Source organism: Zosterops lateralis, assembly GCF_965231275.1.
Source record: "Zosterops lateralis genome assembly, chromosome: 2".
In the NCBI taxonomy this organism is placed as follows: Eukaryota; Metazoa; Chordata; class Aves; order Passeriformes; family Zosteropidae; genus Zosterops; species Zosterops lateralis.
The window spans coordinates 63856838-63928926 of NC_139763.1; the positions used below are offsets into that span (position 1 = coordinate 63856838).

A 72089-nucleotide genomic window follows, 5' to 3' on the forward strand; every position below is an offset into this window, starting at 1 on the left:
ACTAATTAGGAGGCTGCTGAACAATGCAAGTCTCTTACAGTTCCAAGCTGTTCCCAAGCAGCACCCCAATGGGGTCACTTGTGCCGGGGGAGGGATACTGCCCATGAAAGGCTGTCTGGCCCAAGGCCAGCTTTGATGCACACTCCCTCCCAACCCACACTGGGCAGGAGTTGGGCCCCCCTTGTGCAGCATCCTGAGCTTAAATTAATGCTAAATCAGCAATCAGCCTTGCACCAAGAGCATGAAAGGATGTTTCTGGAGGTAGAGGACAACTGTGGAAGTTCCTTAACACTCTTGGTCCATCTTCAAGCCTTTGAACTGAAGTCACTATTTCAATAATTACATGGAACAGCTGCAACCCACTTACCACAGCCCCTTGTACACACCTGGGAAACATCTCCATACAAAGCATAAAACTCTGTATCCAAAGTTTCAGAGATGACTGCATTAGCTTACTTTATTCATACTTGTAACATACTTCAAACTTTGATGCGGAGTTCTGCTAACTAATATCTAGTCAAAGACAAAAACCCCTAAGTCAATCCATGAAGACTAAGCAGTTCCATAACCTTCAAAATAAGTTCTTGAATGTTTTATAGTATTTGATAGCAGCTTTTTATTGGTTACAAAACCTAAGCCCATATACAAAATTAGGAACACATTTAGATGCCTCTTTGAAAGAACGTTTTAGTCTATTTTAACTGATAGTTTAAAAAAATAATAAAAACAATGCAATTTTAAACACTGTTCTGAAAACGTAAAAGTGCAGCAATATACTTTGTTTCCTTTATTAACTATGAAATGGTGCAATCCCAATCAAAAGCTGATAAGGTCACAGCAGGAAGAACTGAGCAAGCACTTTGTCCTGCCTTACCCAGTTCTCCGATGTTCACTTCTATTGTAATGCATCGAGTGCAAGAAAAGGATCGAATCTTTACAGTAGAGGAAAACTGTTGTTTCAGTATCAATTTGTATGTAATCTCCAGAATAACAGTGAGTGTAGGCTGAACTGGGTATGCATCAGTCTATATGGCATACAGGAGACCAGACTGAATTAGAAGGGGGGAAATATTTGTTCACAATAACATCTGTTGGAACTCTTAATTTCACAAAAACTTTGTGACCTTACCTAACTTTGACTTTTTATTGTTTAGTTTTTTAGCGAACACCACACAGTTTCAAGATTTTAGACTATAGTGTGTGAATAGGATGCAGTTACCATATGAAGCTTCAACTCAACTTCTGGGAAAAGAAAAAAGGCACAATGAACTTCAACTCAATTTTATGTGCACAAGAGTTGAAAAATCTGAGCCACCTTAAAGAGAAATTGATTCTAAAATTTATAAAACCTATAAATAATCAGAGGCCAAACCACTATATTAAAACAGATTATCTAGCAAGTAAAAATCTTGCAGTTTAAACATACGCTTGTATCCAGCTGAGATACAAGACAACTCACTCTTTAAAGTGGCTCCACCTTGGCAGATATATATTTAATGAATGCACACCTGCTATGTGTTGTTCATCAGTGGAAAAACAGCTGATCCACAAAGCTCTGATGGCATCTGTCCTTATCTTCATCACAGTAAATACAACCCACATCCAATAACTAAATTAGTTTAGATTTTTCTATCCCTTCACATCAATGCATTGGGAAATTACACCCAGTAAACAACAGCAACAAAACCAGTTTGTGTGATAGCTTACAGAATTTCAAAATGACCGATCTTCGCCCCAGCAATACCAAAATCCCTTTGAAAGTGACTGGGTCAGGCGATTTTCCAAAAGCAATGACTTCACATACCTTATATAAAGTTATTTAATGTGCGCTGCACATCAGGTTTACGCTGAGTAACGGCAGCTTCGATACAGCCTCACACATCAACCAGTTTGTATGGTTTTAATCACATGAATAAGATTTGAGACTAACTTGTGAATTATTCTTCCAATACTCCAAGAATGAAGCTTTTATGACGCTTCTAAGTAGTTGCTGGTTTGTTGCCAACCACATCATCATAAGCACTGGTTACTAAGTAAAAAATAGTTTAAGACTAAATTACAGTAAACATGAAAGCTCCACAGTTTAAACCCAATATAAATCAACCATATCCAATTATCAATTTAAAACAGAAGATATTGACTACTGAAAGTTGAAAGCAAGATTCTTTTTAACTAATACATTTTTGGACAGAATTTTTTTTCTACAGTCTGGGACTCTTGCTTTCAGCTTAAACAGAAGTTCAAGTCCATAACAGGTTGTAGCTCAGGTAAAATACCATGCACAGCATTTGATTACTTCAAAACAGCAGGAACACACAGGCTGAAGTGAGTGGTCAAATAGGGCTCGCTGTTCTCAAAAATTAGGTATAATGGCAAAAGCTTTACCAGTCCAAATCTACAGTTCATTCTCCAACCCTGGTTTCTGAGGCAGTTAATGAACATACATCAATTACTGATAGCTGAAGTAGTTTTTTGTTTGTTTTAAACTTAAGTGTTTAATCAATTGCCAAGTGTTGTGTTTTTATAAGTTACTTTTATTTCAGTTTCACCAATGAAATTCATTTGGCTTGCATTTTTGAATCTATTCTTCCACATAAAGTTTATGAAAATATGTTTGTGGAGGACGATGATGGAGGCTCAGAGCAAACTGGGCCCCTGTAAAGTCTTCCAAAATGTATGCATCATACCAAAGTGTCTTGATCCACAGCGCACCATTTTCCAAAGAAGCTACTTTTCCGTGGAAAGCCAATGTGCCACCACTATGGAATATTCTTAACAAAACTGCAGATTGCGGTCGTCAGCTTGTGGCACCAGGAAAAAGGCAAAAAAGGTAGTTGGGACTGTTAAAAAGAATTCTGAAACAGTTTAAGAGATCATGCATATGCATTTACAGTCCATGTGATAGTGATGTTTGGCAACTGCAAAGTGACCAATACATGGCTTGCTTTAGAAGCATCAAAACGAAGAGGCGTGTGTGTCTTGGAGCCTTTTGTTTCTTCACTTGGTAGCCATCTGGTGGTGCTTCGTACTGGTGTGGGACAAGAGAAGCTGCACTTTTTTTGAACTTAAAAATTAAATTCTTTTGTTTGAAGGTTGGCTGTTGGGTCGAAGTTGTAAGTACCTCCTTGAGTGGCTTCAGGAATGAGACTGGGGTCTTCATCGATCTACAAAACACAACAGCAGAAACACATTAGAAGCTGACTTCCTGCATAACTGGGTACACAGAGAGAAATCCACAAATGTTCATCGTTTTTGGTTTGGGTTTCTTTGTTTTGTTTTAAATATTATTCCAGTAAAATTAGATCAGTTTTTCCAATTCAATTCCCCAAATATGTTTAAAAGGACAACACATCAACTCTGTTCTAAGACCATTAGGGAAACAGAAAACTGTAATGGTTAGGGACAGTGCTGCTGTTTGGTCAAAACAGTTGCTATTTTAGCTGTGCAGTTTAATTTTCAGTGCCAATTTTTAGTACTTCTGGAGTTGGCTAATCACTAGCTGTGGATTCCAAAATTAGTTTTGTACTTTCTCCCATTTTCTTTCAACATGAAAATATATTTTTATCAGCAGCTCATCAAAATACTTATATATACTTATCTCCTATCACAATTTGAGGCATTTAGAACTACTCATTTCAGAGCAGTTTTATATAGGTCTCATAAACACAATCTGAATTTGGTTTTAAACAAGAACTACTTCATTGCTCTATGGATAGAGTGAAAGAAATCAGCAGCCAACTTCACCCAACTTCCTCAGGAGCTATTAGAATTTAGGTATTTACAGCCTCAAGGAATAGCAAATAACATAACATGTTCAGCAGCAACAAAATGCACTACTTCAAACCCTACCCATCCTGCTACAAATGACCAGCTGCATTAGTGACTCTGCTTGTCTGAGCCTCATTTGAGATTGTGGCATTCTGAAACAGGAAAGAACCCTTGTGTGTGAGCTCTGAACAGCCTTCTGAGGGCTGGACCTGCAGCAGTGCACACATCAGAACTGACTCACTTAAAATCTCTCTTTACTATGGATGACACTGTTTAAACCTTTTGTGACAGCAACAATCTGCATTGTCATGCCCACATGAAGACCAGTCTGGTTTCAGAATGTTCTGCAAAACTTTTTTGTTTTGATAAACTAGAACTTCTGCCTTCTACAGGGATACTACAAAGTAACCCCACCTAAGCTCACCTGCCTTTAATACAGAAACTGAAGTCAGGAAACTGTTAGGTATGGTGCTAAAGTACAGGCTGTGCACTTTACAGGGGTCAGCAAAGGAACAGCTGAGATTAGCAATGAAGAGACATTGAGCAGCCAGCAATATCTCATGAGAATACAGGAGATTCTGAAGTGACAGAAGGCACAGAAGGCAAGAATGCTCCTGGCCAGTCCAGCTTAACACGCCCAGTCAGGCTACCAAAACCAATCTCTTGTCTCCCTGGAGCAATTATGGAATTTCTACAATTTTGAGTTTCAGAAGCTCCAAAACACAGTAATAATATAATAATCTGAAGGAAGGTCCTGCTCTTGAGTAAAGAAGGCATATTCAGCCCATCAGGCATAGATTAAATTGTGTTAATGTAAAAAGTAAATGCACAAAAGGGAGTACTAACCTCAACAGGGATATTTTTCCACCCACATCAACCAGACTGGGCTCTTCAGTTAGATACAAGTTTTAGAGTCTCTATGGAGACTCTAAGACACTGCTCACAGAATCACTACAGGCACAGGGAACTTTTCATATATCTTAACCTCTGATAACTAACTTCCCAATCACATGATGGGCCCATGAATTGAAAATATTGAGTCCTGAAGTTACAGCTGGCATCTGGAGAGTTCAATTTAAGAGAAGAACTGAAAAAAATAGTTCTGCTGGGCTGTAGGACTACAGACAACCTGGACAGCCTAGAGAAGGTAATTTGTCTTCAAATTGCATGTTGAAGCACTCTTCAGGAACTCATAAGCAGCCAGTAGCAGGAGGAGCCAGAACCAGAGGGTCAAAATACCTAATCTGGGTGCAACAAAATACCAGATGGTCTAGATCAAACAGCTGCAGAAAGTGTTTTGATGACTCTTTTCACTGCAGAATCCAGACTGAGCAAATACAAGTTAAAATACAGAAATCTGAAAGTAAGGATCCACTGCCCCTTTCAAAGATTGATGTATGAAAAAATAAAAAGGAGAGACAGAGAACTGTTTAGATTCTAATCACAAGTAATTACACATCAATCTGACAAAACTACATGAGCATCAATCAATTTGTTAGGCAAAACTAGAGTAGTCCTCTTGATTTTGCTGAAGAAAAGTCCTGGTATTGAGAAACTCTTCAAAGACTTTAAATTGAGGGAAACTGTGTACTGAACAAGGAAAACTGACTTTGGAGATAATGTATGTTTGTGACCACTGGAGCTGAGGAACACTGACAATGTACTAACTAAGCCAAGAGCACAGTACATATACTTTTCCATCTTCAGCATACTTACATCATCACCAGAGAAATATTGATCTATAATTTCAAATGCTAGTTTATAAATGTCTTCATTCTCATGCTGTTGCAAGGCTTCGATTTTCTCTAACCCTGAATAAAAGAAAATGGAGAAGAGTTTTTTAAGATTAAACCAGAGTTACTGACTACTTAAAAAAAAATAAGAAAAATGATTAAACATTACTACTGAAACACGCTATAAGATATGTAGCTCTATCTGAAAATAGGATCTACATAGCAGATATCTTTGTCTCTAAGAGGAAAGAGAATTAGTTAGTGAACTTTACATGTCAGGGAATATTCCGTTTTATGAACAATGGATAAGGGAGTCTTCTCTTTGTTTAGATAAAAGTCTTACTTTTTAAAACTTCTATTACATAACTTTTGGGTTAGTCATTGTGCTTTCTATGTATCCCCAAAAAGAAGTGGCTACATTTGTGTGTTGCCTGTTAAAACAGCAAGGTGACAAAGCAGCTAAAACACTAGTCCCATTTTCAAACTGGATATAGAATAACACAAGGGAAAAGCTTCCAGTGCATTATGTTCTTCAGTATCTCTTTATTAAAATACATTAATTAGCATATGCTGCAACTTGGATATTGAAAAGACTCCTCATCCTGCTTTCATCTGTAATGAAATTATGATCCTAAAACTGCTTTCAAGGCAATGAACTAGAGCAAGAATTGTGTGTTTTACTGCAGGACAAAGTATGTGCAATTATCAAATTAAAAGAATTACATTTCTGATTGAAACCTAAAAAAATACCTAAGCTACAGAAGCTCCTTCAACAACTGCATCTACACAGTCATCTCCAAACTGAAATAAACAGAAAAAAAAAGTAATGTCTCTCATTAAAAAGTCTCCCCTGTTTACTCAAATAGCCCATGTTAAATAACATCAACAGCAGTAAACACCAACAGCAGCAAGGGGAAGACAGAATAACATCCAGCCAATTAAATTTTTTAAAAGCCTAGTAAGCTCTTACCTCCACACTCTTCTATAATTTCAGCTATTGTGCTAGCCTCATCACCAGCCATTATCAGGATGTTTTTTAGGCCATCCAGCACCACCTGTACCACTTGAGAATCCTTTACTGAGAGTAAATTGCAGAACGGTGGGATTACATTTTGTTGTACAAGGTACTCAACCTAAATAATTAAAAAACAAACAAACAAAAAAAGCTTTCAACACTATGCTTCTTACACAAACAGCTGCATGTGCAACATTTCAGTGACAGCTTGAAATCCCACTGCACATACCTGATCTTTTCTCCCACTTATTGTCAAATTGCTAATTGCCCAAGCAGCTTCCTTTTGTGTCCCGAAGTCCCCCTGAAAAATAAAATAATTAGCTCATTAAAATCAGCATGGAAACATCGGTCAAACTTATTAAAAATCACAAACTCCTCATGTCAGATTTATAAAAAGAGGATGACAACTTGCATAGCTGATAGCTTGACTGACCTTAGCCAGCTGGTGTATGATCATGGGGATTAGCCCAGCATCTATTACAGCCTGAACTTGTTGCTGGTTTCCTGCTGTGATATTGGAAAGGAACCAAACTGCTTCCTACAATGGGATAAAACAAAAAAGCAAAGCATTTTTAAAAACTAGTCAGCAGATGAAAAAAAGAACTCAACCAAACCTGACCACCTCAAAACCTAAAATCATACCATGAGCAATCACTAAACAGGCCTCTCAGTAGCACTTGTAGCACACAAACTTTTATTGCACTGTGAAAGACAAGAGGGAATCAACGTAAAATTCATACGATTGATTCACAGGGTCAGATTCTCTCTCACACAAGGAGCATCTCCACAGATGAGGAGTAATACTGGTGTAAACCTTATATCCACTTTGTACTGCTGGATTCACAGACAGGCTTTAAACTTTCAGTTTTACAAGGAAAATAGGAAAACTGGTAAAGCATCATAAAAAACTACTTGTCCAGTAATCCTATTACTGACAGCTCAGTAGTACCTTTCTGCTATGATAAAAGGACTGACAATCCAGAACATCTTAAAAAGGCTCCAATCTTAAGTAAAAGGTGTGGCAAGCAGGCAATAATGAAGCACTGCAGGAAAAGAAGAGGGATTCCCACTTTTTTAAGGCTCTGTATCTTGCTTTTATTTCTATTTGCCTCTCACAATACAGACTTGAAACAAAACTCAAAGCATTTCTGGACTTTTTTTTTTTTTTTAATAATTCCTTGGCATTCAAAAGAGCTCTTCATCATTCTTTTGTGAGAGTTAAGAGGGCAGGCAAAAATAAATCACACCAGTTTATCAGTCTGACTGTCAAAGATAACTTCTTCAGAGATCTTCACAGCTGACAGGGCCTGAAGAAATAGAGATTCCTCACAAATAGATTTCTCCTCAGTGATACACTATATGTGGGAGTCCCATAACCTAAACAAAAAAGCCTTCTCCTCAGCCCGACCATCTTTGCAATGGAAGATGGCACAATGACTAAAAAAAACCAGATAACATGAAATACAGTTCTGGAAAAGGAGGCACTGATCACTTTCATCAAACTCTCCCTATTCCACCCAATCCTTGCAGCAGTGAAGTTATTTCTGCCAAAAGGAAGGAGATGAAATTTAGAGACAATTTTCAGGAAAGGACAGTGATACAGCCTCCTTCCTTGAAGGTGAAGATGAACAAGTGAAAAAACTTCACTATGAAAACGTGGAGTGGGAAAACTGGATCAGTCTTATGCAACTCACTGGACTCAAACAAAATAATGAAAAAACTGTAACTGAAGTTAGCCAGTTACTCACTTTGCAAATGAAAAGTACCTCACTCCAAAGCAAAACCCTTCAGTCCTCCCAGAAAGCATGAGGCATCAGCACCAATGCACAGATACTCACTATGGCTGTTTGGTTTCAGTCCTAATTAAGCACCAGCCTCAAAGGCTGCATCTTTATAAAAACTGCTCACATGCTGGAAATAACAGCTGTAGGAAATTCTCCTGTAATATACCACAGGCTACTGTTTTATTTCTTAAAAAAAATTACTGAGTTAGCAAGAAGCAAATCATACCTTGTTTATCTTCTCTTTTGGATGCGTCAGGAGATGTGGGAAATAAGACAAAACATCACAATTGAGAACAACTTGTGTCTGCTCATCAGTACCAGTTACTATGTTGCCTACTGCTCTCAGTGCTGCTGTCTGAATATCCAAAGTGGGAAGGAAAAAAAATTGCATGTTAAAGACATTGCTGTTACTTACACTATAACAAAGATCATTTTAAGATCGCTTTATAAAAACACTTTGCAAAATACAATTTAGCACTTCATCCTCTGAGCTACAGCAGAAAAATGGACACTGTTTCATCAAAAGACACAGTACCTCACAGAACAAATAATGCACTGCAGTTCAACTCAAAAAGTGCAAGGATTACAAATTAAAAGAATATTAAAACCTTAGAAGATTAATCCATCATGTACCTGATCTGTGTTACAATTCCAACAACAGCTCCTAGGCTCTATGTCTGCTGAGGCTGCTCACTTCTCTGTTCAGCTCTCCACTGGGGCATTCAAAACCTCACAACTACTGAGCCTCAGGTGATTTCAGAAATGGACTTTAAATCTTTATGTATTGGTCAGTAAATGCTTTACAAGTGACAGAATACTGGAGAGACTTCTTTTATCAAGTGAACGACTCTGACAAATTTCAAGACAGTCTAATCTCATCCAAAGTACAAACTAAACAAACATGTCAGATGCACAGAAGAGCTCCGTATTAGAGTGGATGGTTCATAAAAAAACCAGCACACATTAACTAACTTTTAGCTTCACATTGTCTTTAGAATTAATCAAGTAAGCTTAGCTAACCTTTCACAGCTAATTACAAATTTACTTTACTAAATGGACTCAGCACGTGCAAATATTTCCATACTCTAAAGGCTCCAAAATACTGATTTCCATGAGCTATTCAGATAGAACACGTAGAACCATGTACACAGCACCAGAAAAGAGTGTATATTACTTCAGTTCCAGAAAATGTAAAATCTGTTGTCATTAAATATTTTAGGACTACAAAAGGAAGGCACCCCTGGTAATCACGTAGCGGAAGTTAATGTTTAACCTGTCACTTTACCTAAAATTGTGTTAGTACTGTTTTGCTTGAGTTTTCTTTCCTTTCAATACTTTTTCCCAACTGTAGGTGACATTTTTTCCTCAGTTTTACCTGCACAAAATGTAGCTATAAATGTTCATCACATTAACTGCACTAATAAATAGTCAGGCAAGGTTTTTTAGAAAACAACATACAAAGAACTATTCAAACACAACTGAATTGGACTTACTTGAACTTTAACCTCCTGATGACTCAGAAGGGGAACTAGAAAAGGTACAACTCCTGAATCAATCACCATTTGTATCTGTTCATTTCCACCATCTGTTAAGTAGGACAAAGCCCAAACAGTGTCCACAAGAATCTACAAATTGGAGAGAACATGGTTTACACATTGAACAGAAAAATCCGTATAATGAAGGCTTAATTTAGTGAACAACATTCCACTTATCTGGGGGTGGAGAGGGGAAAGCAATTTAGTTATAGGAAAAGCTAAAACATGACTGTGATAAGACCTGTAGTGTTACATTATTATGTAGAACTATTAAAACCAGGGCCATTTGTTCCATCAGAGTAATTTCTGTATGTCCTCAAATTCCTTTTAAATTAAATACCACATTTGGTGCATAAAGTGACATCACATATCACTTACAAAGGTAAACTGTTGGGCTTGATTTGCAGTTCCAAGATAAGACAACCAGCTCAGGCAAGTAGTTGTGCTAGTAGCTTTCTGAAAATACCAATACAGCCTCCTTAGCATAGCTGTAATTTGTTAGCTGTGCTAACAAATTATGATTATGGAATACATCAATTCCCTTAAGTCTCTAATCCATCTGACACCTTAGCATTTCTGATCCATAGTGTAGTTCTGAAGTGAAACTCCAAATAGGTCTGGATGTATGCCACTTCCTGCCTTCATATTAAGACTAAAAAAACACAGGAAATGAAAGGAGTTCCTCTACCAACTGAAGGACTAGCAACTATTGTAATGTGGCAACTGTTGAAGTGTTCAAGCAAAGCAAAATCCACAGAGAAATGCCTATCATGCAAGGCCATCTGAGAATCTTAAAAGAGTAAAAAAAGTCACTGGTGAATTGATAAGGATGGTCAGAAAACCCTCAAAAATAGACAGGTACAAAAGTTAGTCATTGAAAGGTAGTACCTGAAGCAGGAACAAAGCCAGCAGAGAGGGATATCACATCACATAGAGATGATGTTAGGAACTGCAGGAAAAGAAATCTGGACCCCACTAAGGACATAATCTGTTGAGGTACCTAGATCTAGCCTACTTTTAAAAGAGATACCCATTTAAAATTTTCAGCTATGAGAATAGCTGAATAGTGCAGTACTAAAACACAGGAAGGATTTACATCCTGACCCACAGGCTGCTGCCACCCAGCTCGGGATGCCAGCCAGCACAGCCCAAAGGCTCTCCTGCCACAGCCTGCTGCTGCCCTCACCTCCTGTGCCGCAGGGACAGCAGAACATGCTGCAGTGGAGCCACTATGGCAGCAGAAGCAGTGAGAGATGGTGCCTCACCAGTTTGCTGCCCCACAGCCCTGTTGGTGACGAGAGCAGCAGCCGCCAGAAGCGCTCACAGGACTGTGGGCTGACCTACCTGCATCACTGACTCATCTCCAAAGATAGGTTTGCTGCTCCAGTACGGAGAGGCTGGGACCAGACTGGTACCTCCAAACTAGCACCTGACTCTCAGGATCAAAATGACGGACACCCTAATTGAGATCAGTCAAAACCTGGCATCACAGTCTCATACCTGCATCAATAAGCTCTCATACAATCATTGCTTGCAAAAGCTTTAAAATTGGGCAGGGAAAAAGAGCCTACAGGTTAGAAGTATATTTGGTTTTGCAATGAATTCCCTTCAGCTTTGTCCAAATTACTCATTGAAAAGTCACCATGTGCTGTCTCCCACTCACATCACACTGGGAAAACCCTGGCAAAATCCCAGCTTAAACTGTACAAATATTTTGTGGAGACAAGCCCACTTCACCATTAAAAAAGCAGCAAAAACACTGCTACTACAGCATTGAACTAACAAATCACAGTCCCACTGATCTTACGCTTTGTTTTATCCCTAAATCCAACACAAGCATTCAATTCCTTCTTCCCTAAACTAAAAGATCACTATAGGGAAGTCCTGATAGAAGTAGAAAAAAAGCAGCTCAATATTCCTCAGTTACACAGATCTTTGTTTTGAAGTCCCAATATGTAAGGCTTCATGAGGTAAATCCACTTCCTAGGACATTACTTGGAAAAATACAGGTAAACTTATGAATCAGGAATGTGGGATGTACTGAAGGTTTAGTATTAAAAACATGAAGGTTGTCAAAGGTGCCACAAAACAATAGTTTATTGCTGTTTGTTTAAATGTATTTTCATATGCAATTTCTTTAATTAAATGTTGCAAAGTCAGGCACCCAACAGGTTACAGAAGTCAGGTTTACCCTTATGACCACAATATTTGACTGGACTGATATATAGAATTATATGTAATTTTTTTCACGTATTACGTATCATCTGTGCAAATTTATAAATTGGGGCAGAATTAACATGCAGCTGATGGTAAAGCTGGCACTTTCATTTTCTAGTGCTCAATTCAAAAGAAGATTTTTTAAAGCTATCTCAAATGTACAGGACAAAAATGCCATCTTTTAAAAGAGGTATTTCAGAAACTGTATTTGCGCTTTCTTTTTCATGCTCTGAATGACTACAATCACATTAGTCTTCATATTTAATTATGCATTTATGGCTTAATTATAAATAAATTAACACACAAAGCCAAGTTTACTACTTTAACACAATCCTGCAGCATTATCTTTCTAGAGAAAATGAAGAATCTAAATATCTAAAACTCAAGAAATTACTTACGTTTATATCTGTATGGTAAATGAGAACACACAATGCTGGCAAAATCTGAAAAGAAGTTCATCAGTCATTACAGCAGAAAAAATTGTTGGTAAAATTATGAATCCAAATATTGCAATCACAAAGCTTAGCTTGAGTCTGCTTTAGTATATTGTAATCACACATTTTCCAGCAGCTCATCATCCCCTCAAAGTATGTATAAAAATATCTGTATTATCTGTATTTCAAATTTGTGAAAATGTGAGACTGTACTATATTCCAGATACAGATTCCAGAATGTAGACTGTATTTTGAGGGAAAACAAGCAAATAACAGAGATAAGACACCCTGCTGCTATTGTAAAAGCTTTGTTATCACATACAATAAAATTGTAATCCTAATAGCAACATATAAACCTCCTGGATTAAAGTTTAAATTTTTTATAAACCCATATGGGGAAAATATAAAATTTGGCCATGGTAAAACTACTTTAACATATTTTATTTGGAAAAGCATTACTTGTAGAAGTTAACCTGTTTTTCTGCTTCATTTTTAAAATTCCATTAAAGTTGAGTTGTTAAAAGTAATATACTTCACATGGCTTCAAAAACTGTTATCTACACTTTTGAATTTATCTTAAAATCAAGAACTTTACTTACAATTACACTTCTAGTCAAATAGCTCCATTAACTGTGCCGACTCTATCAGCTGAGCATTTGCTCTGTTTACCAGTTTAAAAGGATTTTCAGGATTTCTGCTCAGCTTGGGACTTGGCATTGATTGCATGTGCACATTGAGTCAAAACAAAAACCACACTACATGCCACAGTTTACTTACACTTCCTCTTGCTGAAAATAATAACATTTGAATTCTTCTATGTAAAGAAGCACATTGTAGCCTTTTTTTTTTAGTGAAAACATGTAATGCTTTCTAGTGTGTTAATTTTTTGTTGTATAGCTCATCACTTTAGCCTCACTCAGTTTCAGACGTTACAAGTATTTTTATTACAGCTGTAGCAAGAACCACCAAATTGGTCAAATTACTCCATCTAACAAATGGTAGAGTGGCACAACATGTGCGCAGGGACAAAAGACATGCAAAAATTCATAGTATGACAGTGTAAAATATTTGGCCTCCAGCCCAGAGTATAAAACATTATCTGTCTCATAATTCTTTATTTACCTCCTGAACTGTCTCCATAGGCGGTGGGGGATCCTTATTCCTGCAGAGATTTACAATGACCCATGTGACGTTCCGAAGGAAGGTGATGGGAATGGAGGGATTGATGAAGGACAGAAGAGGTTTGACAACTCCCAGTGATATGACATAATCTCTACACTGAGGACCATCACCTACAGAAATGAAAATTGTTGCAAAAGAAATTACATTAAAAATGGAGAATCTTGAAATGTATGCAATGACATGTTGGGATACTGAAATTCTATGTTTCCTCACCAATAGTCTACTACTGAAAGGTCATATTAAACTAAATATACATACATAAAGTTATGTATGTATATTTTAGGAAACACAAAATTTATCCTGTTAATATTTTGCACAGCAAGTGATACTATTATTTAGAAAAAAACCAGGAGGTACATACGCAATTCTGGCCATATTATATACTTCAAAAAAAATCTTATCAAGACACAGAATTCAGAGGAAACATAGTCTCTTATGATAATGCCAATGTTCAAAAAGTCAAGCTCTAAAATGAAATGCTCCCTGAATTCAAATCATTAAAACAACAAATTACCTATAATATTTCCGAGAGCCCAGACAGCTTGCTCACAAACATTCTGATGTGGTGAATGAAGTAGTCTCAGGAAGAGAGGTACTGCATCTGCAGAATGCAAAGATTGGATTTGTTTAATACTGGATCTTAGTATATGAGCAACATTTTCACTGATTTACACAAAATACATTCTCCACCATGCCTTATACATGTTTATATTATGAAGGGTGCACAAAACCTGAGCTGAATGTTTCTACATATATCTAGAGAAGAGAAAAACAGACTTGAGAACAGAATTATTAATCAACCATGCTTCTCACGTTTAAACATTTCCCCATATTTCTCAAAGTGATGGGCAGACCCTCCAGTATGCACATGTCCTGGTAATTCAGATTTTCCAGTTATGGAGCATCACAACACATACCAAGCAGAATGACATGGCTACTTGTGCAAACGTGCTTCATACTTGACTTGAAGAAAATAGCTTCCTCCCAAGAGGTGGCTATAGTTAGTTTCCATATGCAGTGAAGATTTACATCCATCTGCCAGTCTCAAGACACGTTTTAATTTGCTCTTATATAATGCCAGCAACATACCAATTTAAGGAAATGATACTGATTTGAGATATCATTCTCTGTGGAATTAAATGTATTTGATAGAGCTAGGAAATCATCCCACTACTATTCCCATGCACTGTTTTCCTTCAGACAACCCGCACTGTTTGAAAGACAGTAATTCTTGCAGCAATTTTTCAAATCTATATATGATCATACTTATTCTATAGTCTGAATAAACTAGATCAATTTATATACTGTTAAAGAGTATTTTTTCTTGCAAAAATAGCTTCACAAATTTGTAAAAAGTGCAACACAGTTTGTGAGCAACTGTGAATCAATATTGTGTTGATAATGTAAAGTAATAATAAGCCAAAACTCTGATGCGTTTTCCTGAAAAATACAGAGTGATAAAGACAACCTAAAATTCCTTCCCCACCCCAGATGAGTGATTCAGCCATTGCCTATAACTGACAAGCAGGGACAGCAACACACTTGCTTAAGAACTCTCACTATTGTAATAATCATCCCACTTCCATTAGCTCAAGTGGAATATTTTAGCTTCCTTCTCAGCAATTACTGAGATTACAATTCAGCCATATATGCATTCAATACTTTTCAGAGAAGAGGGTCAACTATGTAGTTTATATCACACTGCAACCCAGGTATGCTTTCAAAACCAGGAATGAAGTTATTTCATAACAGCACTCAGGCAGGAGGACAACCTGAGAGAGCATGAGTTGAGGTTATCTGACCTACCACTCTCAAAAAATTAATTACTCCTGCTCTAAACTGGCTCCTGCCAAGAGCTATTCTGTGCATATAATACTTCTCCTCTTTTGCTGGGCCTTCTGAGCACCATCTGTCCCTCCTGATTGCAGGAGGCTGCCTTCTTTTGTATTAAGGCTGCATCAGCCTCTTCTGTAGCTGCAAGAGTCTATTGCTTTGTTTCCTCAAACCCTTCCTCATCTAAAGAGAGAAGAGCTGGGAGACTCTTTTCCCTTGGTCATCTCCCAGTCAAAGCAGCAAGACTTCATGAGTAAAAGGCTTTTTGATTTAGCAACTTTTCTTCTTTTCAAGCATTAACTAAACAGATTTTGGGAGAAACATGTCCCAGCTTGAACTTCTAGCAATTGTTCAGATAACAATGCTTTTAATTGTGTTGTACATACATTTATTCTAGTTTTAATTTTTACTTTGAGATTTTTTCCCTGCAAAGCTAGTACTATAAACATCCTTTCTGTTAGTTTCACTCAAACAGGACAACATCATAGGACACAAAAAAGAAAGAAAACAATGACTAAGCAATGAATGCATTGAGAAGGAAGAAAAAACTTGGGAGTAGATTTTCAAACATACTTAGACACCAGAAGAGCAACCTGAAAACAGAGATGTCCAATTAACATCAGGAATTTTTGAAACAAATTCAAGATACTGATTTTCTTTTTTTAAAGCCTTTGGATTTTTATCCAGAGGTCATTTTGGTAAGATCATTTTATCCAAATCTTATTTTGGTCAATATTACTACTACTACTACTACTACTAATTATAATAATACTGTTGCTCCAATATCTTAATTATACAGAATCTAATGATTTTTCAGTTATTTTATTTGCCATGAAAACATACAAACCAGCATTTTCATTTGAAAGGTAGGTTCATATACTTAAAAAAAATCAAATAACTAAGTCACCATTTTCCCATATAAAACATGAGAAAATGAGTAAGTCAAGACAGTTTATTATATATTTGCTTATCTATAATCTACTGTTTAATGACAACATATTGTATTTAGCATAAAGGTGATGATTTTAGGTTAAGCATGCTGATCCATAAAAAACCACAGATATAATCCTGAAAAAATAATTTATCTTCAATTGACTTTAGAGGTTTTTTTTCCTTTCTCACTGTCTGGCTAAACAAGAAATGAAAGCAGCACAACAAACTTGTGTGGACAGGAGACACTCATCATACAGACAAGGGAAAGGATAGTAATTTTCTTAACAGTGTATTTAAATGTGCAACCTTACATAACTGGATTATTTAACACCCTTAGTAAGATTTATGAACACACCTTTGAGGCAGAAAGAATTAATTCCTAACTTAAATGTTAGCGACAGAGCAATTAATGTTACATGATTTCAGAAATCAAACCAAGAATGAGAAAGGACTAAGATTTTTGTCATAGTTATTGTATCATCTGTCATTCTCTATCTTCTTTATGGGAAAATCATGTCTGGGATCCTTAACATTAATTGTTAGTGACAAGCAGATTAATGTTTAAGAGCAAATATAGAAATTTCTCTGAAATCTCCAATAAATCTTTAGGACAAACATGCATTTATTACTTTAATGGTATTGATAAGAAATGGCATTTGTTATCCAAATACTTTCTTTTTCCCACAATACCCACCCCAATGCCTCCTCCCCAAAAACTCAAAGTTGTAATACTTACTCGACTGTACAACAGCTTGAGTCTGTGCAGAAGTGCCTGATGCTATGTTAGTCAATGCCCATGCAGCTTCAAATTGTAATGAAGGACTGTAACGAAAGAATTTTATACTTTCTTAAAGTAAGAAAAGAGAGATCTTGCATTCTGTGACCTTTTGTACACCACCCATCACTCTGAATTAATATTAGTAACAACAACAGAAAAATCCAAACAGCCAACTGAACTTGATTCTTCAAACATTACATTCCAGACCAAGTGCAAGCTGGTATACTTGGATACAGACATTTTTCTGCACCATCACAAATGAGAAAGATCTAGAATCAGTATGAAAAGGTAGTATCACACCTGACTTATTAAACACTGATAAAATTAGTTAGAAATGTCATGAGAGCTGGGAGGATATCTCTTCCAAAATGTCTGTCAATTGTTGGCTGTGCCAGCAGTAGTTTAGTGGAACAGTTTGCATGAAAACTGCTGTTCAAGGAAATACAAGTTAAAAGTTCTACAAGCTATCAAAGAGTTTACAGCCCACAGTCATTAGCACAACTGTAAGTGTCTGGATTTTGGAAGAACAGAGAATATTTACTATTAGGTGACTGTTTCATTTCCATAGGTTTTGTCTCTTTATCAGTCATGTTTTATATATAGTCATAAGTATCTGCTTCTTTTAAACTTTCTAGTGTATTAATTTTCAAAGCAATTTGTGGTTTTATTTGGGATAGGATTGCAAAAGAATTAAACAGGAGGTAAAAACGAATCATACTTGTCAGCACCTACCTACAAACCTTTAAATTTTAGGATCAAGTGCATTAAAAATCTAGTTTTAGGTTAGTCCCTTTTTTCTTTCTCTCATGATAAGCTTTCAAGTGTATCACAAACAACAGCTTAATCATTTGTTATGCAAAGTCTTTTCAGTCTTTTCCTTAACTCTCCTAAATATTTTATAGCAATCACAATTAGAAGGATTGCTTAAAAAAAGTTGAGTTCAATTTTGAAAGACTTATTAAACATTTGAAAGAGTAAATCATACAACACCTAGCAGAAGATTCAAATTTAAAGAATTTTCAAAGCACTGAACCATCCACTTCTAGAGCAGACAAGCATTCATGACCCATTTTAAAATGCTTTCCTGATTTGAATGTTATTGTCAGCTGCCTTCTAAACAACTGTTTTGTTAAACAAGCTGGAAAAAAAAAACCCTACTCGCAGTTTGTAGTTTTGCAGCCATCAAAATACATTGAAAATACCAAACCATATTTCTGAAGTTCCTAGCTCTCATAGCTGCAGAAAAAACATTGAGGAAAAAAATATACTATAAATACATTCATGTCTCCCTGAGATCAAAGACAGCCAAAAATATTTGCCTGAACTGTGTTAATCCCTATCTATCTGAATCAGGGGCTCAAGATTTGTTGAACATGGCATGTTTTGTTTCTTACATGTCATTAAATGCTTGCAGCTATATGCTCAGTGTTCTCTACCTTCTTTACTAAAGCTCTTTGTTTTCCTGTAAAGACTCAGAGAGCATGCTCACCATGTTCTACCATCACATAAGAGAGCAGCAGAGAGCCAGAAGGAAACACACCTTGCAGTGAGAAGAAATCAGAAACTTAAGCTAATAATCTTAATGGAAAAGACAACTGTATCCTGGAAAAGACCCCTGTTCAAAACCAGGCACATGCTCTGCTTTCACGCAAATACACGAGTCCGTGGCAGGTTCCTTAAAACAGCGGGTAAAAGACTGAAATATTAAAAACTAATGAGAAATGTAGTAAGGTTTTCTCCATCAGCTGGATAAGCTCAAACAAGCTCTAAAAAATGAAATGACATTTCAGTGGCAGAATAAATATTCCTGGAGAACTTGTGATTTATTATCATGGAATGTGATCCACTGTGTCAGATTATATGGTGCTGGAATCCTCAGTTTCATTTTAAAAAATGATATTTTTTTAAATACAAATTTCCAGTAACAGTGAAGATTTTTAAAAGAATACTTACTTATCATCCCTTTCTAGGCATTTTACCAGAATTGGTAAAATTCCAGATTTTATTAAGTCATCGATAGGTGGATTTCTGTCACTGGATAGGAGTTTTCTGTGAAATCAAAAGTAAAAGTAAGTAACTTTTATAACAAAACCCAGAATGTATAAATTATGTTTCCATATCTTTATTCATCTTTACCTTGCAGCTTGGACAGCACTCAGTTGGATCACTGGGTTGTCACTTGTGGCATTCTGAAAAAATAATTTAAAAACCCAGTAAAAATTAAAAATGCACAGAACACACCCTTCTAGTTAAAAAAAAAAAAAAAAAAAAAAAAAAAGTTAAAATGTAACATACCTGAAGTATAGCTTCTAGTGTTACATTTTGCTTGAAAAGTAAAAAATAGAAGTTTTAGTAATTTTGCTGATAAATTATGGCCCACTTAAACATTTAATACAAGCAAATTTATTTTTTACAGTGTATCAGTTCATAAATTTGCTTTCAAATAACTGCAAGATAACAGAATATGTTGTTTAGAGACATCACCAAAGTTTTAAAAGTAATTCCAGAATCAAGGAACTTACTGCTTTGAAGTCAGCATCAACATCAGAATCTTCTAAGCTTTCCTCTTGAGGAACATTTCTTTTTTTCAAAAGATGTTCATCTCTTTTGTTCTGTAAAGAAATGACAAAAAATAAAGCCACTTTTAATGTTTATTAGTACAGGGTGGTGATACACAATGGACCTTTTCAACATGTAAGTATAGATAAGGTTGCCTTTTTTAAAAGGCATTTGTAACTGCAAATAGAATTTGCAGTATTTTAGCAGTAAGAATCTGGCAGCTTGCTAATCAGACAGATCTACGACAATCCATGACATTTGAATTAATTAAAACTTACAGTCTGGGAATCAGTTTTCTAACAGGCATTCACAATACTCATAGCTCTGCATGACATTAACATTTAGCCACACATAACAGAAATTCTTTTTCAGTGTAAGATTATTTTTCATCTAAACCTGTTTTGAAGCTCCCTGGTCACATCTATTTGCATTTTATGTGTAAAGTAGCATGTTCCATGCACACTGGCACTTGCAATATTTTCCACTCATGCTATTACCCTAATTTCTGACTTAAAACAAGACACACTCTAATCTTAGCTCCTCTAAGGAATTACAAAATAATAAAATTATCTTTTCAGTGGTAAAAAACCTATTCAACACTTCATTTTAACATTCCTAATATAATGAATTTGAAGACATAAAACAGTAATTTAAAAAGAAAGAAAAAATCATCAACTCTTTACACTTTTTTACAAATTTAAAATGTATTAGATGTAGTATACCAAAACTATGAAATGGTCTCTTTTAAATTTCAGACTTAATATTTTGTTTGGTATGTCTAGAGGTACAAAGATAGAAGGGACAATGGAAGAAGATGATGTTAACCTTAACCAAAATAAGTACCAGTAACAGTCCATATTCTAAGGCAAACATATTACACCCCCTTAAGAGAGAAAGAAACTTCACAGGACATAACTGACCAGAGAACGATGCCATAATTTCTGTCAGTGCAGGCAATGTCTTCAGGCCATCAGCCATATGATGTGATGGGCCCCAGAAAAAATTACCTCAGCCAAAGAAAGAAAGAAGGAGCAAGAATGTAGCTAATCACTGTTTGAAGGTGGCTGGGTTGAAAAACAGCTGCCAAAACCAATACAGAGAAGCTTCCACAGCAGCCTGAGGCAGGGAGGCTAGTCCTTACTGAGAAGTACTAAAAGTTTCTATTCTAATTAGCATTTCTTATGAAGTCCAAGTGTTCATGAAACCTTTCAGTCCTAAACAGTGTCTCTTAAAGCTATCTGAAATAGCTCTGTCCATCTGCAAGTGTCCAATCCCTGGACAGCTAAACTGCTCTTGATTGACAGGCCAATCACTCTCTTATGTAATGTAAAAGAAGATGATTTGCAGCATGCCACGGCTTTAAAATGCTTGTATTTTGGCATATTGTAGCAAATTCAAAAAGGTTTTGCCGAAATCAAAGCACCAGCCTCTTCTGCAGGCTCCTGTGGTGGAAACAAAGGAGCATACCTGGATACAGCTGTCCTGTTCAAAACCTGGCAAGAGAGCCCTTTCAAAGGTAGAGGCATCAGAGTGGAATGTCTGATGAAGGGTAAAACCTTGTCACAAACAAAATTTAGCAGGTCTCCTTCTAAAGGGAAGATTCTCAACACTGTCTGAACCACGTGTGCTATGTAGAGTAAGTATGGAAGTTCATAAACAGGTGCTGACTGCTGGCTATAAGCATTGCCAACATTCTGGTAGAGATCCCACTACATCAGCCTACAAAGGTTTCAAACAAACAAAAAAGGCACTGGTAAACATGCCAAATGAATAGATAACAGTAATGATACCAGGAGTGTACTTTCTTGTCCAGTTTTTATGACAGATGCCCATCATTTGCTTCACTGACAGTGGGAGGTCAAGCTAAACCAACAGTAAGTATTCAAGTCCCGCAGATCTTGGTACTTTTTTTGTTTATCTTCTTGGAAGATGGCCACAGGATTAAAAGAAAATAAAGATCAATGCAAGCAAATTTAAAATGTTCAAAAACATGATTTAACAGAAGACTCTTTCTGGGCAAAGGAAACATCCAAAAACCTCTGTGCTGCACTGCACTTAGTGCTAGGGGACATGGAGCAATGGGATGCTCTAATGGAAGTGTGAAAGGTGTCAAATATGAATTTCTATGTATTTTTCAGCACTGGACATGCAGAAAAGCTCTGTGATGAGTGTCAGCTATTGGGAGGCTTCAAGATTAAAACTGAGAAGAAATTAACAAGAAATTCTCTGCCTGCAGGTAACAAATACCATTACAAAATGTTTCTTCAGGTCAGGGAAAGGTTTAGGAGTTCAGCAGCCAGTAGAAGTTCCTGAGGCGTAAAAGTTAAGATAATCACTTTTGAGGACAAAAAGCAAAACTTCAAGAACATTTCAGCATTAGAAACTGGAGTTCTTAATGCTAGCCAGTACCAGATATACTCACAGATGACAACATGCAGCTCTTGCCCCTGCAATTATATCCAAGAAAAGACTAAGGGTTCAAGCCAGTGATGGAGGTAGATTCGGATTTTCTGGACATCCTTTTTAAGCCACCACTGATTCCAAGTCAGATTCCAAGATTCTTCAGATAAAGCATATAGCTACAGGTACACAGTTAGAAGACATAGGCAACTTTCCTACATCTGAGTTCTGCTATTTCACCTTTGTGACAACAGAGAGCTATCATAATGATCCTGTTTGGTTAGTATACCTCATCTGTCTCAGAAGAGGAGCAGACTGACTAAACATAAGTAGACACCAGTGTATAGCCTAAGCCCTAAGCATGGATTGCAAAGATTGAGACCTCTTAAGTCAGGGAACAGCAAGATCTCACCAAAATGGATTCAAGCAAGCCTCCAAAGAATTTCTTCATAGCCCTTTTTAACTAAGCTTCTAAAAGGAACCATTAAGAATGTAATTTTCCTCTTAGGGTATTTTTTTTAATGAATCAGTTCAGGCAGGGTAAATGGAAATTCTTTTCCAAGAATTTTTGCTACTAACATTTGATAGAGAAGCCTCCAGAAGAACATACTAATAGTGCTTTAGTGTCCCTGTAACTGTAGTCATCCTTCAAACTGGTAGACTTAGATGGTATACTAAAATACGTTCTTTACAGCGAATGAAAAGCTATACATACACACTGAACTGGAAAAGACACTTAACTGATAAAAGTTTTACTATTTTGAAACTAAGTACTTCCTTTTTCTTTTGGATTTTCAGACTTACTGAGAATCAGAAAAAATATTTTTTCCACCCTAGCACTCACAGCAACATGAAAACACATTCCTTTCTTCAAGAAGTCTTCTACTTAATTTAGGAGCTATCATGGACATAAGCGATCTTATTTAAGAAAGATCAGAGTAGGAACAAGGACAGTATGCCAGGGAAAGAGGTAAAAAAAGACATATGCCCATGACTCTTTAATCCACCACTTACTTAGCAAATAATTGCTTTGCCTTGCACCAAACTTAATTGGCAATTAAAGCTTTCATGAGCTCATGCCCATGAGCTCTCAGGGGCAGCTGAGTTTGCCAAGAAAGCCAAAAATAAACCTTGTGAGAGATCATGTAAGTTCTTAGGATTCCTGTTAGCAGGACAGTATGCTGTGTTTCTGCTGAGGTTAGGAGTGCTAAGGCTTCCTTTGCAGGGTGACATCTAATGTCACCTAATGATACATGACTGTATCATTGACCTGGCTAAGGACTACCTTTCTGTAGGCACACAAGTGGCCCAAGTCAGACTTCATCCTCAGAAAAAGCCAAGTACCCAGAATCGAATGATCTCTCAGAGCAATGGAGTTACAGGATTCATTTGGGTATAGAACCTTAAACTGAACCCCAACCATTGCTCATCCACCACATGCCCCTTTCGACTGAGACTAACAGACTAAGCCAATTAATTCCAGAGTCCCTGTTACTAACAGAGCAGTCTTCAGCTTTCTGGGATGCTGGAACCAAGTGATAAACTCTAAATCAGACTGCAAAGACAGTGCACTGAAAAATTTTATATTCTAAATCCTGATGCTTTATGATGATAGTCTTCATCACCTGACACTGACAGTGTCAAAACTGACACTGTTATCTGTCAGGAAAGGGAGATGGCTATTGTTTAGGCTCTCAGACCTGTTCTATACAAACAATGTAATCAAAGACCAAGATTATCTTTCCAGAAATGTAGTGGATCCATTCTCAAAATGCATAGAACACAAAGGCAATATGGAATCAGTAAAAGGGCACCTGACCATGAGGAGTGTCATCTGACTGGCTCATGATGCCAATCCATGCCTCAACCTGGAATCTGCCAGACTACTGCTACCTTTTCATGTCAGATAGCTTTATTAATCTTTGTTAATTAAATTCCAAAAAAAAAAAATAAATGACTGGGAAATAAAAAACAGGGAAGAAGTAGTTTTTTTCCTGAATAAGAGCTGTAGTGTGAAGATAGTGAATAGAGATAATATATTCTTGAAACACAGAATGTGTTGCAAATGCACCTTGATGTCTGTAATTTCAAGAGAATAAACATCTCACACTGATGCATGCAGAAATTGTTTACTACCATTCAAAGCTGTGATTTTTTATTTATTCCATCTTACTAAACAGATACGTGAGCAATTTCATCAGATCCATTCATTTAATATTTATATCCACATTGATTCAAAAGAGTAACCCGTGACTATGTAGTGCTTCAACTGTATGGATCAAGAATACACTCAATCTCTTTTCTTCAAAGCCAGGTGTACATGCAGCATCTGGGTAGCTGGGATAAAGAGAAGACATCCCTCTCCTTTGAGGAGGCACTGGTGGATTACTAAGGTCATGCCAAAAATTTCCTGAATTTGGCATACTCATGCTAGAGCAGCAGTGTTAACTGTAAAGACTGAAGCAATGATATTACAACTCATCCTTTCCACTGCTGGAACTTGATAAAACATATCCCTCAGCATTTCAGTCTCAATTCTGTACCAGAAGCAATGGTACAGAATCTCATCTGCCACAAAGTTCCCACAGCAAACCACCAGCACCAGCTGAGTTGACAAACACTGAATTTATTATTAAAGCAGATTTTTTTTTTCTGGTCTCTGCAGTGAAGATGTTTAACCAACACTCCAGAAGAACACAAATCCCTGCATTTAAGAGTGCTGCAGCTGCTGTTCATTCTTGATTTACTGTCTGACCTACATCCAGTGCTCAGGCTTCTCCTCTAAATGTGTAACTGATCTTCACATGTACAGTCTTCAGTGAGAAGTCACTGGCAGCTCATAGGCTTCCTCCTCATTTTCACTCACATATTACTGGCACATGCTGGATTCCTTCCACACAGGACAATCCCTTGCCTTAAGTGTCTGACTTGCTCCCACCACGCTTCTGTAATAAACTGGCCTGGAAATTGTGACCTGTTACAAAAACCAATCATAAGAATTTAAAATTCTCACTTTGCACTGCAAATTTATCTCCAAAGATTGCACTGGAATACTCACATTCCATCTCAATTTAACAAGCTGTATAAGGATATGTTGCATTAGTTAAACCATCTTTTACAGGTCTGCTTTGCTAGCAGGCACAGGCTGCCCAAGCATTATGAATGACTCTTCCCAGCACGGATTTCAGAGTTATACAGCGAGTTTTACATCAGTTCTGTACAAAGAGGGCCTCCAACACATCAGCATAAACTTCCATTGCTGATCATTTTTGAGTCATCTGGGTAAAATTAAATTTCTCTGACTATTATAGCCTCATGATGAATCTTAGAAATATTTATTGTTCATATTGTAATGAGATAGAGAAGTTTTTCTGTAAACCTGAAAAAACAAAGTCCCTTTTTCCAGGAACAGAAGGATCCCAGGAAAATACTCGCGTAAGATTTTTTGGTTGCTCCTATATAATCAGTTGATAAGTGCAGACAAAATTTCTTAAAAACAAGTCAAGCTGATTTCTATCAACCTAGTTTCTATTTACAAACCCTTCACTTTGATTTTAGCAAGGATTTTGTCTTCTCAGATTGCAAATAATGAAAAAAAAAGATGGAATTTGGTGGGTGTACACTCCTAAGCAAGCACCACTCAAACTGTCAAGGATTCAACTGGGAAACTAAAGATAAGCATCAAATAGGAGACCAAAAGGAGCTTGGGCTATACTGAGAATATTCAAATCAAATACTTATCAGATCACTGGTAAAAATAATATAAAATATAGGTTATACCAAGCTGAAGAGGCCCTGAAGCATACTGCAGAACCAAATGGGAAAGCCTGGAAAAAGCATGTATAAATCAGAAGGCAGAAGTCAAATGTAAAAAAATAAATATCTGCATTTATTTAACTATGCCAACCAAGCAAACAACTACATTTGCTTTGTAGTACTCTAAGAAGTGTATAAAGCATACAAAGACTGTGTGCCTGTCAACAACATACTTAATATAAAGAGGAATACTGTGTTAGGAACTGTTTTTCACTATTTCATTTAAAACTCAGCTGCATCCTTTCAGATTTCCACACTTCCAGAAAACTACAGGCAATTTGGATCTGAGAAGCAGCAACAAGCCAAATCTAGGAAAGAGAATGTTAAAGAAAAGGGCGAAGTACTGAAGGTGTTTTAACAGGAAAAAGCTAAAGGGGCCAGTATGAAGTCCTCAAATATACTAAAGGCACCCAAAAGCAAATAAAAGTTTACCCTTTCTCTTAGCTTGTAAAACATCCTTCAGGAGCAAGTCTTCAAGGTGCCTAGAAAGACTGTTGGAAGAGTTATGAAGGGCAAAGGTGTAACAAATGCTCTAATTAGGCAGAGCAGTAAACTATATCAGCTCTCAAACTCATGATCTTCCCAGTCATACTGACATTTACCCAATAGGGCCAAAATCTGACCCTCAAATTAACTCCATTTACAACATGGAAGCAATAATTTTCAAAAAACAAAATAAATTAATGACTTCACTTTCTAAACACTAAAACTCTCCCTTTTCCCATTCAGAGATTTTAAACATTTGAACAGCTGAGAGCTCCACTGTACTAACTGGTACAGAAACTGAATATGGATTATTTCCAAGTGATACACTGTGGTAAAGCAGTACTATTCTGTTATACTGAGCTTCACAAATTAGAGAAGAAAAATAAATTAGAAACCACAGTTAGTATTTAACAAATTTACACATTTTCTATGCAAGTTTGTGACTATAAACCAAAGCTTATGGAAAAACATTTAGTTAAGACACCTGAACACTGTTGGCAAAGTAACACAGCTGATAAACAAAAGCAGGCTCACCTTCCGCAACTCAATTGTGACTTCATTTCTGTGTCTTCTCATAGTCTGTAAAGAAAAATAAAAAAAAAAAGTATGTCAAGAAAGTAGTATTCTGTTTTGGAATCAGCTGTTTCTAGGTAAAAAGTGCAGTTATTCATCAAAAGACATGGAAAACTGTGCAAAATTTATAACTCAGTCTTTCCTAGGAGGATGCATGTGTGTTTTGTGATGTTTTGCTTGGGTTGGAGTTTTTTTTGTCTGGTTGGTTTGTTCTCTTTTTTTTTAATTATACACCTTACAGAAAGCTTTGTCATAAACCACAAGAAGTATCCCAAAGGTACAAAACATCAACTTCCCCACGGAGTTTTACTAGAATGATTCTCCAGATGTTTTCACTGAAATGACTCTCCATGTGTTTATATATGCAGACCAAAGGCAGCAGTAAATCCAGGTCAGACAATCTCATATTCCCATATAATCACAGTCACAACCTAAACACAAAATCTATACAAGTTCTCTGGCCAAAATCAGTCATGACTGACAGAAGATGACTGAGCTGAATGCAACAAGACCAGTCAGGCTGGTGGAAAAAGGAAATGAAGTAGAAGTGTGGTACTGAGTCTCCTTAGGATCTATAGCCAGAACCTGCAAAGGAAAACCAGCCCATAAGCATCTCAGCTCCTTAAAGATACTGGACACTCAGAACACATTCCTGACAATGCTGCTGCACCTCTTAGATAAGAGAGACCAGAAGACTGAAAAAGACTTGCAGCCTACTGGAGGCAATCTCCCTAGGTACATTCAACTATCAGTGGAAAAGACATGTACCATCAGAACGCAATTCAAAGGAGAACAGGACTGGATGACTGCTGGCAGTCCAGCAAGATCACCCACACTAACTAAAATTAGCCTTTTAAAATACTTTCTATGTCCTATCCTTGCTCCTGACCTTCACTGCCACTATCATGTTCCTTTTGAGTTAGGGCAAATAACTCCCTGAGCAAAAAAGTACCAGCAGCATACAGTGAACACCAGCACTCCCCATCAGCCATCTAAGAAAATACCAAATACACTGAAGGTGAAACATGCAGAAAAAATCAGCAGATTTCACACCATGAATATACACAGGTCGTAACTACAACAGCTTCACTGCCCTCAGCCAGTTTGCACAGCACTGCCACAGGCAGGGGTGCCACTCACTAGACCAGGTTTGCTCAGGGCCCCATCCAGCCCAGCCTTGAACACTGCCAGGGATGGGGCATCAGCAACTTCTCTGGACATCCTGTGCCTGTGCCTCACCACTCCCTCAGTAAAGAATTCCTTCCTGACATCTAATCTAAACCTATTCTCTTTCAGTTTAAAAACATTGTCCCTTGTCCTGTCACCACCTGCCCGCATAAAAAACCCTCTCTCCCTCCTTTTTATAAACCCCCTTAAGGTGCTGGAAGGCTGCAATGAGGTCTCCCTAAAGCTGCCTCACCTCCATTCTGAAATCCATCACCTTGGGTTCATTGGAGAGTAAGGAAGGTTTGTCTTCCTGCCCACTGCCTGATTAACCAGCGCACTCATGTAAATACAGGCAAAATTCTCCTTTTACATCTACAAGGTTGAACTCTACTACTTTAAACAAAGCAAGTCCTCCTTATGGCAAGAGGACTCTACACTACAGCATCTACCAGAACTGCACACATTTCGCCCTCTCATCATTTCGGTAAACCATTGGATACTTGTAACCATCTGAGCCTCTGCACGGACTGGACGGCTGTGGAATGGGAGGGCATTGGGTAGGTTCATTTGTCTCAACAAATGAAGAAGTCATCACATGCGACTAGCAAGACCAGTCATTCAAATTTCTTCTTCCATTAGAAATTTATATTTGAATAATCTTAACCATGTCAAATTTAAGGACACCATACAGCCTGAAGTTTTTCAACTCTTCTTCCCCATTATAGCTGCCTTCCAGTACTAAATGGGGATACGAGAGAGCTGGAAAGGGCCTTTTCACCAGAGCATGGAGTGACAGGACAAGGGGGAATGGCTTTCAACTGAAAGAGGGCAGGTTTAGTCTAGACATCAGGAGAAATTTTTTACTGTGAGGGTGGTAAGGCACTGGCATAGGCACAGGCTTCCCAGAAAAGTTAAGAATGTTCCAACTCTGGAATTGTTTAAGACCAATTTGGATGAGGCTTTGAGCAACCTGGTCTTATGGAAGGCGTCCTTGGCCATGGCAGGAGGGTTGGAACTGTATCTCCAAGGCTCCTTTCCACTCACATCATTCTATGATCTTGTAACTCTGCATTTCAATAACAAATGTAGTTAGACAATGCTGTAAAGTCTCCTTTTCTTGATCATTCTGTGTTCTAGACACCAAAACTCTTTACTGAATTTTTCACTAGCAACACCATCCCACCTTCCTTTAAAATCTCATCTTTTATTCCTATTTATCTTAAATTTTAAAGCATACCTTATCATAATCTGTCAATTTGAGTGTTGACTAGAATTTTCCTCTCCAAAATCCAGTATTGTCCATGCCAAATTTGAAGTCTCAGTGATTTAACTGATGCAAGGCAAAATTCACTTTTAGATTTGCTCCCTACCTACAATTTACTCATTTATCTGTGCAAGGATACTCTAGAACACTTGTACCGAACAGAAAAATCAGACCAAATCTGAAGTTCTTTAGAAGACAATGATAACATTTATCATGTAGCACTCTTCTGGACGCAGGGCAGACCTAAGAGACACTGTATGCTGTGCTCAATGGTTCAGCAGCTTGATATTTTTGGTGCAGTCCCCGGCAAGACACTACTACTCATTTCATCAATTTACTCTAAAACCTTCTCTAACAATACTTTGACTAAAGACAGTTACTCAGAGTCAGCCATCCATGAAGTCTCTGCTGGGAAGACTCCAAGCTTCTTTCTAAGGGCAAATAATTCACTCAGATTTTCCATTAGGGTTTCATCTTTGTTTCATACTTCCATTACTTCAGCCTCTCTGATCCTACCATATCACAATTCTGTCTCAATCTTTTTTTTTTACTTTTTCTTGATTTTTATCAAGCTAATCTTCAAAATATTTCACTACTCCATTGAAGTTTTTACATTTAATGTGCAAAAATCTCCCATCTTTTCCTCATTAGAAAAATCCATAAAAAGGTTATCATCTCTACAGACATTTTTCCTGACCAGTACCATAGATTTCTGAGCTCTAATACTCTTTATTACATATTACAATCTCCATATTACCTGAGTTTTATCCTTTTAGTCATTCTTTTGTATTTCATTTTAAACTTACTATGAGTGTTTTCTCTTTTAAAGCAGTTCTGGTACATTTTGTTTTTACCTCCCTCCTTTAAAAGGCAGAACAGGCAGTACCCACCACTAAGTCCAGGGCTGCCTCTCCATTCACAGAGCAAGCAGGTTGATAGCTGGGATATCAGTCTTAACTCCATGGAAACAGTGAGTGTTACCTGCCCCCCACTAAACTAAGGGCTCCCAGTCTCACAGTGTCTCCTGCAGGCACGGCATCTTTAAAAATATCTGTTTGTCGGGGTCCTCAGGATCACCAGGAATCAGTGATACAATGCTGGGGCTGAGTCCTCCTACAAACACATGGGACTGAAGTTCCCAAAGAGCCTGTGGTGCTTTCTGGCAGTTAAACTTGGCTGCCATGGCTGGATCATGATCAGTGCTCCTGGCTTGAAGTCTGCTGACACTCTTTCTAACCCAACACTTCGTGTCCCTGACACATGAGATGACCACTGCATATCAATGTGTTTAAGACCATGGATCCCACTTAATTCATACTTGTCAACTGTGGCAACTATAGACTGTATATGAAAAAGATATGAATACACTTTACATTGGCTTGATTACCTAATTTGATTCATGCTGCTTACTGAGAATTTCTCCAGACTCTTGCCCAGCTTGATTTTGTTCTCTTTACCATTGGAGCTGACACACTAGTGACAGACTGCTCTATGATAAGACTCTGAATGTCCACAATTTAGTCATTCTTGCCTTGAAAGATCTAAAACCCGTTTCAATGTCATCTGATTACAAAAAATGCAGGTATACATACAGCTCTATATTCTGCATGCTCTTGCTGGACTTTTGGAAGCTTTACTTTAAAACTTGCAGACCAAAAGGCACAATTTCCAATCTTATCCAGTGGAGTGAGGTGGGGAGAGTGAGACAGAATAGGATAGGAAGACTGGCAAAGCCCAGATTTTATTCCCAAAAAACAAATTATTCCAATAATTTTTTTGTCCTGTTCTGGCATTTCTTGAAAGGAAAGTATTTAAAGCTTGTGTTTCAGATGAGCCATTTTAGAAATATGGCAGGTCATCAGCACCCTCCTACAGCCTCAGAAGAGACACAGATATTATAATGCAATAGTATATAAAAAAAGCTGCCTTAACTACCACTGCTATCCCCCCTTCAAGCAATCATTACCACTGTAAGCAGAATAACATGCTTTTACACAACCTGCAAGACCCAGCACGTAGGGACCTCACAGGCCTTTACAATGGATTTATACACTAGTAGAAAGGCTAAACATTTTCCCAGCTAACACAGGTCAGATAAAGCAGAGAGAAGAGACAAAATTATTCTGCAACTTAATCCAGGATTCATTCCCAGCTTCCAGGCTGAGATGACATCAGGTGAAGTCCTACACAGTTGAAGCCTACCAAGAGGTTACCAATGGATCTAATACAGGGTTTGCCATCCACAGCTTCTGACTGTGATCATGTCTCAGCATGATGTGCTCAAACAAGCAGCTTCATGGAAGACGGAAACAGCACATCCCAACACTCACCCCCAAGCCAAGGCTGAACTGTTTCACTGAATAAGAAATACAGTCTCAAATCTCAGACAGGGAAAACACAGCACAGGCAAAATCCTACAAATCACAAAAATGATGACAGCTGCAGCATCTGAACCATGAGGACACTCCTAAACACAAGGTATTAATGCACCATGCACTAAGTGCAAACAGTAAAAATTAGTAATTACCAGTCAGCATTAAGAAATAAGAATACAACACTTATCAAGCTGTGCTACAACATTACACCTCAATTGTTACACATGACGCAAGGCGGACTTAAATTCATAAGGCTTTTGTAACGAGAGATTTCTTCTCCCCAGTTCACCATGTGTAAGGAACAATTATTTACCAGGATGTTTGACAGGCTGACATAACCACAGTAACGCACCAAGTACTGTCAGTCCTGTTACTAGTCAAAAGTAGATGTTGAGCAGTGTTTCTAATTTCAAGTTGCTCAGCATTTTGTTATTTTATAAAGTAAAGCATAAAAAAATCTCAGATCTGCTAGGTGTTAGATAAATCAATGTTTCACTTCTACCTTGAATTTCTGAATATTCTTCCAAAGTCAGATACATTTACATATGAAGAATCTCTCCTTATCACCTTCCACTTGAAGGAAAAATAATTCCTAGATCCCTCAAATCTGAAATTAATTTCATATGCCAAAGAAGAAAATCACTGCACACATTAGGGTTGCTGTGTTATGGGCTGCAAGGGAACATCGTTTCACTGCGATACAAAACACAAAAATGCTAAGCTGACAAAAGACAAGAGATTTAAAAGACACTAGACCTTGGGAAAAAAAAAAGAAAAAAAAAAAAAGGAAAAGAATGTCACAGTCTCTGTAAAACTGCCTTTGACAGAAGGAACACAGAATACAGCTGTCCTCATCAGATCGGTGTTTCAGATCTCTCAACAAGGGTGGGATCTGTCTCAACAAGGTGACAAGAACCTCAAAAGTTCAGTTTCAGCCACCTGAGGTGAAGGGAAATGTCTTCCTCATTTTTCAGTTGATACTTGTTTTATTACAGAACACAAAACTGCATCAAACTCTTGATATAAAAAAGCAGTGGCCTCTGAAATTCTGAATTATCAGTGTAAGCTGTACCACCAGCACATTCAAAGAATTATTTTTCAGTGACCAAATATTTGGGAACCTTTCACTGAACCACACACACCACACAAGTACCATTTGTGACACTGCATATGAGCTTTGTATAACAGGATGCCCATTCTGTACTAAAGAGCCAACGCCACTCCCGTCACACTGACACTTGGTACCCTACCATGAGCCATGCAGACCTTTCTGGAAAAAAAAAAAAAAAAAAAAAAAAAAGATTACTTTGAAGTGTTGAATAACATTAAGATTCTATGGAGGTAAGTCTAACAAGCTCTTCAAGCCTTTGCTTAACATAAAAAACATTTAACTGCATAATACATTAAACTACTTGAAAAGGCAATCCATACAGCTTCTGTTAACTAAAAATTCAAGGAACCCCAAAACCAATCAGGTGTACTTGTACATGAGAATAAAATAACATTTTTCAAAATCCTCTGTAGCAAACAAAGTGTTGTACCAGACTGGGGGGGGAACAAAAACCCAAGCCCTACTACAGATACACAAGGCTGCAGGAGAAAAAGATCAAGCTATCCAAAAGGATAAAATCACCCCTTAGACAAAGCAGTCAGAATAGTCCTCCATTTATGAAAGAATTTTTTAAAACAATCTTACTACTTTAAGCAAGCTTAATTTCATCCATAAATATTAGAACTAGTCTTAGGGTTTCTATTAATTTTAAGTTTCTACTTCATATCTAAAAATCAATCTTAATTGATTATAAAAACTTTGAAGTCCCTTAAGTATATCACTTTCGGAGTCACAGAATTCTGGCCACTTGGTAAGATTATTTCATCCCCAGTTACAGTACAAATCAGCAAACCAAAACTATTTAAATGTGTGGGTGATACAACTAATGAGAAGGTCAGGTCATTAGACTTCATTTTGTATGCTGGGATACAGAATCCTTAAACAAAATTAAAAATTAAGTTTCATGTACAGGGTGTTTAATAATGTACATTCTCTGCACAGAAAAAATAATCAAACGCTGCAAGTAAATGGTAGGAATTTTAATAATTTTAACTACCTTTAGCTATACCAATTGTGTCGGAAGGAAGACTAAAGCATTACCAGCATTTAACAACTAAAAATCTACCTACCATTGTAACAACAAGATAGGGAGCTCAGCGTGGTGCTCATCCTGAGCATTTACCTCATTAAATGGGATACCTCAGCAGTGTCAACTTTTAATCAACACATTTAGATCACTTCCATTACAACTTGAGCAAGCACATCCACAAAGGATCAGAAATGAAGAGGCAGGAAACAGATGTTTTTATGCAGGCAGCACACCAACACTGCCAGCTGTCCCATGAACAGGTAGCTGCCTACCCCAGCCTCCTGCAGGCCAGCCAGCACACACCAGCCTCGAGCTACCCCACAGGATCATCTTGACAAGATGAACACCACAGCCCAGTGTCAGCTTTGGCTAGTCTGTGGATACAAAAGTTACGTTTCCAGGAACTTTAGTAAGATGTGTATTTAATTCCTTTGAAAATTCAGCTCTTAAATGGAGAGAACAAGTTCACTGGCTACTTCTAATTTCTCTGAATCTACAAACATCAAATTCTTTACTTCTGCTTTTGCTTCTCGACATTACAGAAACAGGTCTCAGAAAATCACAGGTTATGGGCTCAGAGGAAAGAGCTACCCTGAACACAGAGCTGGGTTAGTAAAGCAGCTTGATTAAACATACAGGGTGCCCAAACATCTTAGCATTTGCAAGTCAATTCTAGACTACTTCCACCTGACTAACTGAAAGAAAAAAACTGGCCCAGTTCCAACAGCTGGATTGGATTTAACCAATGCCTTCCCTCTTGCACATGAGCATATCCTTGAGTACAATTTATATACTTCATAACATATAGGTGCAGGTGCAAGACAGTAAAAGGTGATGTTTGTATTGATGAAGTAAAAACTGTTCTTCCCTAAAAAGTGCTTTAATGGCTTTTTTCCCCTATTCCTTCCCTGACACCTCTTAAAAAGTATGAAATACTGCAATGCACATAAAAATGCAGAAGCCTCAGGAGCCAGGCTGGTTTGGGCAGAAAAAACCCCATCAAAACGCTTGTTTGTATACAATTGATAAGATGATTAAGATTGTCAGCTGCCTATCTTTGGTTGACATCAGAAGCTAAATATTCCTAATTTTCATAGGCATATGATTAGTATGTGTAAAGTTGAGGCTTAAACTGATGACATTGTTCAACTTATTCTGGTGACAGCTGACTTCAGATAAAAAACAAAGACAAAGAACACTGACAGGAGGTGACACTGCTGTTCTACCTGTTTGCACTTTCAAAGTGCATATCCCTTACTCCAAGAATTGCAAGTATATCACAATACAGGAGGGAAGAATTCTGGGACTGCATCATGATGATCTGAATGCAACTACTTAATCACAACTGGAGGAATTAAAAACAATGCTCTGGACACCAATCCCATTTAGATTTTTTCAATATACAAAAAGATTTGACATCCATGCCAAAGTAAACCAAATGTTTAATCCAAATTTACCCTTCTAGCTAAGTTTATTCCCCTACCTACAAGCATCATGGATTACTACCCATCTTTTTTCCCCCAACCAGTGTATGTTCTAGGCAGACTCTTTTTCCCCAAGCTCAATTTTGAGACTTACCTAGTTACCAAGTGCTCCTATATAAAGCTTGAAATTGTCCTTCTAAGAAAAAAAAGGGATTTTTTTCCCCAGTTGCATAGACTACAAAGTTAGAACAACTTCACTTCTGGCTTTGTTATCATAGCTCCACATTAAATTATGCTGACCCAGTTAAAAATGCAGGCATGGGGCATGGACTCCACAGTACAAGCAACAGATTCACCAAAGCAGCCAAACAAACTTAAAACATGTCTCCACCTTGATCTGATGTGCCAAGACAGTTTTATTACTATTTGACCCAAAAGGTATTTGCTCCTCTTTTAGGTAAACATCCTATTATTTTGCAGAAGGTATTAAAACTCAGTTGAAATTCTCTGTGTGCTGCAGGACCGTAAGATTTTAAAGCTTCCTTTTGCTTGTAACATTTAACACACTGCTAGTTAGGTACATTAAGAGCAGAGCATAGTATTTATGCTACTGTATTTTATGCCATCATCCATCTGGGACCTGTGTCCCTCAGGGTTAATAAAGACCAGTAAAAGAAAAGTAGATCTTTTTGCAGCTGGAGCTGCCACACTTTGTTTTTTAATCCCCAGTTTGAGGCCCCTGAAATTAAGCCCAGCTGCCTTTTGTTAACCAGTCTGTGACAAGATAATTCAAGTATCTGAACCTGGCTAGCCTCAGCAAACTGGATGAATGAGAGATCTACTGTAACTCTTTTACTTAGTGGTGGGTAATGACTCACTGAAGTCAGACTCTCATGCCAATACGGAAAGCCACAAACCTCCAATTATTACTGCTCATGATGCTGACTCACCTGAAAACCCTGTGGAAGCAGACACAGCTGCCCATCCACATTGTCTGCTTCTACTGCTCCAAAAGATCTTGGCAGAAAAGCAATTGCTACGTTTATTTCTTACCAGCTCTTTTGTAAGGACATTCTTCGAGGTCTTCATATCCTCTCTGCAACTGTTCCACCTCCATACTGAGCTACTACCAGCAGAGAAGCAAGAAGAGCACCCATGTTTTCATTCCCATATAGCAATTACCCAGTTTACAAATACAAACCTATCAAACAACCCTCAGAAGGTTGAGGAGGTTGGACTCCAAGCAAGTTAGTTGGCTGCATTCAACATAAACTGCACCAATTCTGAAGCACATGAAGCAGTCTGGAATACAATGAATATGTTATCTCCTGGAGCTGGAATTCTCTCTTCTACATCAAAACTCAAGGAAGAAATACAAAATCTAGCCAATTTCCAGTTACTACTGTTGTGTGAATCAAGGACATTATACCCTATCAAAAGTTTTACAGCACTTCCAAGCAGATGTACATCTTAACACTGTTTATCACACCTTTACTGACATAGACCAAAGACCACAATGCACCCATTTGGGCTTCACCTGAAGGCAAAATCAAGTTTCCAGGTAATTCAACAGCAACCCAAGATAAACTCATCACTGCACAACAGCTGGTCTGCACAAACCAACAGGCAGGCAGCAAGGATCATCAAGTAATTCCAAGTTCTGGAACCAGTTTTGACTGGTGGCTCTAACAGGGCAAGGAACCTCTCCACAGCATGTCACAAAAAGCAGTGGCAATGCAGTCACTTGCCATCTCCATTTTGACAAGGTCTACCTTGAAAAACTTAACTGCAGTGTTTGGTCATTTATGCTGCAGCCCAAAAGAAACTGATGGATATCTACTTCGAGTTTCTCTTCTCCTGTATCTTTTGGAAAGAGAAGGAAATTCTGAATTTCACGAAGATGCCAGCTCTACCTTATCTGAATACTGTAATACACCAAATAAACACCAAGAATAGTGGAAACCAAGATAGTCTAATTACAAGTGATTCCTATACATACTTCTTGTGAAAGTTAGAAGATTAAGGCTTTTTGACACATTAAATAGGTACAAGGATTTGAGATTTGGTACTTTTGTGTTACAGGAATCTGCTTTTGCTAGTACACAAACTTCTAAAAAGGTAAATAGTAATTTTCCTATATTGCATGAGCAGTGTAGTAAATGCTTTAGTTTCCTGGAAAGAGAAGCTTAACCTGTCCTTGATGGAGAACAAATGACGCACCCACTCCCTCTCTCCTCTCCCTGAGTTTCTAAGCAAGCATCCCTCCCATCCCTTTACTGAGCAGAGAAAGCAGCAGCCCTGTCTAGTCAAGCAGAAAACCTGATGCCTCCACGGAAGACAAGGAGGCCTTTTCCCTTCCACAGTCCAGAAGAACTAGAAGAGTCTGAAGAAGAGTGTAAAAGACCAACTCAGGTACAGTTCCATTTTTTTACTAATAGATGTTACCAGAAACCAAACCCACCACCTAATACCATATTTCACAGACAAAATACAATATTCACTGGTGTACAGGACACGAAAGGAACAGAGCAAAATTAGGACCTTCCATGGTAACTAGGTACAAACAACTGACTAAAATTTTGATCTTCAGATCAACATAAAGATTTAAATACTTTCAGATGCAAAAACATAGGAAATTGTAGGTAACCACTTTCAAGAAATTCATTACAAAATTGTTTGGTCAGAAAGGCTTCACAGATTTCTGTGGCAAATGCCAGAAGACCAGAGATTCTTAAGCTTGCCAATTATTTATACTAGTTTCTCTTAGGAAGAAGAAAAAAAAAGAAAACATACAAGTCTAAATACTAGCCAGATATCTTCTTGTGCAACCTGTGTTTGAATAAAGACACTCCCTTTTCAGATACTTAAAACAGTCTTCAACTGTAATATCACAGTAGCTCAGACAATCATTCTATGAATCCACGATATACTTATAAGCACCTCCCTGTGAAGTGGGGAAAAAAGTTTTGTTATTCCATCTATAAAATGGGAATATAATTACAATTTGCATACATTCACGGGGTGCCATGAAAAAAAACAAGCTATATTCAACCACAGCAAACTTTTTTGGTATGATATTACGTGGCTCAAATGAAATCAGATTTTCTTTGCTGTTTTTTGAAAGATAAAATTAAAAGGCAAAAAACCCCAGATTAAACATGTGCTAGCTGTCTAATTGAATCTATGAAGAGATCATTCTGCTCAAGATGCAAGAGAAAACAACAAACCCAGCTGACAACACAGGAAGATGGTGCATTAAGAATTAGAAAATACACTCTAGCAACATCCCACAATCTTATGAACCTTGTCAGCTGCCCTTTTGATTTAATCATTTCAGTATCCTGAATTTAAGATGCTTCTATCTCACTTTTTAATGTGACAGAAACATAGAATCTGTGTGCTTACATTACTTGAGCATCTTGGGTGTATCATACTTTTCGCCTTGAGGATTCCTTAGGTTTCTCAAAATTTCAGTTTATACATCCTCCCTTAAAAAAAAGGTGCTGTCACATCGATTGCACATGTCAGTGCTCCTTTAATGTCTTGTCTTGTCTGAAAGGTTGCTCCTCAGTGCTGTTTGATCGGTGCTATGAACTGTTCTTCTTGCACACCTGGTGAACAGTGATTAACAGGATCCTGATGAATTGCAGGTCCTCATTTCAGGACCCTCTCCTGATGTGGAAGGCCTTCAGTATCTGGCTGAAAGTGAGATTTGTGTTGCAGAGAAATCATTACCACTAACTTTGGATTTAACATTCCACGTGGAAGAAAAGAAGTGAAAGGCCCTGATGCCAAAAAGCTGCACACAGTATCTGCTGGTGAGGGTGACTTCAGTTCCCTCAGCAAGACACAACCATGTCTCTCACAGAATTTCATCAACCTTCTGACTTACACTGTAGTTGACTAAGAAAAAGCAAGGACTAGGACTCCCAGGAACTGCAAACCTGAAATCCGACACTGCACCTGGTCAGGAATCCCCCAGGAGCACCTCTGAAAACCTGGCACAAACCACCCTGTGTGACTGAGCACCTTCCCATGCAGATGAGCTCTGACTGTGATCCACACCAGCAAGTTTGTAGTGGGGCTTAAACACTCAATAAAACACATCTCCATCAATGCTTACAAGTCTTGAAAGGCAGCTGTTTTTCCAAACTGATTTTGCAAATCACTTACTCTATCACTACCTCCAAAGTCCACCTGTTACTGAATCTGACAATAACAAAGGTTAAAAATGATGGAGAAGAGTCCTCAGCTGATGAGACATGACAGAGTATGAGGGAAATGAGTAATTCAGTAACAGGTGTTTGAATGAAGAAGATACAAATCTGTCTCCTGTTCTGCACACTAGTACATTATACATTCCTACTTTGTACTTGCTGTATTTTTAAATACACACAAAATCAAGTTTAAAGCTGACTGCAACATTTGGTTAGCCTGAGAAAGGAGACAAGTGTCAGGTGACCCAGAGGAGCCTCCCCAGCAGATTTAATGGTGTTAATCTGTTTGTGAAGGGATAACGATCCCACAGTTAAATACCACAGACAAGATTTACCTACTCCCCTTCACACTGACCTCTTTGAGCCACCACTGGTCTTCTCCAGATGTGAAGGGCTGGCTTAGGAAGCTAAGGGGCAGAAAATTAAAGAAACATGAAGAGCTTTGCAGCTAGTTCACTCCAAGGCACAGACAGTTCTGATGCAGGACTAACTTTTTGGAAGAAACCAGTGCTTTTGACTACCCACATCAAATTTTGTGATATGGAATACAAAGCCCAGTTTCTGCTATTATATCAGTAATCAGGAATGTCAATTCAGTATCAGAGTTTCTCACAGCAGGTATTTCGGAAACAACTAACAGACTCTTCTTGGAAAAGATACAGGTTTTGGATTTCTTTTTAAAATCAGATCAGTTAACAATTTGTCTTTACTACTTGATGACACAACCCATTATCTACTAGTTCATTGCCTCCTCTAGCTGTTATAAATTAGATGCCTCATTCCACTTCTAATCCCACAACAAATACAAATCTGATCAGTTACTTGTAGCTGGTGCATCCCCCTAATTGCTGTCTTTTCATATAACACCATTTTAGAGGACAAAATATCCTGCTTGGATATGTGCTGGAAGTATACAATTATAAAAGCCTCAAAGAACTTATCTAAAAAAATAGTTAAAGAGCCCTTAAAAACTAGTCTGACTGTTACACTGCTACCAGCTGTGACCAGACTTCAATATTCTACAAATTAAAAATCAATCCTTTCATAAAAGAAGCTTTAGAGATACCAGTGCCACTGCTGTAGTGTTAGAAATACACAAGAATGAAGAAAAACAAATTCTGTAATTACAGGAAGATTACCAGAGGCTTGGTATATCACAACAGCAAACAGCAATAATTAGGCCTCAATACAGCAAGCACAGATCCCAATCAGCTTATGAAGATTATGTTCATCATGAGATACCATCTCCAAATTGCATTCTCCACAGGTATTTTTGAAATAAACAATGATTTCCTAATGTATCTGTGTATTTAAATACTTTAAAATGCAATTCATTCAACTGATTTTGAACCTCAAGGAAAAACACTATACAACACATCTAAATGGACTTATCAGGTGTTTGCTTTCTGCCAAGAGTCACAAACACTTCAGTGTTGTACCATTTACCTGCAGACTAAAGCTTGGAAAATTCTGCAGCAATAGCAACCAAAGAGGCTTCCCACATCAGTATCTGACTTCCTACCCATGTGATTCTTTCCAAGGGTAACAGCTTTGGCAAGAACACACTTGTGCTCTCCCAAGAGTGTGTGTGTGTATATATACACACACTGGTTTTAAAGGGTAATAAAGAAGTGGCTGGAGTTAAAAACTCTGCATGAGAGTACAGGATCTTGTATTACATCTAGTTCCCAACAGGAACCTACCTGACACCAGTGTCTTCACTCAATAAGCCAGTGAACTTTTCAGGACAGCAGTTCCATAGTACCTTAAACCTACCCAAATCAGCTGTAAAAGCCCTAATCCCTTCTGGTATCCTTTCCTTTGTCGAAGTGAAAGGCAGAGAGCTGATCTGTATTGTGAAATCTTGAAATAAACTGCATTGGTACAAAGTAGCTGGGAGAAACAGGGTTTCTGGGACTGCTACAACCCTTACTTGTGTCATGCAGCCTTGGAGGAGAATACAGGGAGACAGCAAAACTCCACTTAGTGCACAGAACAGCACCCAGGAATGAGCTGGCCACAGCAGGGCTGTTCATGCGCTCACACTGTGCAGGGATGGGATCTCCACTGCAAAAAGCCTTTGACAATTGACATGAATGTGGTTTTAAGTCAACCTGAACCTTTTCCCAGATGCCCAAAGACTGCACAGATTTGGCCTCCCCAGAATGACATTCCTCTGCTTGCAAAGAAATCCATGGCAGCATGAGAGAAAAATGGGAACTAATTCAAGCATCCTCAAAAACCAGATCCTCACTTTTAGCAATGCAGGAGCAGTAAATACACTGAATCTGCCAGAGCTGATGATGGAGATCTGGGCTAAGCCCACTTTCTTTTTCTGCCTCATTTGGGGTGAGGATGCTGAAGGTACCAAATAAAAATGTATCCTTTGAAGTTACTGATCCCAAAGGTGATACAGACTAAAAGGTGATAAAGCTGCCTGTAACTGAGGAAAAGACACCAGTGACCAGGACATCAGAAACTAAAAATCAAACAGAGCAGGAAGAGGTGAAAGACAAAAAGAGAGAAGCTAGGCTTCCTTTTCATAAATGGCCCTCAACAAATTTCAGAATGATAACCCTGCAGCCTAACCAACAGAAGATCAAGGATTTGTCTTCTTTTGACTTATGACTAGGGGTATGACAAGTATACAGAAAGGAAATTTTAATCCCACTCATTGAAGCATTTTTACATAAAGTTATTCAGTTTATAACACACTAACGCCTTACTAGGTTTTGGGTTTCTTTCTCTGGTTGGTTCTCTTTTAAATGAGTGCACATAGAGTTTTAATTTAGTAGGCACTTTGCTAATTACATGACCACAGAGTCTCATTATATCACACACAAAAAACACCAGAAAATCATGCAGACAGCCCTACAAATTATAACACCTCTGCTATTCAAGAATTTTTCCTCAGTTTTAGTCAGGGATGCTGACTAATCCTGACAGAAAGAAATGGGGTGATTGTTTGATCCATCACCTGCAACATCAAAACTGTGAGTCAACAAATGGGTGCCTGCTACTGTAATGAAGAAAAAGCAATATTTCTAATCCAAGACAGTGAAGGAGCAAAAAAGGCTATGAAGGATGTTACTAACTGCAAGAATCAGAAGGTTTAAATTAGGTTTTCTAAAAGCTAGGCTAACTTAGATATCAATATAAACAAACCCAGTTACAGTGGGTGTGACAAATAAAGTGATTACAAGTGCTTAATTTTGTCTTGTAAAGCCTCAACTGTACTGGAATAATTCGTGCTGGATATTTAGGAAAAAAACCCCAGTGAGATTTAAGACTCATGTCCATAATGAACACAGGAAAGCCGTCTCATTTCATGCATAACAATTCAAAAACCTCTTTCACATCTCTGGAGAACACAGAATTCAGAAGGCTGTGAGGACAGAACTGGCAGTTGTTTGTCCAGATGAAGCCATGAGTGTCTTGGCTCCTTATTGATCAGCTCTGCAGGTTGAGGTTAACTTTGTCTGCTGCTAATCATGTATCAGTACCTATAAAAATAGAAAAATCTCACTAATAAAAGAAAGAACAGAAACTCACATTAAGTGAAGAACACTTAATTTCTGGCATTTGATTTTGCTATTAGCCCTTTTGAGGGCTAAGTTTTTGGGTTTTTTGAATATTAATACCCCTAAACCAGAATTCCAGTTCAGTATCAACAACTCTACCTCCCTAAAAGAGAAAGACAACAAAGAGGTATGGAACTTCCACCCAAACCTGAAACTAGAAAAAGGAAAATGAACCTGTGCAGGTCAAAGATTCAGAAGCTTTGATTTCTGCTCAACAGATCTGTTCCTTTGCTCTTAGAAAAGCACAATGGGAAGCTACATGGGATACATAACAAAATCCAAAAGTACTTACTCATCTTTTGTTTCCCTTAAAGTTGCCTTAAGAAAAAGCAAATACAATTATATGCCCCAGCAAACCCAGTAATAAAATATGAGTTAACTACAAATTAAAGGAGTAAGTATTTTGGTCTGCCAGAAGAGTCTGTACCCAGAGGGGATCAATAGTAACTCACAAGTATTTAATAGCAGTCAAGGGATGATTACTGAAGAATGTGTTCAAGCCTGATGTGTTCAAAGGCAGTGATGCTTCCAGGCAGAAGGTGACTCAAGTGCCACTGTTTTCAAACTGAAGCTGAGACTGTACAGCTTTGAATGTTTTAAATTTTCCAGAGGATAGAACCTAGATATCAGACCATGATTTATTATGCCATCATTCTAAACACTTCATTTCTCTTTGGTGGAATTTGACAAAAGGAGAAGATATAGATCAATGCCAATGAAAGCACTGATGCCTCCTGATTTCCAAAGCTGAGTATGGAAAATTTGAGGCAGGATCTCTACGTAAAACTCTTTATTGCAGTACAGGGAGCAAACCAAGTGTATTTAATTGCTGACAATTGGGAATCAGGTCTGTTTGATTTAGAAAACAAGTTCTTTGTGAAGAGGCAATATCTTTACACAGAGACAATCTGTGCAATCAGCAGGTCAGTCTGTGCACCAGTTCCTCAAGAGAGGCACAGTAACTAACAGCAATTACACAGCTCTGCTGGGCTGTTCATTCTCTGCTCTAAACTTAACTTAAATTGTTTCACTTTTAGAGGCTTAAGTTAGATAAAGTTTACTCCAGAAGGGAACTTCTAACGTGAACTTGTAAATACCTGGATCAGAAAAGAGTCGAAATGGAGGTTTAGTAGAAAATCTCAGACATTTAATACAAATTAAGTTGCTTTGAAGGACACTGAAACATTTCCCATCTTTGAAAGTCCTCTAAATGAACCTAAATTTCATTTTAGCATATCTCCATGGGTATACAACTTTAAAATACCTCTGCATTTTCCCTATTTGTTGGTGCAAAAGAAATTCGTTAGTTATATTTTAACCCTTTTCAAAGGCAGCTATGACAGCTGTAACTACATTACCACTCCTGGAGCTCTGCACCAGTCTGAGGCTCAGCCACAGGAAGGGAATCTGTCAGCACACTGGAAGACAACCCTAGGGATATACTTCTCCATAAGAGCAAATACACTACTCCAAAATAATTACTCCCCTTCAGGGGGAAATGAGAGCTAAACTACCTTAGCTGGCCTGGCAGAAATAATCTCAGCAAAGCTCAGGCAGTCCATTCCCTCCTTGCTCCCCACGGAGGCAGATATTCAATTCCCCCAGTCCTGGGCACGCTATAACATAAGCGAGCGTGGATGACAGATCAGCTCACACCAGGCAGGAACATACCTAACCTTTCCCTGTTTAGAGCTCTGATGGATTCAGGCCAGTGACTGAGAAAGCAGCAACAAAACCGGTCACCAACGCGGAGAGATGAGACAAGGACAAAATGAATGAGGAGCAGCAGGAAGAGCCTCACTGGATGAGAAAGGGAAAAAGAAACGCACCACGCCCCCTCCTTACCCTGAGAAGCAACTGCTAAGCAGAAGGATGGGCAATTTTTAGTTACTTTATAACATTTACTAACGTTAGCCATAAGTGTTGAAGTTCTCATACTCTTGACATGCAATATTTTCTGGGAGAAAGATTCACTGCCACAGACTTAAATAAAAATTAAAGATTACTTTACACTGTGAATGTCATCTTAAAGACACTGCTGCTGCTAAGCCTGACCTGCATAAAATCGTCTCCACCCAAACAATAGCAGCAGAAGTGTGAATTCTGCTAAAATACAAAATATGCTTTCAGAGGACTAAAAATTCCAGTCTACTGATTACAAAAGTTAAGTGATAAAATCAACAGAAGCACGGAAAACACCCTCAGGTGAAGCCTAAGTAATCTGACACACATTTAGGTTTTCACTCTAGCGAATCCTAAGCCGATTTCAATCCTAGCCTGATTTCAGAGCTCCCTCCCCCTTCCTTTCCTATCACAGAAACTTAAACACGAGATTTGGGATTTCCTCTTTCGACTGCGAGTAGAACTGAAGATGTGTCCGATAACCATACGGAGATTCGAAGACCTCTGGAACACCTCTGGGGAATAAACTCCCAATAACCCAGAAACTCTGAAATTCGGGGGAGTAAACTCCTACCCCACTATCCTCAGGGAGCACCGCACTCCTTTCCCATTTAGGAGGAGACGCCCAGCAGACCATTACTGATGCGCCTACCAGCATTTGAAAACAGAATATAAAAATTTGAAATAAAAAAAGGGGTGGATACGCCGTAAGGCAGGGAACAAAACGGGACAGCAGGGCACGCTGTGACCAGGCTCACCGGAGGGTGGGAGCGGTCCCCGGCAGCAGCAGGGGCCTGCGGGCAGGGCAGCCCCGAGCCCCGGCGGAAGGGCCGCCACCGCCCCGGGGGGCGGCACAAAGGCGGCCGCACCATTGTCCGAGGGCCATCCGAGCCCCGGGCCCGCGGCAGGCCGGGCGGGGCGGCGGCCGGGCCGGGCCGGGGTGAGGCGGGAGGAGAAGGTGCCGCACGCCGCGGGCGCTGCCCGGGCCCGCCGAGCCGGGCGGGGAAGGGGAAGGGGCCCGCGGGCGGCCCGGCCCCGCCAACCCTTCCCCCGCCGCTGCCTCCGCCCCCGCCCGCCCGCCGCATGACGGCCGAGAAAAACCCCCCTCGGGCGCTCCCCCCGCCGCCTCCTCCCGCGGCGAGCGCGGCCCGGCCCGGCCCGGCCCCTCCTCTCCTCTCCTGTGGCGGCCGCCGGCGGAGGCGGAGGCCGGGCCCGGCCGGGGCCCCGCACGCACCTCGGCGTCGCGGCCCTTGTTCTTGAAGCTCTTGATGCGGTGGCTCTCCAGGCCGGCGGCGGCGGCGTTCTCGGCCATGGCGGCTCCCGGCGGCTCCTGCGAGGCGGCTCCGGCGGCGGCTCCCGGCGGCGGCTCGCGCGAGGGGCGGAGGGACGCGGGGCGCGCGCCGTGACGAGCGCGAGGGGGGGCACGGGCGGGGAGGGGAGCGGGGGGGGATGGGGGGGGCCGCTGGCGCGCGCGCGCCGTTGCCGAGTGACTGGGAGGGGCGGGGAACGGGGGGCGCGAGCGCGCGTGACGCGGAGGGCGGGCGGGCGGACGCCGTCCAATCGCCACGCGGCCTCCCGGGTCCGGTCCCGCCTCCTTCCCCGCCCCCGCCCCGCGTGGCATTCTGGGATGTGTAGGCCCGGCGGGCGGCGGCTCCGGGAGACCCCCCAGAGCGGCGGGACGGCCTAACGGTACCGTGTGTGCAAACAGAACCGCAGAACGGGCCGGGTTGGAAGGAACTACAGTGGAACATCTGGTCCACATTCCCTCCTCAAGCAGGGCGAGCCTGTAGCACATGGCACAGGATTGTGTCCAAATGGTTCTTGGTATCTCCGGTAAAGGGAACTCCACAGTCTCCTCTCTGGGCAGACCATTCCAGTGTGTGGTCACTCGCACAGTAACCGAGTTCTTCCTCATGTTCAGTGCATTGGTTTCTGCCCGTTGCCTCTTGTCCCATGGATCGGCACCGCTGGGAAGAGCCTGGCTCCGCCCTGTTGGCACGCTCCCTTCACTTACTCACAGACACTGATGAGATCTCTCACTTGTGTCTTCTCAAGGCTGAACAGGCCCAGCTCCCTCAGCCTTTCCTCATGGGAGAGATGCTCCAGTCCCTGATCATCCCTGCAGCTCTCCACTGGACCTGCTCCAGGAGCTCCCTGTGTCCCCTGTGCTGAGGAGCCCAGAACTGGACACGGCACTCCAGGTGTGCCTCAGCAGGGCTGAGCAGAGGAGCAGGATCACCTCTCTCCACCTGCTGCTCTTCCTAATGTATTCCAGGATCCCATTGGTCTTGTTAGCTGTGGGTTTGTCCCCCCAAACGCACTCTGGGGTGACCCCACTGGCACAGCTCAGGCACAAAGTGGCCTCAGGCAGCTCTGCCAGCCAAGGCTGTGTCAAGGGTCTGCTCTGCCCCTCCCTCTATTCCTCATGACTGCACTGACATTGCTGTATGCTGCCCAGGAAACACTGCACAACCAGCACCTAAGAAATCCAGGTGCTTTAGGAAAGCCTCAAGCTCCCTTTGGTGAGTGGGTCTGCCATGCAGGCAAGCCCTACCTGGAAAAAGAAAATCCAGAGCTTTGCCAACACACCTACTACAAATGCATGAGACAGCTGCAGCCTTGTACCTAATGCAGAGCACAAAGGAGCTCTGCCAGCCCAACAAACTGTCCCCAAACTGACAAAATTATTGCGGCACAACTCCTTTTGTGCAGCTCTAGGAGTGTTTGGACAAACTGAAGACCAACCCCACCACAAGGCTTCAGATCGATGGTGGCCTGGGCACAGCGGTTTGGGTCAAATACAGTGCCCTGGAATTTTCATGGTAGAAAAGAGGATGTATGTGGGTGACGTAGTTGTAGACAGTGGTAGGCAGTGATCTAACACTGTGCATAAAGCAGAGTATTATCCAAGAAAACCAAAACCCCAAAATAATGAAAACATGTAACATTCAAATTTAGCTCATCTTATACCACATCAGGTTCTGCAACAGATCCTTATAGCTATATATAAAAATTTCACAGACCTCTTTCAGAGTTTCTCCCTCTAACTGACAGCTCAGCTTTTTATTTGCCTTCTCCCAACCCCTCTTTGGATCATTCAAGTGACTGTAACTTGTACCTCACAGCTCTGGAAAAACAAGGCTTGCAGCCTGATGGAGATGAGTAAAAATCTGGAAGACTAATGCTCTTCTTCAGTGTCACTGAGCTGCATGCCAAATGTTCTTATCTGACAGATCAACATAGCATTTCCATCTCTCTCATTTCCCAGTATTTTTGACTCCCAATACACTTTCCTCCATGCCTTTCCCCAACAGCTTTATCCAGGCATGCTGTACCATTGTTGCTAGGAGTGAAAGAGGAGTCAGAAACATAACTGATGTGGCCAGCATTTGTTAGAGATGGCTTCTAGGCTCTGTCACTCACACATTTGAAGGAAATTTGGCTCCAGTTGTCCAGCTGTGTTCAGGAGAGCTCCTAAAGCAGATTCAGCAGCTGAGAACTTTGTTCTACCCCCCGAGGAAGGTTGCTGTAGCGTCCAGCTTTGGCTGACACAGGCCTGGTAAGACAGCAGAGCAATGCTGATATGATCCCTGCCAGGCAGGATTTGTTCTCCTCTGGAAGAATTGGTCACCTTTACCATGAACAAAAGATTATTGTTCAGCACCACTCAGCGTAAACTGAGAAGTAAAAGGAAAACTTGCAACTACAAGTCAAGTGTCTCCAGGTTGGGATAACTCAGTTTACCAGTCCATAAATCTGTACCCATCCCACAAGATAGGATTTATAGATTCACTGGGTTTTTCTTTCCCATTTCTTCCTTGATATGAGCCCTTCAGAGTTTCTATAGTGCATTTCATTAGTCCTAGCAGACACTCAGGATTAGACAGAGCTACATGGAAGTTTGCTTGGCTTTACTGCCTGAATACAGCTTTGTGGTGGAGCTTTTGTCTTGGTAATTGAAGTCACATATACTCAGAGAAAACATTCTGATGCAGTTAAGCAAATACTACTTTTTGGCACTGCAATTAACAGATACTACTAAAATATAAGGAATGAGTACTTTGCTACTTTGAAAACGGAACAAACCATGTGGATCTGTGTGGCCGTTCTTCATCACCGTGAGTTTTATATCAATATGTTCCTGTTGCCAAGACCTGCAAAATGTGTGTCAGGGCCACGAGCACATTTAAAGGATTCACTGACCCTGAGCAGCCTCCCTGTGCTCCATTTCCACCCTTTGCCCCAGTGATGCGGCAGTGATGCCAGTCTCAACTTCCACTGTGGCCTTGGCCCAAATGTGGGTGGTTAGGGCCACCAAGGTCTGTGGTGCCTTCACTGCCCTGACCACATAAACTCTGAAGCTTAAAGAGCTAGGAGGAGGGAAGATCTTTCATAATTCAAAGATATGTGGCAGTAGGAACTTATCAGGTGTCCCATTACTGGACAAAGTTGAGTAGTGCTTGTTTCTGGGATGACCTATTGGCTCCAGCAAAACTGGATCAGCCCAATGAATATTGCTATATTTTGGGAAGAGCATGTGGTCAGCTCAGGAGTCCATCTGCAGTGTCAGAGTCAGAGGCCTCTCACCTTGTGGTTGCCAGTCACTTGTTCTTTTGAAGACAGCAATTTTGTCTGCATCCACCAGTCAACAGAACTGCAAGAAAACCAGCACGTAAAAAAACCCATAATGAACCTGAATCATGTTCTTGCTGGCAATCCCTCCAAGAAGGATTGGAGAGGTTTAGGTGCACTATTTTGAGATGCAGTCCCACCCTGCTAATGGATGTTAGAAGGCGAGGCAGGAGAGACAAATAAAACGTGTCAGCTCCTCAGTCTCTGTTCACAGCCATGAGCAGCTGAAGCCAAGACCTTTGGGGTGGAGGAGGTATGGATGCCTCCTCAGCAGAGGAACAGGATGGCTGGCAAGGTGGAATCGTCTTGAAACGTTGCTGCTCACTTGGCTACAAACCACATGTCAAGAACGTTCTGTAAAATCATGCAACTTGTAATCACAGGAAGATACAAGGATTGCTACTTAAGTTTAAGCTGTTACCTAAAGCGCTCATGAGTCCCATGCCTTGCTCCCCCACCTTAAAATGGGAAACCGGAGCACCTTTGACCTGGGATGCACTGCAGCTGTAACCAGGTGTTACCACTGCCACAGCAAAGCAAGAGAGAGCCTTTTTGCTCTACAAAATCTGCACTGTTCATGTGCTGACTCTCAGCAGATGTTAACTTTCGTGCCTTACCTTCTAGTACCTCTAGAGACAGCATGACTGGCACAGGCTCAGACCCTTGCACAGCTGGGGTCCCTGCCCAGAGACTCTGTGGCTGTCCTGCCATACAGAGAGCTCTCCAGCAACTGGCTGAGCAGTGTCTCGTTGGGTGTTGCTCTCTTACAAAAAGGGATGAGTAACACATGAAGTAAATTAAAGCAACGCCTCTGACAGTCATTTTCCCTTAAGGTATATGTACTGTTTTGGTGAGACCATTTAATGCGTGTTTGCAGTTCTCTCCATCACTGAGGTAAAAAAATTTGTCTTCATAGGAAAAGAATTATGTTCTTACCTCATTGCAACTATGGCTTAGTAATGACAGTGAGCTAAATCCTGGTAGACACTCCAGCTTTGTCAAAGGCTGCCAACAAATGCAGTGTGAGCTAAGAGGTAATGTGCACACCAGGAGACATGAGATGGGTCCACTGAAGAGAAGCCTATGGTAAGTTGCTGTGTAGAAAGACCCACAGCTCTCAGGTCAGGAAATTCCTAAGCTGAAAACAGTTGAAACACTGGGAAAGTGCTGGGGGGAGCATCACTTTTTTTCTCTTTCTTATACTTTTCTTAGTACATCCTTTTACTGGTGACTGTTGGAGATGCAACAGTCTTACTGAATTCTTGTTCACACATGCTTTTGGTCTGACCCACAATAGTCCTTACATTCATAACAGAAAATTAGTGCTCAGTGAACAATGTCAGTGTGAATTTGACACCCGAGTAGTCCCGGAGTGTGGTCCTCCAGTTTCAAAGCAGTAGGTTATGGGTGTCACCTGTTTGTCCTGTTGCTGTTTTGTCCCTTCTCTGGTCACCCACCCTGGAGGCAGCTCACCTTGTGCCAGACTCCGGTCTGGGGTGAAAATAGCTGCTTTTTTTGGAAGAAAACTCCAGCCATAGGTTTGGATGAAGTGCACAAGGCAATGCTCTCTGGCTGCAGTGGGGCTGTGCATCTTATCAAATTGGCTCCCTGATATTGTTTCCCAGTCTTTTAACAGTGTCTCAGCAGATCTGGGAGTCTGAAACACTTCTCTGCAGCAGAGCACCTTATCCTGCTGCCCACAGGCAGCATGGTCAATGGCACCTTGCAAAAACAAGCATCTCCAGTGGGCTCTCAGGAGCTGTGCCGACTGGTAAAGAGCTCAGGGAAATGTGGGCCCTCCTCAGTATTTCTGTGCCAGGAGCAGTCCTAGAGATCTTCCCTTTCTGCTGGAAAAGTCACTTCTGGGAGCAGCACAAAGAGCTGGTGAGGGAGCTGGCATGAGGCTGGCTTTGGGAGGACCAGTGAACAGCCCAGGGTCAGGATTTACAAATGCCTCATTATCTGCAGATGAGGAACAGAAGCATTGAGGGAGCAGCTGGATAGTCTGCTAGCATTTTCAGAATCTGGGGGACATTGTTAGTGAAGGAGGAACTGTAAAACCTATGGTTATTCATAGGTTCTCTGTGTTCTGTCTGAGCCAAGTTGCTGTCTCAGCATCTTTGTCCATGCTTTAACTGGGAGAATTCGGTTCTGCTCCTTCTGGTTCAGAGCATCGCTTTCCTTCTCTGCTGTTTTCAGAGGAAATCCCAGCGTATGCAATATTTCCTCATCTTCTGTTGTTTCCTGGTTTTAGGCAGCTCCATTCAAGAGCTGGTGAGCTGCTGTTGGGAGTGACAGCAAGATGGGCTAGGGGCTTCATGGGCAAGGATCTCCTGCTATGGTACCCAAGCAAGAAGAGCTGAGGCAGGTCCCAGGTCATGCCCAGGTCTGGACCAGGGAGTTATATGGCCAGGTACAGGGATAGCTGCAATGTAGCTCATACAGAGACCAAGGGCAAAAGCCCTACTTAAAAACAGTGCCTGAGATAAGGGGAGTGAGTCCTTGCCAAGGCTCCTCACAGCTTGTTCTCAAACAGCTCTTTGATTCAAGGCCAGGCAGCTGCACTGTCAAAGCTGGCCCTGGGCCCAGGCAGCCCAACCCCAGGAGGAGGGGGATGTGCTGAGGGCCAGGCACCCACCTAGAGATGAAGGCATCCCTTTCTCCTGATGTCTGAGCTCCAGGCAGCCTCAGAAAGTTGATAGGTCATGGATATTCACACCAGCTTTTCCAAATTTAAGGTAGATGATGATCAGGAGCCAGAATGTCATCCTGCCCAGAGGATTCTGAAATACTGTTTGCAGAATCATGGATCCACCACCCTCTTGGCTTTGGCCTTGAGATGCAGGTGCAGCCAGGAGGCTGGGCTGGGCTGTGCCATAAACAGCAAAGCCTCATGGGCTTGCTGTTTTTTCTATTAAAAATATTTTGTAGAAATGGCTGTGGGCAGTCTTCCCCATGGCCCAGAGCCTTTGCACAGGCAGCCCAGAAATGCACTGGTTGAAGCCCAGAGCCAAAAAGGGCCAAGAAATCTCTGGCACAGGCAATGTTGTAGCTGAAGGAGATATTAAAGGAATGCAATTTACAGGAAAGGTCCCTGAGGACCTAGGAGTGACTGTCCACAGGATGACTTTTAATTTATATTTCAAAGTGGATAATTCAATTGGCATAATTGGGAGTTTTGTCTTATTGTCATGGCCCTGCACCTGCAAGCCTTGCTATGAAGTTTTCCCATGAGATATAATGGCCACCAGTGTGAGAATCACGGTCCTTTGCCATCTCTTTCTATTTCCTGCCTTGCTACATCTTCTAAGCAGAAGGGTTCCTCAAAGTCTTCATGCAAGCCATGGAGACTGTGGCAAGGGGAGAATGTCACAGTGGTTGAGGGAAACCCTGTCCTGGGAGCTGTGAGATGCACACCAGCTACCCAAGGCCCCTGTACTGCATCCTGTAAGAGTCATGGGCCAGATGAAGTTTACTGCTCTCCATCTACGAGGAGGTGGCCACTGGGATCATGGAGACAACTGTCAGCATCACTTGCAGCAGGGTGCTGGTCTTGCACACATCTGTGTGGTCACAGTGTGTGCATAAGATAGACAGTTCAGAGCTGGGTGTGCTGCCCAAGCCTGGTGTTGGTGAGGTTCAGCAGGGACAGGCAGCCCTGTTGTCACAGCCCACTCCTGACAGCTGGCAGGACACATGCCCATGGCCTGTCCTCCCCAGAACTACTGAAGCTTCTGCAAACCAGCCTGTACACCCACCTCAGGGCTTCAGTTGGACCATGAAACACAGGAGAGCCCTGGTTGGTCTCTCAAAAAAGATCCAGACAGGACAACATCATTTTAGTGAACACTTCTAAAGTCTCTGGAGTGCTGGTAGACTGTGAGATCAGATCTCAACTTGCAAACTCCCTTATGCTGACAACCCAAGCAATGAGAAGTTTTATAGAACCATAGAATATCCCAAGTTGGAACAGACCCACAAGTATCTTGAAGTCCAACTCTTGGCTCTGCTTATCAGACAAAGTCTTGTATTTTGGCGGCACGAGGGAAAAGGGTAGTTTGCCTCTAGTAGCCTCTGATTTGGTGGCACTGGAGGATCACTTCCGAAATAACCTAACTGCAGGTTTGGAGCTCTGTGGTTGGGGTGACCTCCATCAGCTCCAGAACAATAATGAGAAGCCATACTGACAGCTTCCTAAACACCACAGTGCTGGGACACTGATGTTTTGAAGAGGAAAGAGTGGTTTGATCAACCATAGTTGCATGTGTTTAGCTAGCAGACATGTGAAGAACCAGCACATTACCATCTGTGATGGGCTTCCGTGGCAAGATTTTGGCAGCCAGGGGCTATAGGGGTGGCTGCTGTGAGAAGCTGCCAGAAGCTTCCCCCATGTCCTACAGAGCCAATGCCAGCCGGCTCCAAGATGAACCTGATGGACAAGGACAGGGTGGGGGGAAGGCGTTTAAAGATTTGGTTTTATTTCTCATTACTCTGCTCCGATTTGATTTTCAATAAAATAATTTTTTCTGAGTTAAGTCTAGTTTGCCCACAATAGTAATTGGTGAGTGATCTCTCCCTGTCCTTAATTCAACCCATGAGCATTTGTCCTGTGTTCCTCACTATATTCTACTGAGAAGGGAGAGTAATAAAGTGACTTGGTGGGCACTGGTGGTCAACTCACCACACTGTCACAAAGCACGATGGATGACCTGTTTCAGATTTTGGTACATGTTAGCAATGCACTCTTTCCCCTAAACACAGTTGCTGAGAGCTGAAGGACTTACATCTGCACTGCAGAAAAAAGGCAGAAATATCTCAAAGTGGAATTGCAGTGACACCAAAGCCTTCACTTGGATTTGATCTGATTTCACTAACTCAGACTAGGAATTTTTTTGTTTGTAAGCAAAGGCAATTTAATGACAATAATTGTGACAAAAAAGGCAAAGATTTACTGAGGTAGATCTGAGGGGCTTCTGGTTCCACCCCACCACCAACCCCCTCACTTGATCCCAGCAACACAACATACATTTGCACACTGTGTGCATGTTGTGCAACCAATGCCTCCCTGCACCCAGCCAGAGCAGGCTGTTTCTGTCCCTGGTTAATGCAGCTCTGATTACAGCATCCTTAGAAAGGCGGATTTTCTTTCACATTCTCATATCCAAGTATTAACCTGCCCTGACATCGCTTCATTTGCCAGAGCTGATAGCACAGCTTGAGATTGCTTCACTGCAGAGATTACACAAAAGTAGAGGCAGATTCCAGTGACTTCCGTTCTGCAAAACAAGTTCTAGTTTCTACTCACTTGAAGTTAATATATATATATATTTATACATAATTGTATATATGTATATATTTACATTTATTCTCTTATTCTCTCTCTCTCTGCAATAGCTTGTCTTCCTGCAGAGATAAGAAAGTCACAAGTGCAGTCCTATGTGAATCTGGAACAAGAGATACTTGCCTTTGTGTTCCTTGACGGAAAAGAAATTCAGCTGGACTTATGGTACCAACACAAATCCTCTACAGCTGGCTGCCACCATCTCCTTCTCCTTTGAGGAGACATTCTTTATATTTAAATCCTGAAAATACATTTGGTACCAGTCTGCTATGAACAATATAGAATATCCTTTTTGTTTCAGTAACTATGACTTGTAAGAAGTCACCAAGGTGGTGAATCTCTGTGCTTACACATTGAAGCTGGTTTCACATGATTATTGGCAAAAGTGGCAATATAATTTTAAAACCTCCTGTGATCTGATCTCAGGATCTATTTGGATCTTCAGTCCCCATGGCAATAGCTTCTCAAAGCCTGAAAATAACAATGTGCACAGCTATTTTGACTGAATAAACCAGATGCCACGTATGCATAAGGCTAAGCGTAACAGTGTGTGCTTGTGGGGTGAGGGTTTCATTTCAGCCATGAAAGTAAACAGCAATTTCCCAAGTCCACATACAGATACTCTCATACAGATACTTGGTCAGATGTGTCAAGTGAGAGAGTGACATTTCTGTATTGTCACTTTTTAAACCAGATCTGCATTCACCCCTTTGAATGTTTTTCTAATGATACCTGGTGTGGTGTACGTGCACCAGGAACCCATAAGGCATCATTCTTCCCAGCACAGAACCGCTGGAAGAGGAGAGGGAGACAAATATATTCTAGCTTAATTTTGGGTAATCATATGTTCCCCCTTGGAACTGGAGCTGCTAATCAAAATGGGAAGCCTTGTGAGTTGTTTTGGTTAAGAATAGAAATCTATTTTCATCTTTGGTGCTGTCTTAGGTGTTGGAAGATAATGTGCAATGGAGGAAGAGTCAATTACATAGTAAGTTCCTTTACTCATTTTGAGTAAAGAATGGCTTTCTGCCATTCTGAAGACCTTCATTTAGTCCTTTGAGGATGTTCCAGCAGAACTGTGACTGGATGAATCTCTCTCTGCAGGCCACCAAACAACACATGGACTTTCTCTCCTGGTTGGCCAACTCTGCATCACTTCTGGAGCCTACCTCCTGTGTGATCCCTAGGCAGGAATGCCAGGATCGGCAGACAAAGAGTCCCTCAGGAAGTTGGTCACCATTTACCATTGGTGCTCACCTGCTGGCTGGCATTCAGCTGCTCACAGTCTCACCCAGGTTGTTGTGTGGAAGATGTTGAGACAGCTGGACCCACACAAAGCTTTGTTCACAGGGTCTGTAGCAGGTGACATGGGTTGACTTCAGAGATAACAGCTACTCTTTGGGAAAGGTGAAAAAATGAATGAAGCAAAACAGAAGGGAAAAGAAAGCTCACCCCCATGACCAGCTGGGAGGGGAAGATACAAGAGGTCTTCAGAAGAAAGTCCTGCCCTAAGCATCCTCTCTGCTGACATCTGTCACCTCTCTGTGACAAATTTCCCATAGTAAGTATATAGGGGGTTTAGGTTTGTTTTTCTTTTCTGACCCACTCAGGCTGGTTGGACTCAATGATCTTAGAGGTCTTTTCCAATCTAAATGATTTTATGATTTTATAAATGATTATATGATGCTATGATTTTGTTGTGTTCTCTAATGTAAGTTGAGAGCAACAGCCCAGGAATAGGAAAAGAGATAGGAAAGGAAATGGCAGACTGTCCTAACAGGGCTTGCGGGTGCAGGGCTGTGGCAATAAGACAAAACCAATATGAGTTGCATGGGAGCCCAAGAGATTCCAGCAGCATGGAAGGGAGCAGTGAGGAGCCTGCAGAGCTCCAGACAGGAGCTTTTCATGTCACACAGGCTGAAGCACTTCAAGCTCTGCTCAACCCAGAGCAAAGCTGTGGCATGGCTGAGAAGCACACACAGCTGGGAAACACTCCCAGTTGGAGCTGCACAACTCTAAATTGTCTCTTTTTATTATCACAACCAGCGGAGCGAGTGATGACAACCACTTGCTACGATGACATCTCGCCAGCTGCGAGCTTGCTCGCTTAAAGGCAAGTGCCCTCAGCCCCTTGCTTGAGTCTCACATGCCAGCTGGAACAAGGGCATCCCAGGCATCCCATGGGACTTGGATGAGGTGACTGAGGCCTCATATCTCACTGGCCAGGATGGGGCAATGCCAGGTGCTGCACTGGACTTGTCAGCTCCCTGCTGGAGGAGATTGGGGCCTGTTGCCTCCAAGCTCAGCATGGGGCATCTGGCAGCAACTGGGACACATCACTGCATGTGACTGCCATCCCTGTCTCCAGCATCCACCAATGGATGCTGTCACCCTGGGTAGGGACATCCAACCCACTGATAAAACAGATTCACCAGCTGCTGTTTTCCAGCAGCAGGGATTGAGCTAAGCCAGTCCTGAGTTTGGCTTTGTCTTCATGGTGAGCCCAGGAAGGACTTTTAAGCTTTTTTCAGCAATGCAAGGAAAAGGGAGAAGCAAGGGGCAAGCAAGGAATGAAAGTCAAGGCAAAGGAAAAAGCAGACAGAGGCAAGAAAAGGCAGGAAAATAATATGCGAGAGGAGAGGAGAGGAGAGGAGAGGAGAGGAGAGGAGAGGAGAGGAGAGGAGAGGAGAGCAAAAGAAAAATAATGAGTGCTCTAGTGCCTAATTCACTGCTTGTCTCAAAGAGTGGATTTAAAATGCAACCTCAAGCAGTATGTGTTGGCAATGCTGTATCTAAAGCTAAAGCATGATGATGAAAACATAGCAGGAGCAAAAAATATAAGTGTGGACTAACTGAGAAAGGAAGAAGCCTTTTGTAAGCAACTGCTTGCAGATAGTTTTATGATGATTCAATGCAGTTGATGTAAAATTGGCTCAGTCGAACTGGGTGTCAGCCAGCCTGGTGTGGCTACTAAAATTTAGCTGAAATTGGTATTTTACACCAATTGCTTTAGGTGAGGAGAGGAGTGCTGCCTTTTGGGTTGGTATCCCTACTGCCAGCCCCAGGCACAAGGGCTGGTTCTGCTCTCCACGTCCCCTGCCATGTGCCAGTATGGTGGTTGGCAGGCTTGTCATGAACCAGGTCAGAGAACTGATCCATGGGAAAAAGAGAAAAAATGGAGGCAGATGTTTGTGGTGGTGTTCTTTCTTTTCCCAGGCTGTTTTTCCTGCCCTCAGCTAGCTACTGAGAAACCGCCAGGGCCTCTCAGAAACTCTCCAGCAAACCTTCAGTGACACAGATCAGTATTTCCCCAGCTGCCAAGGTAAATACAAGCAGTGAGGGAAAACAACAGCGGTAAACCCCAAAACCCTGCAAGCTTTCTCCATCCACTTTGAAAAATAGTAGTGACAGGGGACTCTGTTTGGGGGGAATGCTGGGCGGGTCCCCCCAGGGACCCCCTCGGCAGACCCACGTCCTCCCTCCTGCTCCTCAGCTGGGCTTTGTGAAATGCTGAGCTGCACATCACCACGTCCCTTGTCAGCACTCAGCAAGCTCATATTACAACAAGAGGGAGGCCAAGTGGATGAGAAACTGAAAGCCTCCCTGCTGGCTATGGGGAATTCCTTCCCTGGCAGAAAATCAGTGCCAGAGCTACCAAAATTCCTGCCAGATTTCTCTTCTTCCGCATAATAAATGAGAGTTCAGATAATTATCTCAGTGCACAGATTTTATTTTTTTTAAACAGTGCTGCATAGAGCATACTTGGTGAGTCCCTGGCATTGCTCTGTCAGTGTAAAAGGAATAGGGCTTCCTTGTGTTTGTAGAGATAACAGTGCTCCAGGCTACAAAAGATAACCATGCTTTTTAATTTAATCTTACAGCCATGACAACAGTGCAGGGGGTCTCTGCTGCAAATATGCTCAACCTGCATTGACTGATGGCTGTAATATCTGAAACCTGGTAGGTTGCTTTGGGGAAAGTGCCAGAATAAGCATCTTTTGCTTACTACAGAATCTCAGAAGTCAGAGATGCAGTCAGATGTAAATACCTGGTTTGGCAGATAATACATTTGGGGTTCTGTTCAAATTCTCACTAGGTTTGCTAATAATTACAGTCACATTTTTGAGTGGTATCAAATACAGGGAGATACATATGGGTTCTAAAGCTGGAGGGGGAATCCTTGCAGATTATGAGGAGGAAAGAGGACCACTCATTCTTCACCTTCCTTTAACATTTAACTTTTACAATTAAGAGTTCAGGCAGAAATTTTAAGATTTCTGTGCTGTTCATTAGAAACATATATTGGTAGAGACCAGATTGAAACATGATTAAATTTTTAAAATCTAGTAGAAATGCAATACAGTAAGACAAATGCAGCCATTAAAACTTCACCTCTTAGACATATTTGACCAATACACATGTTATTTGGAGCTACAGTTTCTGAATGTTACTTATAGCATTAAAAAAAGTAATAAATCCCTCATAGTGAGTACTATTTAGCATCTATATTTCAGTTCACTCTGCAAAAGGATGCCAAGAAGTGAAACAATGAATTGGAAGGCAGATGCTTTTCATCAAGTGTCCTTAATTGCTACCCAGGTTGCATTTCTGGCAGATCAGCAGGAGACCTCTGCAGAGGACAGTCAGTCATGGTGATGAAAGATGCCACAGTGATGGGCATGTGAAACATCAGCAGCAACCTGGATAACTGTCACAAGCGCAGGTCCAAACCAGTCTATTGCAGCAGTGATTTTTCAATGTGCCAGCTGTACCCATGGCCCAAGGAACAGCTTTTTAACTCACCTGTGAGAAGTTAAAAAATGGGGAGGAAAACCACACTAGATGCCTGCTGCTAACAAAGCAGAGGCCACAAGTTGGATTGCTTCAGACTTAAATTGTCTGCCACTTTTCCTTTCTTACATACCCTTCAAAAATAATGGCTAATGCTATGTCAGTCCCTTTCTGAATGCTGCCCCATGGGTTTTAATTACAGTTTGTCTCTGGAGGCACAGTGTCTGCTCCATTCCTTGATCTGCTGTGAACTTAGTGACACCAGAGACCCTTTGTTGTCACCTTGTCAGACCCCACACACTTACCATTCTCATCTACAGTGGGTTTTTTGCAAGATTCAGCAAACTCATGCCCTGGTCCCACAAATTGCTTTTCAAAGAGCAGGAAGCCAACACAGGGAAGTGCAAAGAACCCAATTAGGGAACAAGTAATTAATTTTCCAAACATCTTATTTTGTCTTTAGATTTACCAGGCCTTGTAAAGGGCATGGACAGCCAGTTTAGTTGCACCTGGGTCTCTTCAAGATGAGTTTGGCTGGTGTGGAGTTTTTTATGGACCACTCTGATGGGTCCCCATAGCAATTTTCCCCAGAAAATACAGGAATGGCTTTGTCACTACAGGATTGTTGCTTTTCCCTTGTGAACCTTTCCTTTCTCCAATTTCTTGAAATGGTGGGGGCTATATGTAAGAAATCACATGCTTTGGTGTAAAAATGCCTGATCTCAACTCATCTTACCTAGATCAGAAGCAGATTTAAGCCAAATCACAAGAGTATCCCTTCTGCTTTTGGTATTGATTTAAACTGGGGAGAAAGTAGGAAGATTAAAGATTAAATGGTCTCTTTTATCCACTGCCAGGCTGTCTGAGCAAGGAGCATGGGTGGTATGGACTGCACCCATCACCTTCAGCCTCTTAACATGGACACACACACTCTGGGGTCAAAGACTTTTTAAATATCCTTGACCCAGCAGAAAAGCACACATAAACCACAAAATTATTTGCCATGAATCACAAATCCATTATTGGAAAGACAAGTGTCCTTGGAAACAGCTGAGGGACACAAGCCATTCTCTCAAAATTCTCCATGGCTCTTAGTGCAACACAGGATAAAAAGGTGACAAGAGCAGTGACACTCACTGGGTTATACACAAAAAAATACACCAGCTTCCAACAGCACCACTGCCTTGGTGTCTGAGTGTCTCCTGGTGACAGACACAGAGAACTGCTGACCACATCTGACTTGAGGTGAGCTCAGAGTTACAGAATCACAAAACATTCTGAGCTGGAAGGGGCCCACAAGGATCACCAAGTCCAGCTCTTAAGAGAGTGACCCGTATGGGGGTCAAACCCACAGCTTTGGAGTTATTAATGCCATGCTTTGGGAAGCAGATCTTGTTTCTGGTGCACAGCAAACATCAGCATGTCTGGGATAGACAGCAGGAAAAGCCACAGTATGTTTGCACCTCTTCGTTGAGTGACAAAAACTGAAGTTATACAAAAATGACACCTGTTTAACCCTAATTTGATAACTATATGCTATCTCTTATCTTCAATAAACTGAGAATTTGTGGTTTATCCAAAAGAAAAGGATCTTCTCCAGGTTTCCACACTGCCATGGTTTAACATCCTTCTTCAGATGCTGCCCTAGAAAGCATTACCTTCTCCTCTTAAATTTTCTCCCCATGAGCACCGGTGCCTCTGCCCAGGAATGACTCCAACTGCCCAGGTCACCAGGCAGGACATGGATCATGGAGCCCATCCCAGGTCTCCAGCAAAACCACCCTGCCATGAGAAGGAAGGCCATGGCCTGGGCTGTATCTCTGCATGCATGTATATTTCAGCTGCCTGGATAAACCTATCAGCTCAAAGTTGTGTAATGTGTTTCCTTGATGGATCACTATAAAATCACCAAGAGATCGTGAGGCAGCCTGACACCTGTAATTGGCTGGAGGAGCAGACACTGCTTTGGAAGGCGACTTGGCAGGGGAAGGCAGGGAATTTTTCCTTCACACTTTTTCTCTCTGCCTGGTCACAGCAGGTAATTTGACAATTGTTTAAACTGGACAGAGAGTAATCGATTTGTTTTTTTTAAATAAACCCAAGTTCAAATGAAAGAAAACTGTCCAATCTTAAGGCTATAGTGTAGAAAGGAGGAGGAGAGGGCAAGGCTGTGTAAAATTACACTGTCTGAGAAAGTCACAGGGATTTAACTGCTTACAATCCCATTAGGCTTGTGCTGAAGAAGGCAAATCTGGTTTAAGCTGGAGGAGGGTTTCCAAAGTCTCCGCCATCACAGGGAGCCTGGAGCAACTCCTGCCTGGCTGATGTTTACAGCAGATACCCAGTGCTTGCAAGGCTGCCCTGCACTGCCTTGCTTGTTCCCATGGCCAATCCCCCCATCCTGTCCCAATCACAGTTATTTGGATGCAATAGGGCGTTGCCCCAGAGCTGGCAACATCCACCCCAAGGATTTACAGTCCTGTCTTGTCCTCTCCAGTGTGCCAGGGAAGGGGGCCAACCCTCTGGGGCTGCCAGTTTTGGGCCAGCATGGTAGCCTGAGATGTGTCATGTTGGCTGCAAGGTGTTATGCAGCTGTCCCCAAAGGGCACTGCTGTGGCCTGCTGCAAAGGGAGATGATGGGCAGAGCTCGAGTCTTATGGGGAAACATGGACTCCTGAAATGATGTCATGGATCATGTCAGGTCCTGAGATGTCAGGCTGGGTGAGCTCTGACAGGTTTGTGCAAGTATGAGGAACATCACTGCTCGTGTAGGGCTGTGGGTTTCATGCTAAGAGCCAGCTCCAAGCAAGGTGTTGAGCTGTGGAGTGGCAGTTTAATCCCTTGTGGGAGCTGAGATTGCACAAGTTACTTGGGAAGGTGAAAGCTAATCTCAGATGGAATCAGTAGTGCCAAAGGAACTGTAGCCAGCCCTCATTTCAGCAACACCACACTGCAGTGCTCATTTCATCCAATGAAGAAAAATCTCTTTGAGCCTGGATAATCTAACATTGATCAGTACTGGAGTGTTTGATTCAATTACCTGTTTACTATTTTACTTTAAATATTTTAAAAGAACTAGCTAGGAAGTTATTTGTATCTTTCTCACATCCAAATTGCAGGAACACAATACTTTTGCACTGGGCTTCATCTGCCTGTACTATCTCAAACAGCCTTAGGACAGGAGGTTTAGCTGGGCATAGCTCACTGCCTTCTCAAGGCTCAAACTGAAGGTAAAAACCCTTCTTAGATACCTGGATTTAGTCTTGCTTCTTACAGCACAGCATTTTTTCCTGATTTAGCACAGGTGAGCACATAGAATCACATGGTTGTTTGCCTTGGAAAAGGCCACTAATATCAACTGTTAATCCAGTACTACCAAGTACAACTGTAAACCATGTCCCCACTTGCCACGTCTGCACATCTTTTAAATATCTCCAGGAATGGGGACTCCACTACTTCCCTAAGCAGCCTGTTCCAATGCCTGACAACCTTATCAGGATACAAGTATTTCCTAGTATCCAATCTAAACCTCCCCTGGTGCAACTTGAGGCCATTTCCTCTTTGTCCTTCCCTAGTTGCCTGAGAGAAGAGACTGACCCACACCTGGCTACACCATACTTTCCGGTGGCTGTAGAGAGTGATAAGGTCCCTCCTGAGCCTCCTTTTCTCCAGATGCCACGTCATGCACAGCCCCAGGTCCCTTCAGGATCCCATAGCAGCCAGTTGTTGTTTTGCAATGGAAAGGTCCTTTTGAGGCTGCACCACACCAAGGTCCTGATCCAGAAAGAGATTTAGTGGCTATGGTTAGCTCAGCCCACAGTTCCTGAGCCTAAATCCAGAAATGTGAACCTCAAAATCCTGTGCATGCTGCTGCTGAAGTTGGAGAGGGTTCAGACTTGGGGACACGGCCTCAGTGCAGGTCACACCTAGAAAGCAGAGGCAACAGGAGCCAGCGACCTGCACCCCAGCCAAGCCCACCCTGCAGAAATGCTGCTGGAGACCTGCCTTGGGTGATGGCTCATCGTGCTGAGCACAGCTTCTTGAGTGTGGTTATCCTCCTGTCATGCCAGGCCTGGACAACCAGAAGGTTACCCTAAACTGCAGAGGAACAGCTTCAGACAGCAGCAAGGGGAGTGAGCTGAGGAAGCGCCTTCTCCCCTCACATAAGAGGTGCAATTTAAAACAAAGCCCTGAGCCTGTGTTTGCTAAAGGTCTCCCGGCTCATTGTACTGAAGCTTCTCTCAGACTCCCTCTCCATCCCCATTTGCAGTACTTGAACCACAGGCACAGCCTTTTCTACTTGGAAAGTAGAAATGTTAGTCTGAAACGTTAGTCTGAAAAATTACTTATTTGAGCTAAAACCAATGGCTCAATTACATTGTATAGCCACAATATATCTTTATAAATGTACATAAATGCATATAGTATATAAATATAGATTTGTGTTCATTATGTAGTATTAATATCTGTTTCATATATGAATGCTCTACATGTATATATATGTTTATATAATCTTTATAAATTTTGTGTATGTGGACACATTATATGCAAAATACGTATTTGGCTATGGTAGCTTTTGCATTTTATGTACCTAGTGTTGGACTTTCCCTTCAGTTGTGGGTGGAGAGGCTTTGATGCTGTGCTGGGTGCATCTTTGGAATACAGCATGCAGAAAGGGAAACACAGCCCAGTTCTGATTGGATTAACCCACCCCGAGTGATGCTTTAAATTCCTCCTGTAAACATCACTTTGAGGTTCTGATAGGAGAGAGGCAGAGGTTTGTGGAAGAGAGGGCCACTTTCTTGCAGAAGAGACTGGTGGTTTTACAATGTGTTCCTGGCAGAAGGAGAGAAGAGAACGATGGTGAGTCTGCATGTCTGTGCCATGGAGTCCTGGATGCTGGATATGCTCGACCCACACTGGAAGGCACAGGTACTCAAGAAGAGGAGCAAGGGTGAGGGAAGATGCCAAGGGAGGTTTGTGCATGCTGAGGCTTGGGCAGGGATGGATCCCTGGTGCTACAGCTCATCTGCCACAGGACACTGTGGGCACTGGGGACTCGGCAGATGTGCCAAGGGGAAAGTGACCATGAAAAGTTTGGGGCACCTTGGAGATGATCAGGCTGCTCACCCTGGCATCCAGGAAGCGAGATTCCTCTTCAGTCAGGTAAATACTCCTAAAGCAACAAAAAGGTGTTGGATTTTTTCTGGATCAGAACAGAGGGAGGAAAAAAATTAAAAACCTGGAAATATTTGTGACAAGTCCCCTGTTCTTGCAAGGGAAGTGATTCCCTTCCCAGCGGGAAGCATGTGGTGGTGGTGCCTGTGCAAGAGGCAGGCTCAGCAGCACATCCTTGTTCCACTCAGCTTCACACTCCAGGTGAGGTCTGCCCCTGGGCAGAGCATGGTCAGGAAGGGCCAGATCTGGTCCTGGATAGCCCACCTGAGCTGTGCTGCTGTGAACAGAGGGAAGCCATCTGGCTGGGACGGAGGGAGAGAGCCTGTGGCTGCTGTGCCACGTGTGAGGTTCCTGTCTGCCATGCAGAAACTTGGCTGTGCAGAGCTGTTTTTAGGAGGGCTTTGCTGTGTTCGGAAGGAAAGAGCAATTATCTGCCCTGCCAGTGAGTTCTCAGGTTTATGTATAGCCTCATGCCTTCCCCTAAACAAGCTTCAATGCAGAAATTGCAAAGCTGAAGAGATCCTCTGCAATTAGGGGAGAAGACATCCCTCTTTCAGCTCACAGGAGAAAAAGAGCTGAATGAAACCCTGCATTGTTAATGTGCTCCAGCTTAGTCAGTGGGGAGGGTAATAAACAAGGCAGACTTGGTTGGGATAAAAAAAGCGTCGAGTATGGCGAGATTATGAAACAATAGGTACTGATAGAGAGGCAGCACAGAGCCAGCCGCAGAGCAGAAGCTTTACTGAATGCCTGGGTCTGAATGAATCCTAATGATAATCACGGGCTACATGGCAATTTGTTTAAATAACGTGCCTCCTGCTTCCTCCCAGCCCGGCAGAATGAGTCCGTACATGTTAATTGCTTCATTTTGAGGAGAAAGCTCCTCTCTGTGTGGCAATATTATATATTTAATTTTTGCTGTTTATTTACTCTGCCCTTCTCCAAGCTTTTTGCTGTCTATGAAGGCATCTGCTGCTGTCATTTTGTATTTCAAACAAAGGTGTTTGCATCGAAGCTCTGAAGCAGTTACAGGGAATCTCTCATGGAAAAAATGGAAAGGATGGGTTGGATGAGTGAGGTTTTAGAAGGGATGAGAAATTGTTGAGCCAACCTACAGGTCACTGGTAAGCACCCCTGCACCACAAGTCCTCTGAGCTTTCTGAGAGGTTGGGACAGGCTGCACCTTGACATTCTCTCAGGTGCCCTGCTCCTTTCCAAGCAAAATGCTGGTGTGGAGGCTGAAGCACACCCAGGAATGTATCACTTAAGATTAACATCAACTGCATTCACTGAGCATGCTCACTGGAGAGCCTGGCATGCTTATGGTTTATTAGAGAGCAAAAATAATGATGATGATAATAATAATAATCTGGAATTTTAGCAAGATTGCTCACTTCCTCAAATGTTCCATTTCATCCCTGGAGCAGAAGCAGACTCTGCCACTACCATCAGCTGCACTACCATAGTACTGGTGGGAGCAGAAGCAGAGGCAGTGGCACCTTTGTGGGCATCTACAGCCAGACTTTTTGGCGCTGCTGCTGAACTTAAACCCGACTCTCCTCTTCTCTCCCTGACCCCATTCAGTTTCCCCCAAGAGCCTTTCTTGAAGGGTGATTAAACCATTATTGCTACAAATTATTAGTTGTGTCTTTAACGTCAAGAGGAGCAGGGAATTCTATCCCAGCTGCTTTTGTGCACGGTAGTTTATAGGTGTGAATTAGCACTCTCTAAGTTGAATTTCCTCTCATGTGGCCTTTGTTCCCATCTGACTGTGAGTCCATCGTCTCCTGCAGACTGCTGCATTAGTTCATTTAATTTACACAGGTTTTAAAAACGGTTTTCACAAGGGTCATCTAAAAATGTGGTTGTGAAGGTCACCCTGTTCCAAAACAGCCAATTCCCCAGAATACCTCCCACTAAAGTTTGCTGACTAAAATGCCACTACCATGCTGTGGGATACTTACGAAGGGGTCACTATTATTAAAAAAATTCAGTGGAATATACTGGGGGAAAAAAAGCAAGAATGCCTTTTGCAAATACAAAGACTGATGCTAGTAGCTAATTTCGCAGGTCTTACAACTTATCTGAAAGCAGCAGGATTGTTATTTGTTTCCTGCAATTTAAAAAAAAAAAAAAAAAAAAAAACAAAAACAAACAAACAAAAAGAGAGTTTTTTCCTCATTAATATCATTAAGGGCATCAGGAAATATTTCAACAGAGACATATCCAAATGGCACAAAGTACCCATGTGCAATAACATTTATGACTACTAAATATTATTTAGAATAATGCCTTTATTATGGGTAGGGGCTGTTGCTGTGTCCCCACAAGATGTTACAGAGGAAGGTGTGCCTGGGAGGAGCACTGCCTGGAGAACAGATGAACCTCGGGCCTTATGCTATTTGGCTGCTGCAGCCTCATGTAGTAGCAAAGTGCTACTTTGAGAAGAAAGTCCCTGCTCGTTGCTATCACTCACTATCCCGTTGTGAAGCTGGCACGAAGAATCATATTTCCAGATAACTCCCAGGCTGGCCTCTGCCTGCACTGCAGGAAAAAGGCTTGGTGTCATTGTACAGGTGACTGTTGGGTCCAGAAAATCATTACCAAGATCCGCTCTTTTCTAGCTACAGGACTGAAGATGGTCCACAGAGCACAATCATCATGTATTCTCCACAACCCCAATGTTCAGACTACTGAAAAAATGTATAATCAGTTTTGGTTCCAAGTTTTAACAAGCTTTTAGTTACAACTAATAATAGAATCATAGATTCACAGAATATGGAGTTGGAAGGGACCCACAAGCATCACTGAGCCCTGCACAGGACACCCCAAGAGTCACACCAGGTGCCTGAGAGCATTGTCCAAATGCTCTTGTATACTCTGTCAGGCTAGTGCCGTGACCACTGCCCTGGGGAGCCTGTTCCAGTGCCCAACCACCCTCTGGGTGAAGAACCTTTCTCTAATCTCCAGCCTAAACCTACCCTGACACAACTTCAGGCCACTCCCTTGAGTCCTGTCACTGGTCATGAGAGTGAAGAGATCAGCAACTGCCCCTCCACTTCCCCTCAGGAGGAAGCTTCAGACTGGGAGGAGGTCTCCCCTCAGTCTCCCCTTCTTCAGGCTGAACAGACCAAGTGACTTCAGCCACTCTGCATGCAGCTTCCTCTCAAGGACCTTCACTACATTCGTAGCCCCCTTTTGGACACTCCTAATAAGGTTCATATCTGTCTTATATTGTGGCACCCAAAACTGTCCCCAGCACTGGAGGTGAGGCTGCCCCAGTGCAGAGCAGAGCAGGACAATCCCCTCCCTTGCCTGGCTGGCCAGGCTGTGCCTGATGCACCCCAGGACAGGGTTGGCCCTCCTGGCTCCCAGGGCACTGCTGCCTCATGTTCAACTTGCCACTGACCAGGAACCCTGGTACCTTTCCTCAGTGCTGCTCTCCAGCCTCTCAATTCCCAGTCTGTCCATATATCCAGGGCTGTCCCACCCCAGGTGCAGAATCCAGCACTTTCCCTTGTTGAACTTCATATGGTTGGTGGCTGCCCAGATCTCTGATTTGTCAAGGTCTCCCTGCTGGGCCTCTCAATCCTCAAGGAAGTCAACAGCTTCTCCCAATTTAGTGCTGTCAGCAAACTTAGTATCCCATCCAGTCCTGCATCCGAGTAATTAACAAAGATGTTGAAGAGCACAGGGCTGAGGATAGAGCCTTGTGGAACCCCACTAGTGACAGGTTTCCACCCTGATGTCACCCCATTTACTACAACCCTGTGTACCTGACCCATGAGCCAGCTGCTCACCCATTGCGAGTTTATCCAGCTGTGTGCCAGATATTTTATCCAGAAGGATACTGCGAGACAAAGTATTGAAAGCTTTGCTGAAGTCCAACATTACATCTACTGGCTTTTCACGACCAGCTGGGTGTGTTACCTGGTTGTAGAAGGATGTAAGGTTTGATAAGCAGGACTTTACCCCTCATGAAGCCATGCTGGCTATGATCAATGACTTTGTCATCCAGGTGTTTTTCAAAACCTCCCAGAATAATCTTTTCCATGGTTTTACTGGGACTGGTCTGGACATCTTTGTAGATGGCCAAAGCAACTTGGTGGGAGATCAGGATTTGTGCTTATTCCTCTCCTCAGAGGATAAAAAAAAAAATAGAGCCAGTTGAAAGCAAGCACTGGGCCTAGGTAGGGCATCTAGCTAACTAAGCGAATATGTTAGATATGTTTTCTGGAGCACATGGACACAAAGACGTGCAGCCTGGCTGCAGGCCAGCACAAATCCATATGATGACAAGATCATGCAGCCCAAGAGAGGAACTGGGCAGCAATTGCTGAAGCTTAACTTAGTTGAGTTGCAGAATGACTCCAGGCGCTAGGAGGAGTTCAAGCCACTGAGCAATTCACCAGCCAAGCTAACACCAGCAGCTGCAGATCCTTCCACATCAATGCAACAGGGTTTGCACTGGTATAAATCATGTGCGTCGCTAGATTCAGACACAGGAAAATAAGAAGGGAAGAGAAACAAAGGGCAGGAACAGAGATGGCCCGAAAAGGGAAGTTTCTTATGGACCAATCCTGAAAGCAACAGTCAGGCACTGACAACAAGGCACAGCTATGCAGATCATTGCTACACAAGGTCACAGTTTACCTTCCCCCACAACCGCCCGCAGTGGGAGGCTCATTGTGGAGTGACGGATGCAGAGCTGAATTGACAGCCAAACCTGGGGGATCTGGCTGTTTCCCCAGGATGGATCTGACATCCCTGGCTCTTAGGATGAAGACAAAGGGTGAAATATTATGATTGCCATTCCACAGAGAACAAATAGCAGCAGCATCAAGGCTATCTGCATGAGAGGGCGGCCTTATCAGCTCCGAAATAGCAGTGTGCTATCCTCAAAAGCATGTCTAGCAAGGACAGGGCTATTGCAGTAAAACTGGTTTGTTTTTGTTTTTTTTTTTAGCAGTGTAACACCCTTCTGAATGCAGTGAGCAGTGATGCAGCTACAAGCAATGTTTTTGACAGTTTAATGTTTAACACTCACTAGCTCAGAAGCTCCTTCCCACTTGCATGGCTGTGTTAGCTGGGGATATCAGCCCTCCCCTCTCCTCACCGACAGAGCCGGCCTGCTTCACCTGATTGGAACTTTCTGTGGGACCTGGGATAAAATACTTAGAGTTTTACCAGAGCCTTGCTGGCGTGGACAAGGTGTGTTTTTGCACCAGCTACATTCACCACCTTCTTTCCCACCCCACTGTGACAGCAGCAGCAGCAGCAGCAAACACAGAAAATGGAGAGGATTTTGGTTTTGTCCTCACCATTTGGTCCAGCTCTGGATCCTCTCCCCAGAGCCCCAACTTTCAATGTGCTTATGCTGTTGAGAAGCCTTGAGGCAGCTCTGTTTGCTTCCTTATCCCAACCAGCATGGTTGTGCAAGGCAAATCTCCAGCAATACATGGAGAATAGGAAAAAAGGCCATCTGTCACTACAACTCACTCTGTCTGAGGAAATAATTCAAACAGCATCAGCAGAGATCCTTTGCTGCGTGACATGCATCTCCCACAGGGACTTTAGCTGACAGGATTATGTTGACCATTGCTTTTTGAATAGAGACAAAGTTTCCCAGAATTTGGGAACTGTCAGCCTGCAACAAATAAATGGCTGGTGTACCACTTATTTTAACACTGATGGAAAAATGGGCTTTTAGAGCAGATGAAAAAAGATTATTAATTGAAAGAGAACTGAAGAAATGGACTACAAGCAACCCAGTCCTTTCCTAAAGAAATCTCTGGGAAAATACAGACTCTTAAGATAATTTAGATGGTCCTCCCTTTACTGTAACATCTGAAGGTGTGTTCACACTCCCTACTCGGGGAGCTTAATTTAGGAGTTATAACTACTACACTCAAATTAGTCATGAGTGACTCAGACTGCTCAGACTTGATTCCTCAGACAATGGAGAGATGGAGTTGTGACAGGCATTAGGGTACAAGCAGTCTGAACATGGCCTTGACTGCCTCACCTTCCCTCAATGTGTTCTCCTGACAACCCTCTGAAGAGGGAAGCGCTACTTCCATCCTACACACAGGAAAAGATGACTTTGTCTGGAGCAAGCTACCAGTTTGCATGAAAAATGCCTCTTACACCAGCTTATCTTGAGATTTTGCCAGCATTTACTTCGGCCAAGAGCAGCACTTTTTCCACACAAAATCCTCACTGAACTACTGCAACCATTATTCACTATAACACTTGTTCACTTATGAAAAGGTCATAAGTCCTCCTATACTGAGTACAGATATTTTAAGGGAAAAGGGAATTTAGATTTCTCAACAATGGGGATTTTAACATGTACCGCTTGCCAATAAAATGAGCACATCCAAGAAAAATGACTCAAGTTTTCACATTTGAAGCTAGGAAGTGTCTTGTCTACTAAACATGCCAGAGTTTTCCACAGATGTGACTTGGCTTCAATTTTTGCTCTCCCTATATTATCTTGAATTAAATTGCAGACACAATGCAACCTAAATACATATACACAAAGATATAAATCCTTTTCTTGGCATGCTCTGGAATTAAGGAATAGTGACCTTAGTTTTATTTACGCACTCACACTGAATTTCCGGTATTTTAGCAGTTGACTGCCCATGAGAATGTTCTTTCAATCTCATTTAATCCCCAGCCCATCTCTCTTGACTGCAGCAAAGGAAATTCCAGTGTCTAAGAAATTATTCCTCTTCCCAAGAAGTGTCAGACATTAGGACTATGTGGAGGGACAAAGAACCCTTATGCTGACTCATCCTGGCAGCCAGATCAGATCAGCTTTCTTAGCTCCAGCACAGAGCTAGAAAAGGAGCTAGGAAAAACCGAAAAGTCTGGATGGGGAAACTAAAATAAAGAAAATAATAAAGTGCTCTTGCACAAGCCAGGTGAGGTGGGAAACGGTACTTCTAACTCTTTGTTTTTACAAATATTCAACAAACAAAAATTCAACATTCAAGCCATCAAGAGTTGCCTCAAGAGAGAGCTT

At 41.4% G+C, this 72089-nt stretch overlaps 1 protein-coding gene across 1 annotated transcript; it reads right to left on the reverse strand.

Moving 5' to 3' along the window:
* Nucleotides 1-1886: 1886 nt before the first annotated feature.
* On the reverse strand, nt 1887-46482 carry KPNA3 (karyopherin subunit alpha 3). The gene is made up of 17 exons (XM_083884672.1): nt 46352-46482; nt 27008-27052; nt 19735-19824; nt 19508-19537; nt 19349-19401; nt 19166-19261; nt 17171-17256; nt 14183-14269; nt 13609-13778; nt 12451-12495; nt 9794-9925; nt 8527-8655; nt 6950-7054; nt 6746-6817; nt 6472-6634; nt 5485-5579; nt 1887-3164 (listed from the first exon to the last, which is right to left on the reverse strand). Exons 1-17 carry the CDS (start codon nt 46427-46429, stop codon nt 3066-3068), a joined length of 1575 nt encoding a protein of 524 aa, XP_083740798.1. The 5' UTR covers nt 46430-46482; the 3' UTR covers nt 1887-3065.
* Between the last annotated feature and the right edge of the window lie 25607 nt (nt 46483-72089).

Bases quoted from the DNA above. Each gene is read 5' to 3' on its own strand.
- KPNA3 (XM_083884672.1), bottom strand. From the start codon at position 46,429: ATGGCCGAGAACGCCGCCGCCGCCGGCCTGGAGAGCCACCGCATCAAG. The intron at 19,538-19,734 runs GTAAGTTCCTTG...TTACTTTTCAAG, and splicing joins TTGATGCTGACTTCAAAGCA to CAAAATGTAACACTAGAAGC. The intron at 6,818-6,949 runs GTCAGTCAAGCT...TTTATTTTTCAG, and splicing joins TCATACACCAGCTGGCTAAG to GGGGACTTCGGGACACAAAA.